Source organism: Erithacus rubecula (genome assembly GCF_903797595.1).
Source record: "Erithacus rubecula genome assembly, contig: SUPER_Z_unloc_2, whole genome shotgun sequence".
Lineage (NCBI taxonomy): Eukaryota > Metazoa > Chordata > Aves > Passeriformes > Muscicapidae > Erithacus > Erithacus rubecula.
The window spans coordinates 5,754,396-5,826,484 of record NW_027635860.1 but is presented as its reverse complement, the minus strand read 5'-3'; the positions used below and the strand labels follow the sequence as shown (position 1 = coordinate 5,826,484).

The following is a 72,089-nucleotide window of genomic DNA, read 5'->3' as shown; positions in this document are numbered from 1 at the left end:
TTTAAATGTGCAAGAGTCTCCTGAAGAAGCAGACAGGAATAGAAAATATCAGAAGAACATGCTGAAATGAAAACTACAGCCCTGCCAAGGGCAGGAGTTTTGCATGAACAAATTAAGAAAGGAAACCAGATTTGAGTTATGCAAGTATCAACATTTTTCACCTCTGCATTTGCAGGTTGCTGGTTTAAAATGTGGTTAATATAAAAAAGAAAAATCTATTTCATTATCAGACTTAAAAGCAAGGTAAAATTGAGGGAACATTCATGTCTGAGCAAACTATCTTTAACTGTATCTACCTTCTGTTCCAGACAAAATTTTTTAGCTCCCACTTTTCATTACTGTCCATTTTCATGTTGTGTTTATCATCTAGTATCTTTTACAAGACTGATGTGGTATGGACCCATTAGCAGATTGCTTTTGAGCCTTTTCTCCTTATCTTCCTGTACTTGGATGCTCTCCATATTAATACACTGAGGACAGGAAGGCTTTCTTCTCAAACCTAGGCTTGTGCTTCAGCACTCCACCTTACAAGTGAGAGTTGTTTATTAAGGAAAAGGAGCACATACTTCAAACCAAACCCGAGAACTTGCTTGGCAAGAAGCAGAAGAGACATAAGATCAGATGGTGAAGTCTGGCTGTTGCCATTTCCTCTCACTCGACACCTAGGCTGCCCTCCCAGATGTTAGTTAAATATCAAACAACTGTAGAGTGATTTCCTTGGCTGCTGAGCTGGATTCTTCTGGAGGCTATGTGGCACTGAATATGAAATTGAGCATGAATTTGATGGATTATTTGATTCAGAAATAAACTGTATGACTGAACTCTCAATCTGAAAACAAATCTTGATTTGTAATTCCTGAATGCACACTTTTATATACTTCTACAGCCAAAACAGTACAGCATATAAACTTCAGGTGTGGGGACTGACAATGAAACATGTCTCACTGAGATCAGTATGACATGGCCTTAGGACTTTTAATAAACCTCAGATAAGGATCCTTCCCATTTACTAAGGAAGCCATAAGGAAGTGGAACAAAGCTGATAACAAATGTTCTCAATTATCTAACCTAGTCAGGCTGCTTTTAATTTTGTATTTTAATATCACATACTAGCTTAAGCCTTCTAGTCTAGGATCCGTATGCATAGAGATGGGATTGTTAGACCAAAATACTTCAGGGAACAAGACGCAAGCTGAGACACAAAAAACTACAGTGGTTAGAATTGACTAAAGTTATAGTAGACCACAATAAATTACTATAGAAATCATTTTAGTTCTGTCTAGCAAAAGAGTGAACAAATTCTTCAGTAGATTGCTGGGACCAAGTATGTGCTAGGTTTTAGAGGAAGCAGGGAACTTATTAATCTTTGGAGATGAATCTGGCATGGCACATCCTTCTTCATATTCTGATTTTGCTTTTGTGGCAGTGGGTTTTTACAGAGCACTCACCTTTCCATCTAGTTTATACATAGTGTAACCTTTACAAGTGGTGCCCATAAGAGACTACTCACATATCTATGCCTGGATCCTGATGAAGGCTGTAGCCCTTGTCCCAAAACAAAGCAAGAAGTGTACAAAATACACAGAAGGCACATGCAATCTGCTCCTCATGTTTCAGCTCTTGTGATACTCAGTTTAAGCATTCTCTCTTTGCACATCCATGCATCCACTACTGTAGGAGCTCAATGGACCTTACTCTAGGAGCTTACAGTCATTAGTGCACTTCCTGCAGGTATTCAGATATGAACTGTGGGGTCTTCCTATGCAGGGGCAACTCTGAAATGGCAGATGACAACGACTCAGGCAGCCAGGGGAAGGAGAGGCAGACCGTGTGTTTCTGTCATCATATTCAATAATTTCTGTAACAGAAAAAAAAAGAGCATTCCTTAGGCAAAATACATGGAACACTAAAGACAACATCTCAGTTGCATCATAAGCCTTCTTTTCAGGGTGGCTTGCAGTTTAGCTGGGAGATCAATTTTTCCAAGTGCTCACAGTTTTACATTTGGAGGATGTCACTGGAGGATAAAATTTCAGTATCATTTACATAGAAAAGGCTGCATTATTGACACAATCCACCTTTCAAGAACCAAAATTCTATTTTCTTCTTACCATTAAATGTCTTTGATTCATACTCCTGATAATACCTGTCAGAGAAATCTCACTGATGCAGGCCACAAGTGTATGGTCAAAAGAAAAAATGGCTTAACTCATGATGAATGGAAAAAAATATATGAAACAAAGTTTTTCTTCTCAGTACTAGATGTTTTCCAAAGTCAGCATTATACAAAGCAATAAATATGAGCTGAATCTCTCAATCAATGACCACCTGGGATTCAGACTTTTTATGACTCACTTCTTGAAGAGCTTGTTTTGCAAAGAAAATAATTTCCATATTCCATAAGTTTTCTAAGTTTAGCTCCACAAGAACAAAACTAAGAGGCCAATACACCAAATTGGTTCATACAAAACCCACTGAGAATTTATTACTTTTAGTCACAGTGGACACTTTGGAGGTCTACTTCACCAGACAAGGAACATTTCCATTATTTAGAGGGTGCCAGATGAATAGATATTGGTCACAAATAGATCATCTTCTGCAGTAAGACAAGCATTTACCATAAAACATATAGGGACTGCAGCCTAATGTTACCACCACTATGGACCATAAATTCCAGTAGAAATTATTCTCTTTGGTATTCTGGAGGCCCCTTGCCTATATTCTTTACCAATAAAAATCTCCTCCCTAATCCTGGATCTGTCCTCAGCAAAATTATCACTTCCTCAAAATGGACTCTTAAGGTCTCTGGCAGAGGATTTTTCTGCAAGCATTTTGCATATGATGAATGAACTAAAACAGGCTACTTGCTAATAAAAGCAAACACTAAGCAAAAGGAGACTACCTGCACAGGAAAAATGTTCAGCATGTGGAATAGTGTCAGGATGCAGTGGTTTGTTTCAGGACTGAGGAACATTTCATCTTGACCCAGCCTTGAAAATCCACTTGCTGATTCTTGCAGGTGTGGATGATGTAGGACTGTACACAACTAAGAAGTCCCAGTGTATCAGCAAGAAGTCTGGACCTATAAATGTGTGACAACCTCTTGAACATTAAATAAATGACAAGAATAATTTTAGGATGTACACACCATATAGCCTCCTCATTCTCATTTTTCATGTTTTTCTGATTAGTTATAATGGCTAATCAGAATGCAGTGCTGAAATTCCAAAAGCTATGTTAGAAGTATAATACTCTGCAGACAGAAAATGTCTTCCATCTTCAGCCTGTTTCTCATGGTGAAAATAGAAATGGAAGTCCCCACATGCCATGGTCCTTGTGGCTGGATTGCATTCTGCTAGGGCTAGAGCTTTATATATTTCTTATATATAAGCAAAGGAAAACACTGCAGGGAGAAAAAAATGTATTTTGAAGGGCAAAAGACCACTGCTAAAGAGCAGCCTGTGAGTGTATGCTATAAGATTAGACCATTAGTTTGCCATGGCCTTTGTTATTACTCTCAGGCTATGTGGAATGGAATAAAACTGTTAAATCTTTCAGCCTCCAATCAGTTCCAAACTCTCACAAAAAGCAGATATTTCAGAGAAAAGGTATTGCTGGTTCTGTACAGTTTTGAGGGAAGAACTATCCACACTCAAAATCTGATAACACAGTTAATTCTGTTAATCTAATTAAATATTTTAAATACTTTAATTACACACATTTGTAGGAATGTATTGTCCACTACTCCAGCCATTTCATAGGGGGCCTCTGTCCATGGTGCCCGAGCAGACACTTTCTTACTCTCTATCTGCTATGTAAGTGGCACAATAGAAGATCCAAAACCAAGAAAACTTTGGGGAAAAGTGCCTGAAGAGTCTGAAAGACACAGTTTAAGATTTCTAACTCCTGTGATGACCCCATGAAAAATCAAATTGCAGCAATTCATCCTTTTTATAAAACAAAGGCTGAAGAATGTTATCTATGTAACCTCACAGAAGAAGGAAGTGGCTTTGGTCCCAAAAGAGTACAGTACAGTAGATAACAGCAAAGGCAAAATGGCAGAAAGCATGCAACAAGAGTAGGATGATACAGCAAGAAAACACTGTTTTCTTCAAATATCCTCTTCACAATTTTTCCTTCTGTATTAACCACCATGTTGAAGAAGGGATTTAAGGAATGACTAAGCTAAACCTATTAGCATTAAATACTTAGGAAAGTGAAGCCTAGTAATCTCAGAAGTTTGGGGGTTTTTTTTGCATAAAACTCAACCTAGTAGATCAGTACCTTTTAAATTAACTTTTTCTGAAAAATACTCTAGAAAAGGCAAGTAAATTAGAAACACAATGTAAAGTGTCTAAACAAAAAGCTCATTTTTGAAGATGCCATCCCTTTCTTTTCTGTAAAAGTCATCAGGCTCTTACAAACTGCATTATAGCTCCATCTGTAGGAAGTTTGGACATAAATAATTTTGTGTATCAGTAAATATACCTGTATATTTACTGATATATATGCCTAAATATATATCTGTCTAAGTTGTGGCTTTATGCACTGGAAAGTTATTTCTTGTGTTTCTTGTTTCAGAAGGAAAACAGGTGAAAGGCAAGGTGAGGTAAAAAAACTCAAACAAACCCTAAAGTAATATCATAACCTTTGTCTTCATCCAAGTTTAATAAAATAGTTTCTATTATTCAAAGATTAGAAAAAAACCTTTTTATGAGACACAGATTTGCAATGTAATTGGAAAACACTTTTCAAAGTTTAGTTGATCTTGGTGGTGGGGAAGGTCATGGAGCAGATTTTCTGGAGTACCCTCACATGGCACATGCAGGACAGCCAGGGTATCAGGCTTAGCTAGCATAGGTTTCTGAAAAGTAGGTCCTGCTTCACCTTCTAAGGCAAGGTGCCCCACTTGGTGGATGTGAAGAATTTCAGGTGTTGTCTGCTTGGACTTCAATAAAGCCTTTAACAGCATCTCCCACAGCATTTACCCAGAGAAACTGGCTGCACAGAGCTTGGATTGGAGGTGCTGGTTACTGTGCTAAAACCTGGCTGGATGGCCAGGCCCAGAGAGTGGTGGTGGATGGAGTTATACACATACAGCAGGTGGTCAGTCCCAAGAGGTGCTCACCAAGGCTTAGTGTTAGGCCTATGTGTGTTTAATATCCTTTTCAAGGATCTGGATATCAAGGAGTGGATCAAGTGCCCCTTCAGTCAGTTTGCAGATGACACCAAGTTGGGTGAGAGTGTTGATCTGCTGGAGGGTCAAAAAACACAACAGTGGGGTTTGGACAGGCTGGATTGATGGATTAAAGTTCAACAAGATGACATGCTATGTCCTGTCCTGGGGTCATAACAACCCTATGCAGGACCATAGGCTCAGGAAGCTGCCCAGTGGAAAAGGACCTGAGGATGCTGAACATGACCCAGCAGCATGTTCAGGTGACCAAGGTCAGTGGTATCCTGGCTTGTATCAGCAATAGTGTGGCCAGCAGGCGCAGGGCAGTGATTATGCCCCTACACTTGTCACTGGCAAGGCTGAACCTTGAATCCTGTGCTGTCCAGTTCTGGACTGGTCATGACAGGAAGGCATTGAGATGTTGGAGTGTGTCCAAAAGACTGCTGGAGCTGGTGAAGGGTCTGGAACACAAGTTGTGATGAACAGCTTAAGGAGCTGGAATTGTTTAGCCTAGAGAAAAAGACGCTCAGGATGACCCTGTTGCTCTCTATGATGACTTAAAAGGATGATGTAGGGAGTGGAGGATGTATCTCCTCTCCCAGGTAACAAGTGATAGGACAAGAGGAAATGGTCTCAAATTGTTCCAGGGGAATTCTAGGCTGGATACTTCCCCTAAAATTAGATGCAAACCATGTAAAACACTCCATTTTTTTATCCTTGAAATACATTAATTCCAAAACAAAGAGTGTGAAGTCAAGCACAGAGCAATGTTCTGGCTGACAAAATTTTCTGGCTGAAGAAAATGGCCCTACCCACTTTAGTTGATGTACACAAATGACTTCTGTGTTTATGTAAGATTGTTTTCTTGGCATGAACAATGCTGTTTCACTGCAGATCAGTATGTTTCGTATTTTAGCAGTTAAATGTGGAGGTGAGTTTGCTATTTTTTTTAGTAGAAAACAACATACTACCAGTAAAAGTTATTTCAGAATCTGAGTTTAGCAGAGCAGATCTATGGTGCAGAAATGTGAAACTGAAAATCAAAGGGCACTCTTTCCCTGAATACTGTTAGAATTATTTTTCCTCTATGGCAAGTCTTTCACTCAACCTCCTCATATCTGATTGCTTAGCTGTGAAATATTTTTCTGTCCTTTGTATATGCTGCAATATGTTACTGATGAGGTGGCAGAGATACCATGACAGAAGGTATTGTTACTGGCAAGTAAAATATTTGAAGCAAATTAATAAGCAACAACTTCACACAGTTTATGGTATATTTTTTCTTCAGATATAGGTTTATCCTGTCACCTGTTTTCCACTAGTATGTTACCACGCAGTTATTTCTTAACATACTGTAGTTTGTTTTGCATTTGCAAGCTACATTGTCTGATTTGAAAATGCTTCTAGCATTTTCCCCAGTGGCTTGGTTTGAGCAACTCCAAGGCATAAGATCTGTTTGCTTTCTGATTACAATCAATCCTGATCCCTGAGAATACTCTAATCTACATTTATACCACAGAAACTCCATCTAGTTATCAAGACAAAAGCAATTCATTTCTCAGATATAATAATTTCTCACAAGATATGAAATGTGATCAGATTGTCAAACGTGACATATTTAACAAATTGTAAACCAGGATATTTTGATAATCTTCTACAGAATGTATCCTTTAAAGACTTCTGAGAACAACAAATTCTGGAAGATCCAGAGAGAGCTGCATGGTGGTTCACAATAACTGTTATTTGGCTATGTGTATTCTGTACTTTGAATCTTTTTATTGGATCCAAATAAATTGGATCATACATATTGCAATATTCCAAGTAATTTGGAAAGAAGGTGTAATTATATTATCTACTAGTCTCCTCCTCTAATTCTCAAATTTTTGAGCCAATTTTAACTAAAAGGAGGAGAACCTTTGCCGAGTTTTGTCAGAAGAAGTTTTGGGTGATTATACATTCACCCTCTTGCTAAAAACAGGACTAATTTCACATTAGAATTTAAACAAAAAACTTGAAGAATTTCAAGCTCAAAATCTAATTTCACACTAGACACCTAATTTCAGGTAAGAAGCTTGGAATTTTGTCCAGTCAAGTTTTCAAAAGTTTTGGGTGATTATACATTCACCCTCTTGCTAAAAACAGGACTAATTTCACATTAGAATTTAAACAAGAAACTTGAAGAATTTCAAGCTCAAAATCTAATTTCACACTAGACACCTAATTTCAGATAAGAAGCTTGGAATTTTGTCCAGTCAAGTTTTCAAAATATCCAAAAAAGTGATTATCTATTTCTTAAAAAAATGTCTTGCTATAATTGCATTTCTAAAATTTAATAAAACCTGTCTTCTGGGTGGAGAGGTCAATAGAAGTAGTATTGTCAAAGGAAAGGTACATAGAAGGCAGTTAGAACACATTTTGCATGACTTTCTCTAGTTAGCTACTGAGCTCATGGCTGAGATTTTCATGGCATACAGAGAAACTAGCAAGAAGAAAACTAGTGAACACATCAAGGATTAAAAATATAATTTTTTAGCTCTCCAGAATATAGTGGAAAATAAATAAATAAATATATGATGGTAAGCAGAATTTTAGTTCTTCAAGTATTTATTTTACCTATGTAATGTAGTTCCACTTCCTGAACAGCTTTTACATTAGAGCTTTAAAAGCAGATATACTTGCCAAGATTAAGGAATCTTGTTTGAAGACCTTTTTCAAATAAACATAAACCATTTAGATGTATTTTGAGCAGAATTCAGCCTGTTTTGGAAGGCTGAAATCAGATTGGCAGATTTGTTATGTACTGTCTAATCCTGAGATTCTTTCACAAATCCAAGAATATACTTGATGTAACTTTTTTTTTGGAAATCCGTAAAAAAAGTATCAAACAGAATAAATGTCAGTGTCTCAAATGAGGTGGTAACACCTGTAGTTCTGCACATTCCTACAGACGGGGACTAGAAACATACAGTCAACACTGATGTACTCAGACTTCAATATTCAAAAACTCCATTTATGAATCAACATAATGGAAGATGAATGGCAAAAACCAGCCATTTGTTTAGTTTATGGCTTTCATCTGAAATAAAGATATTCTAAATATAACATATTCTTATAATAACAGAGTGATTTTAGATTTCTGGATCTTTAAAGATCCAGTGTAGTAAAAAAAAAATATTGCATGGATGGCTATCATGTCAGTTGTCTAGAAATGGGAGACAAAAGCCTTCTTTATACATTTACTTAAACATTTTATTGCACTTGATCAGACACAAGAAAAAACCAAAGCAGAAAGTTGAAAATATCTGTAAAGCAAACAGTTCAGGCAAAATTTGTTTTCCTGACTGATTTTGTTGTTGCTTAAATTGGTATTTATCCTTTAAGTATTAAAGAAAAATAGTTTAAAATTACAGAAATCAATCTCAGTTTAGACCTGAAGGCTTACATTTAAACCACCTTGGGAAATTGGTTATATATAAACATGGCAAACTGTGGTTTCTGCATATGAGCACTGCATCCAGCTACACTTAGCAACTCAGCACTATATATTCTTGAAAGGGAGAGTGACATCAAAACCACTAAGCATTTCAGAGATCCAGTAACACAGACTGATTATTTCTTATTTCAGATGCGGAGGTTTGTTTAACTGACAAATTGAATTTTATTTCCTAGTCAACTGTATCTTTCAATGACCGATCATCATCCAGCCCTGAAATAAATGTTACCTGATTAAAGTAGTAAAGGTTAAAACATTTAAAACATATGCTGTAGACCTCAGAAATCAAGTCAAGATGTGTAAGGGTATGAATTATTAGAGGACTTATGAAACCCGCCCTGAACAAATTAATTCATCAGTTTAGCCAAAGGCCTGTCAATGAATTCAAGAGCTTTTAAAAAAAATGAAACATCTGTTGCATATTTAAAAGTTCTGTGTATATGTAAATGTGTAAATGTTGTAGATTATTCTTTCCAAGGTGGGATATGCAGTTTAAATAAATGTGTTTGGAAGTTGCTTTATAATTGCTGTAATGTCCTTGACGATCACAGGCAATTCATGAAGGGTTCCAGCAGCCTTTGAATTCTCTAGCCTTGGGAGTTATTGAGGCAAATTAGATCTTGAGTGAAGCTGAAAGATACATCCATAAATCTGCATAATGACATCATTGTCAAAACAACCTATTAACCCACGAGAGTTAATAGTAGCTTGCCTTTTTTTTTTTTTTAAGGAATCCAGATTGCACGGCTTTTTAGAAACAAGGTGAAATTATTTCTGGATTCTGTTTTCTTTCCGAGGTGACATAATAACCAAGGGTCTCATTTGTTCTACAACTAAGTACTGATTAATCTCATTCTGTTCAGAAAATAATTTGAGCATCACTCAGCTAAAAGAATCTGATGTTCTGTCTTTGTTGTGAAATGATGGTGGTGATCAAAAAATTGGCATTAAGCAAAAGTTTAAGCACTTTTTTTCCTTCATTAAATTTATACAAATTTTGTGCTGCAAATGAACACTCCAGATTCTGGAGAAAACTTGATTGTGACAGTTTGTATTAGTTATATAAACTCAATATGCACAAGTGTAATGAATACAGCCATATAATAACTGAGATATTTTAATCTTCCTACATTTTGCCTAAAGTATTCTAAGAAAACACTACATGAATGCAACTGAATTCAAATCTTTTTCATACCATGTAGATGAAATGGAACCTCAACTATCTGGCTTAGAAGGTGACTTCTTTGTCTCAGTATCTATGGTGATAACCACTACTCCATTTATTTTTATGCTCCCATACTTGTAGTAGTTAGATGATAAACATTGAAGAAGCAATAATAACAACAAATTTGCCTTAAATCTGAATTATTCCCTCATACTTACATATACATAGCTAGGTTAATATATTCTCTGAGAAAAAGAAGAAAGACATGCAATGAGTGACTGGTTCTTGAGAACATTTTGTTCTGCTATTTTTTTCCAGTTAATTAAACCTATGACTGCAGGTCTGGAGTTTTAGCACATCCTTTTTTGGTCAAACTCAATGACCCTCCTTTTACATTCAGCCTAGGTAGTCAGTTACTAGTTCATTTTACCCAAAAACCCACATGGAGAGAATCAGCCTCCAGGATCAACCACAACAGACAGAGGAATTTGAAGAAAGGATGGTAAGCTCTGGACTGGCAATAATCCTGAATGTTGTGAGAAGGTGAGCTTGTGCAGAAAACAGAAGGAATAGAGTACTGTATATCTTAGACTTTTTTTCTGGCTACGTTTATTTGGTTTGGACATTATGACTTAGCCATTATGGCGTAAGGGTAAAGTTTGTTATTTTGTGGTTTAATTACGCTTCAGTTACTGATACTTGCATTAGAACAGCATTAATTACAAACTAAGAAAGGGTTTCAGTCTGCTTTTGGGCAAGCAGCACACCATATGCATGTGCACATATATGTACAGGCCAACAGATTATTTTGAATAATCCCAACAGAGATAGTACCTCTTACAGTGATCAGATACCTAGCAACAATTTTAAGTTACATCTATACACAAAAAGGAAACTTTCACTTGCATACATACATGAAGACTTAATTTTTAATATAGAGTATTTCTAATGATTAGTTTCAATTAAAGTAACTTTAAGGGTAACTGGTTTGATAAGTCTTTTGATGCTTTAGAAATCATATCATGGCATTTCTCCTATTTTATCTTACATTTTATTTATAAGCAAATCCTTGACAAAAATATACCAGGAGTTTTACTGATATTATAATCTATTGCCAGCATCACAAAACGTTTCATAACACGTTCATAAACAAAACGTTTTAACACAAGAGTGATCACTGGACAGGAATTGAAAATTTGTCTAAATCAAAGATATACTTTGCAGTGTAGTTACCATTGTGCTATGAAATGTGCTTAGGTTACTGACTTAATACATTTGTTATATTGAGAGCTGATTCAGCAGAAATAATCTCTGACATAGTGGTCCCAGACGTTTGTGGTTTCTGGCACCACCAGCAGTCTGATTCCCCTAGTAAAAGAGGTTAACTGACTTCAGAGTTAGAGAAAAATACCCTCGGGGATACAGCAAAATATCCCTGCCTTACACACAAAACCCCAGCATTCTTACATGCTTTAGGGGAGCTGACTGGTGAATTGTTTGACAAGACCCCAGTTTACCCTGTCTCTAGTTTACATCTCTAGCATATTTGTATACAGCTATAATATTCCCCTAAAAACTGCCACTTCATCAAGCTACCCCACTTTGCAAGATGTATAGACAGCACAAAGAAGAAACACAGGAAATAACTTGTGAAAAGCACTGGATTCTACTCACAGTATTAGAAAATATTTTTTTATGTTTAAACAGGAGTCCTATACTTAACGGAGCTCCAGAGCTGCTTCCTAATACACTTTTTTGTGTGTATTGCATTTATGTCTCTACTTGTTTCTTCAAAAGTACAACACATCATGTTATGGTTCAAAATTAATGATGTAAACTGCTTAAAACAGGTCAGAAACGAAAACAACTTTTGTCTTTAAGAAAAACACTACACAGTTTTTCTTTATTTTTGGATCCTCATAGCAGCGCAGCAATTTACAGCTGACAGTCACATTTCCTGTATTTTCATTTGCTTACAGATACTTTGTCTAGGTTTGACCTGATGATTGAGTCAGATAGCTGTTTATAAGGGCTGAGTATTACAGGTTTATGATTTTAATTATGAAAAATGCGAGTTCAAGTCTCCCACACCAGATCACATTTTTATCTCATCTGCTTAGGAGGATTTAAATGAAGATTTTCTTATCTCTTAAGGATAACTTGCCATGTCATCCTACCCGACTCCCCCCATCCCTGAGTACTCTTTTGCTTTCTTACTGTGTGCACTGCTTTTAAATCTCTCCCTTCATGCTTTGCTATCAATCAGACTTTAAAAAATAGCGAAATAAAACCTGAGGAAGCAAGTACTTGTTTCCTCAAGGAAAAAAGAGATTACGGGAACCAAACTCAATTGTAATTAAGCATAAAACATTTCTATAACTACTAGTCCTAATGGAAAGATTTGTTCCCTTTCTAAAATAATTTTTATTTGTAAAGTGAAATGTGTAACACGTAATAAAAGATCCTCTGAAGAACCATTATGCTGATTTCATTTAACCAGACCCAGAGCACAACTGAGACTGGTCCATGAGTCTGTTAACAGATTTTTCTGAAACATTCAAAACTGCTCTATACCAATACCTGCTACAAATCCAGTGGAGCTGACAAGTCTCATTATACAGTTCCCACTCCAGGCAATCATGAAATCTGAGTGTTGCTGACATGATCCATTTATATACAATATTTATTTAAGAACAAAACTTTACATTTTCCTCAAGTCACCCTTTAGCCAGACACTCAAAGGAAATGAATCAATACTTTGTAACACTTGCGGAATCAGCCTCTCAGGTTTATTCAAGCTGAGTAACACATCATCTGGCAGACAAACTTTAAAGGACAACTTTGCAACAGTTGTAAGAATTATATTACCCTGGCTTCTAAGAGTTAGTAAGATTTAGGACTAGCCAGAGTATTTTTGAGGGAGAATGAGTTAACAATATAAGGAATATCTGACGCACTGAGTTAACAATCAAGGTGTCATCTATTTTTATGGGTTGTGCACATGTTTAAGTGCGCAGAATTTCCAAACATCCTTAGTTAGCATTTTCAGGCTTTTATTTTACAATTGAGGAAGCAAAAGAGAGGAATGACTTGAATATCTTTAAGTTATTAAGATTAACCAGAAGTTAAGATGAGAATTATGCATACAGGTAGGTTGGAAATGGTGCCATATCTTATAGCACTGGGCAACAGGACAAGCTGGATTCTATGTAAGCAATCTGCCTGGTATCTACAGCTCTTAATTTTTAAATAATAGCACAAGCAGCTAGCCAGAACTGCTTGACTTCCACAACTCCTCAGTCAATTCCTCTTGGTCAGAAAGACCAAGAGTAGAAGGTCCTAGAGAACACCTAGCCCAACTATGCCTACTCCAAGTAGAGTCACCTTAAGATGGTTGCTGAGGCCTGTGTCCAGATGAGTTTTGACCCTCTTCAAGGACATGGATTCTACCTCTTTCAGCTAACTGTAACAAACTGTGTTCTGCCACAGCTGAAAAGCTTTTCCTTATCTTTAAATAGAATTTCCTGTTTCACTTTGCACCTGTTCCCTCTTGCCCTGGGAACCACAGAGCAAAGGATGAACACATCCTTTTAATACCCTCATGTGAATTACTTGTGCACAGACAAGATCTCCCGAGACTTTTCTCAAGACTACACAGTTCCAATTCAAATTCCAATCTCTTGAATTTCATGACCTTGTATTTTCTCCACTATTTTCACATTTTTCTTGTTGTGGGGAGCCATAAACTGTACACAGCACTTCAGATGTGTTCTAACCTGAACTAACCTAAGGCTCACCTTCCTTCTGCTGCTGAGCAATGCTTTTCCTGGCACAGCCCAAGACACTGTTGACTATTCATGCTGCTGGATGCATTGCTGGTTCATGGATAAGGACCTTAAGCCCTTTTCTGCAAAGCTGCTTTCCAACTAGTCAACCTCCAGTCCATTGTGCTGCCCAAGGTGACTTGACTACTGGTGTGGGACTTGGTTGAACATCATGAGATTACTACCTACCTGCTTTCCTGCACGTCACTGCCCCTCTTGTGTGGGACCACAAATATTTGGTTTGTTAACCACTCCTCCTGACTGTCATCTGTAAGCTTGCTGAGGATGGTCTCTGTCCCACCACCCAAGTCATTAAGGGCCAGTATTAGTTAGCCTCAGTATCATCCTCCAAAATAATCTGCTAGCAATGGGATTGCAGCTGGATTTTGTGCTGCTGATAACACTCCTTTAAGTCCAGAAGACCAGCCTGTTTTCAATCAGTTCACCGCTCATTTACCTAGTCCATTTTCATCAGTCTGTATTTTGAGGATGTTACAGGAGAAAAGTGAAGGCACTGCTGAAATCAAGATAAACAACATATACTGCTTTCCCCTAATCCCTAAGCCTGCAAACTCCTGAAGTTCAGGCTGATCATCCTGCTACTTGAATTGCATTGTTTTCTTCTTTTAACATCCTGAACTCCAACATCTCACAGTCTCTATACACCAGGCAGAGCTCCAGATATCTCTGTGGCTGTTTGACATTAAAGGTCAAATCTGCTCCCTACTGTCCTGACCTGTCTTTTCTAAATCCTGCCCACATCTGCCCACTGTGGCATTCAGCTGTGTGAGCTACCCTTCCACATCTCTGTGATCCAAGGATGCAGCTGCACACCAGGACTCCACTGCTTTTTGCTCTGTATGGATGTGATTCAGAGCATCCTGTCAGGCTCATTTTCATTAAGAACTCTGAAAGTTTCTTGAATACTGTTGATGGGTAATGTTTAAAATACAGAAGCAAATAAACCGTTGAAGATACAAAAGGCTTTCCAAAATGTTAATTCAGTGAATATCACACCACAAAATTCTTCTCTGTGGCACTTTTAATGCTGTCTTGCTTAATTAATGCCAATTAACTGAATCACCTCTTCTTTCTCCTAATATAGAATTAAACAACTGACATTTAAAAGAATTCTAGGTGCCTGTACTTTCTGTGGGTTAAGCTTTGAAACACTGAACATATCTGAAAATCAGTCTTGCTTTGTTTTTAGACATACTGATGTGGAGGATGCTGTAAATGTAACTAAGCTGCCCTTTTTAGATGCACATCAGTTAATTTGTCTCCACTCTTTATCAAAGAAGAGTGAACAGGAAGGCCATAATGTTACACACGAAATGCTTTCAGGGATCTAGCACATATTTAAAAAGTGCTTATCCTCATTATAGTATTCATTTTGGTTGTTATCTGAGCCTTACATTTCTCTTATGAAATTTAAACTAAGTCAGATACGAGCAGAGTTCAAATTTTAACATGGAGTTTGGATATATTCAACTTTTCAATAGTGGCAACAGCTTTTCAAAATGAAATCTTTTACAAACCTTTTCCTGAAGAAACATGGTGTGAGATATTTTTGATATCCCAGAAAATAACTTCTAACTTGTGCTAGAAAGATTCCTGAAAGCACTTACATATTCCAAAAGCCCTTAAAGATACATGACAGAGCTGAAGATTCTCTGGCCTTGGGAAACATTTTCATTATGGCCCCAGTCCAAAGATGGGTATTGAAAGAAGTTCTATGAAATGAATTTGCACAAAAGACACCCTAGTCACAGTGGGACAGCTTGTTTCCTAGCTTCTTCTTCAAAGTGAAGTAAAGATACAGAAACTGCTTATAGTTGGCAAGAGAAACCTTAAAGGTAAAAAGAAAACTACTTATTGACACACAGTCAACCATTTCTCATAAGGGTGCTTTCCTCCCTTTGTTCTCTGTCCTGGATGGAAAAGCTGCAAGAATGTCCCTAGCTGTAATAGCAACTCATCCCAAATTCTGTTTCCAGCTAAGCCACTGAGGTCTTACCACTGACAAAAAAGCACAATGGATCACCGAACTGTATGCAGAGTTTTTCTGCCTTTTTTTATCAGAGAAATTGAAGTGTGAAGTCATAATGTCAAATTTGTCACTGTAAAATAGCAGAACTGTAAAATAACCTGCATCAGAGTCCTTATTAAGCACAAACACTTTAATAAGAGTCAAATGTAACCTTGTAGAATAAACATGCACTTATCTCCAAACAGAATTCAGTCTAAAAGCTTCCTTAGAATCAGAACCTATATTCTTGCTCCTTTTTCAAAAACGCTCTCAGGATCAAGGTCTATTAGGTACCTGAGGTGATGTACAGTTTACGTGTATTTCTTCTGTGAGAATTTTAAAACCTGGCATGCTATTCCTTTCAGTTTGGGGGCATTTTTTGTGGTTGGCATAGTTCTTGTCGTGTTCCTTTGGAATGAATCCATGACTACACACGTTTTTAAAATAATTAACATTGGTACTATTTCATGTTCTATTGCTGAACAACCTCCTGCAGTGTATGTGGTGTTCAATATCCATGGAGTTCATAGTTGAAGCAAATGTCGTTAGTGCTTTCAAGCTTGCTATATTCCTACTAGTCTCATTTAACTGGCTGAGCAAACACCACCCATCTTACATCAACCTCCTTTGGAACAAAACTCTGGCCAATGCAGACAACTTAAAAGAGCAACTTAATGCTGCTCTAGGCTGTGCAAGTCTATACTACTCTTAGAGCAGACAGGCAGCCTTTTGCACGTTTGCTGCAAGCAGAAACAGCATGCAGACCCCTATCTACTGTCCTGCCTTACTTCTGAAAATACTGTAGGATTCAGAATTTTGAATAGCTACCAATCCTCATTATACAGTATTTTGTGGTACATGCCAAAAGGATCCAGGATTTTTACTTCTAATGCTCAGTCCCTTCTAAAAATTCACCAAAATTATGTAAGTTGAAAGATAATTAAAAGTAATGGAGAAATCATCCCAAATTTGCTGCGCTCTGCATTAAAAATCAACGCTGATTTGAAAACAGGTCTTGCATGCTCCTTACACATTTGTGTTTAAGTTTCAGAAGTGAAATCAGTATAGCACTATTAAGTGCATGTGAAGGCATTTTGTCAAAGCAATAGCAAGGATCTGGGAAGCCATACCCTTCATGCAACACTTTATTGCATTGTTATGGAGATATGAGTCAATACGGATAGATTTCTTGGTGGGGCCCAATTCTTTTTTCAGCAAGAACGGGATAATTGCTACTGACTGCCTCTTAATCCGCAAAAAGTTGTAACTGTGTCCAGTTCAGCTCTCCTGAAAGCAGAGCGGCCTTCAGGAACGGAGGTGGAATGGCAGTAAACAAATGGGTCTCTTCTGCTTTTTCCTCTTTGCTCTGTCCCATCTTTGTCTCTCAGCACCGTGACCCCTGTGCAGCTGACTGCTCTGTACTGTGCCTTCCACTGCACCACTGCTGGCCCTGCTTCCTCACCTCCCCAAGCTTCTCACAGAGAGTAACTTTAGATCTGTTTCCCCCTGCTGCCCAGAACCACAGAACAGGTAAGGTCAGATGGCACCACAGGGGGTCATCTGCTCTAACTTCCCTGTGGAAGCAGGGTCAGCCTGGGGCACATTCCACAGGATCGTGTCCTGTGAGTTCCGGAATATCTCCAGGGACGGAGACCCCACAACCCGTCTGGACAATCTGTTCCAGTGCATGGTCATCCGCACCACAGTAAAATTCCTCCTCATCTTAAGGTGGAACTTCCGTGCATCAGTTTGCTTGTGCATCAGCATTTCTTTTTGTCCTACTGCTCCACACCACTGAGAAGAGCCTGGCTCCACCGTCCGACACCCTCCCTTCAGATATTTATACACATTTGAGATGGTCCCCTCTCACACATCTCTTCTCCACACTGAACAGGCCCAGTTCCTTCAGCCTGCTCTCACAAGAGAAATGCTCCCAAGGCCCCTATTCCGTGCTCCAAGACTCTTTTCTTCTGAGGAGCCCAGAACCCGACACAACGCTATCAGGCAGGACAGGCCCCGCCGCCACATCAGTCCCACCGCAGCCCGCGCGCCCCGCCAGGAAACCTCGCGATACTTCCGGCCGGCCCGCCGGCGCCTGTAAGCGCGGCGCACCATGGCAGCGCACTTCTCGCGATACCCAGGCGGCCGCCGGTGCCGGGCGGGGCGGGGCGGAGGTGCGGCGGCGGCCGCAGGCTCGGCTGTCCCCGGCTGCGGCTGTCCCGGGGCTGCCCGCGGTGCGGGAGCGGGAACAGCCCCGGGGACCTTCCCTGAGGCGCCCCGGGAGCTCCCTCGGCGCCCGCCCGGCCGTGACCCTCCCGGCGGCGGCGGGTCCCCAGCGCACCGGTGCCCGTCGGCCCCCGGTGCCTCCGCCCGCGGGCCCCGTCGGGCTTTGGACGGCCAAAAGTTAAAATGTGTGGTGATGATGTCCCAGGTAAGCGTCTTCCGTCTGTCTTGCTCTACAATATCCTCGAATTTTGTTTTTACAGTCACTTATTAGAGTGTAAAATAAAAAATAAAAAGAAAAACGAAGGGAAAACAAAACCTTACACTCTACATTAAATGGTCAACCCTCACTAGTTAGAGAGCATTCGTCATAATTCCACAGAGGAGTAGTGGTTGAAAGGAACTGGTGTGTGACAGGACGCCATTCCCACGATGATGGGATTCCCGGTTGATGTTGACAGTGGCACACTTTTCCCACCTGCGGTAAGAGGGGTGAGTACAGGCAAGCGTCTTAAATGACAGCTTTTATCATTGATGGCAAGTGCACTGTACCCATGCTAGGAAGTCATACGAGATTTTTTTTTGTTTTTGTTTTTAAAGACAGTGGTCCACATAAATTACAGTTCTCATTCAAAAGCCAAGAACTTGGTGAATCAGGCTAGTTAAAGTAAGCAGTTCACGCTTTGGCTTTAGCAGCATTATTTTCTGGCCTTTTGTAAGCAATGGTATCCTTTATACCATTTTATGTCTTAGCCTTTTTCTCATTCTGTTCCCTACTTCTCCCTAGGTTTGGAGCTTAGTAACACCAGAACTATTGCCCAGTGTAATTTATTCCACCTTGCCCCTGAACTCTAGTTGTGATAAGTCATTTACTACTCCTTAGCCTCAAGTAGATGCTTCGTTAAAAACAAAACCTCTATATTAAATCATGGATTTGAGAGCCTTTAAACATGCGTGTCCATTCACTACTGTGAAAAAAAAAAAGGAATTAGCAGAAGTTCTCTGCTGTTTAAACTTTTATTTGCATATTTAACAGTGTGCTGTACATAACTGGTTTCAGTTTTTCAGTTTTGGTTCCTGCTCTCATGAAATTGTGGAAAGAATGCTTCTGGGAGAAGTTAGTGTGCTCATCTTTTTGCATTGAGATGAGAAATGCTTACAAATTCCATGAACTTTAAGAATTAGTTATGTATGATTTGTTGACAGTATAGCCTGTACTTCACCCTAGCCTCAAAAGGTTACATTTGAACTTCATGTCTTTGAGAATATCTGAGGGAATGGCTGAAGGTCTTGGAGCAGCTTATGTAGCAAGTCCCAAGGTATGGGGCTGAACTCCAAATAAAGATGATGGGGGCATTAAAGACATCTGCAAAATGGTGGATTGAATGGAGAGGCTGTGGTTTATGACCTTGTTAGTGTAAGAACTGGTGGGCCATCAGTTTAGGTCTTTGGATTTGTGTTCATATCAGGCAGAAGCGTGACAGGTATCCAGAGCAGGCCCATACTGGGAATCTGCATGTGTTGAGAGGGGAGTGGAGCTGCTTGAAAGAGAGCAGTCTGCTCTCTCCCATGGGCCACCTGGCCCGTGTAATCTCTGTAACTAAAAGGATACTTTAGAGGCCAAAGAATTTCAGAATTACGGTGTTTTGTAGGCTTGTACTATTTTTATTGTTTCCTACATGTCAACTTAGAACCAATGCTGGCTGCAGAATAGTGAACTTGGCTACATGGGTGCTTTTGATTTCTCTGAGTGTATAGAATTAAATCTATTTAATAAATTAATTGTAGTTATAATTGATTTAAGTAATAGATTGTGGACAGTAGTCCTGTAAGTGTATGCTTCCAGGCACTCAGAACTTGGTGAGGAGAGCCAGTCTTACTGCAATTTTTACACAGAGATATTAAAATGGGTGAAGCTGGAGTTTCTTGCCTTCAGAACTTTTTTCTTTACCTCTGTAAACTGTCTGGGTTGATGTGTCCAGGAACATATACCACCACTGGTTATGGAGTGATGAATTCTTGCTCTGGTGCAAGATTCTGTCTGGCTCACTCCTTCCTGTAAAAAAAGGTGCCTCTCACAGTAATTGATAATGACTTTCTTAAAAGTATCTGAATTAAAGCAAGTAGATAAGAAACAATAAAGGTTCTGAGATGAATCATGTATCTCCTTGTTTTGGGATGACTGAGCAGGACAAGATTAGAAATTGGTTCTGCAAACTCAGATGATCACCCCTTTTTCTCTCAGTTCAGGTTTGGAGAACTTTGTACGCAGCCATTATTTGCATGTTATTATTTTACTGTGAAGAGTGAAGACCTTGTTTTTTCTAGTAGAGGTATTTTGTTCTGTTTTTCATTGTCAGTATGATGTGAGGTCTTCCCACTTCATAACATACTGCTGTGTTTGGCTGTGTGAAGCCACTGTGTAAACTTAATGCAATGGAATCTGGATTTTGCTTTTTTTCCTATACACCTGCTATTTCTGAAATAGTGGTGTTAGAGCAAGCTATAGTTTTATGTCTAGCTCAGGCTATTTTGATTCTAGTGCTACCTTCAATGAAGTGTTTCATATGAAGTTGTATGCATTTTGTCAACTAAATTTACATCCATTGTTTTAATAGTGAATAGAAAGTAAATACTTTGTACATCACACCAGTTTATCACTATTTGTGTTTGGTTTTTTTTTTTTATAGACCATTGGCATATTGGGGAGAAATGCCTGGCCCCTTGTTCTGAAAATGGAAAGCTTCATGAAGGAACAATAACTTCTCTTGAGAAGGACAAGAATGGAAAATCATTTGCTGTTGTATCATTCTTGGAATCTGAAGAAAGGAAGATACTAATAACAAAACTTTGTAAAGTCAAAGACAGTAGAGGATCTTGGAAAAGCTTAATATTTGATGAGGGTGATCTGGAAAAGCCATATTTTCCTGACCAAAATCTTCCATCTCCTGCAGTTGCTTTTAAATTATCTGACAATGGTGATTCTATCCCATATACAATTAACAGATACCTGCGTGACTATCAAAGGGAAGGAGCCCAGTTTCTGTACAGACATTATGCTAATAAAAGAGGGTGTATTCTTGGAGATGATATGGGCCTTGGAAAGACAATACAGGTATTTTTTTTGCTTGTTACAGCGGGTCAATATTGTGTTTTCTGGAATCTGTAAATCTTTTTAAAAAAGCATTGTATTTATGAAGTTTAAACTTCCTTCTGCTGTTGCAGAGATGGATGAGGCAGGACATGATGTCCAGAATAGCACTCAGAGCCAGGAGCCTGTTGTTGATTTAAGACTTACTCTTTACAGGCCGTAAAACTGGGACGTGGCTCCTTTCAGTATAAGCATGAGTAATTGTGATAATTAAAATGTTAGCGTGTTGAATTTACTTTGAGGATTGCTACCTGCCAATCATTAAAGCAGTTTGCACTGGAGTACCCTGAAAGAACTTCAGGTCCTTATCTGGCTCTTGCATTTAAAATACCTTTTTCCTTTTTTGCAGAAAACAAATAGTTTCACTGTTCTAGGAATGCAAAGCTGACAGTTTTACTCCCATCTCTGAAAATAGTGCTTTAGTATTCCATGCTACTTCTATCACTCTTTTGGAAATGCATCTTGATGCAGACTGATGAGAGGACAAAATATTGCTGGATTTTTTCATTATGCTTCGAATTTCTGTGACCTAAATTACATATTCTTTCACTTTTTAGAAGTTATTTTACTATAATTAAGGTATTTTTATGTGTGGAAATTCTCTGTAGTCTTTCTGATTTAAAGTTAGCAGTTTGAGTTCTGTGGAGGATAATCTTTGTCCCACTCTCTTTTCTCTTGCTCCATGTGTCCAATATAAGCTCATTCCTTCACTGACAGGTATTGACTGTGGTATCTGTTGCCATTTAGGAGAATGTTGACAAATACCTTTTAGCACAGATAAGTGTTCTGTAGCAAACTTAACAAGAGGAGTGGCTGATCAGAGCTGTCAAAACTCTGCATAGAGCATTTGGAGGTGTATCATGTATTTGTATACATAACTGATGATGCTCTTTTAACAGATGCTTATTAATACTAAACTGAATTTATTTTAAGCATGGCCATGGTTATTGTATACGGTAGTTGGAGAACTCAGTTGTCATGGAAGACTGTTTCGACTCAGAACTGCAGATAATCTGATTTCATGTAGTAATATCTGTCTATCTATCTATGTGAAAGATAATAGTAAACTTGGAGGGTGTGGGGGGAACTAAATTTACTTGTCTTGATTGCATCTTGCATTTTTGAATCTCAGAGCTGATTCTCTAGGCATATTTATTACATAGTGACAGTGAGTTCCTATGTGGAATTTACATCCTATGGTTACTTTTTAAAATCTGTGTCAAGTTTTCAGAAGGAAGGTAGAGATTTTAAAGAATATCTTATGTGAAGAATATCAAGAAGGGATTCTGTGAGTACATAGGTCAGAAAAGAAAGGTTGACGAGTCTGATCTGAGGCAGTGACCTTAGGTAATGGGATGATGGTAATGGTCAATATAGGAAGATGGATGGATGTCTCTGCTTCTGTAGGGCCTTTGATACGGTTCCACATGGCATCCTTACCTCCAAACTGGAGATGGGTGGATTTGATGGATGGACAGTGCAATGGATAAGGGATTGGCTGGTTGGCTGGATGCAGCCAGAGAGTTGTGTTCAATGCCTCTGTGTTGAGATGGAGGCTGGTGATGAGTGATGTCCCTCAGGCTCTGTTTTGGGACAGGTTCTGCAGTGTCTGCTTCAATGACACAGACAGTGTGCACCTCAGCAAGTTTCCAAATGACAAATCTGAGCAGTGCAGTTGACACAACAGAAGGAAGGGATGCCATCCAAAGGGACCAGGACAAGCTTGAGAATTGGGCCCATGATAACCTTGTGAAGTTCAACAAATCCAAGTGCAAGGTGCCTGCACCTTGGGCAGTCCCAGACATGAGCACAAATGGGGAGTAGTTGTAGAAAGCAGCCCTTACAAGATGGACTGGGGGATTCTTGAGGGTGAAGAGCTGGACATGAGCCAACAGTGCATTTGCTGCCTAGAGGTGTATGCAAAGCAGCATGTCCAGCAGGTCAAGAGAGCTCCCTCTGCTCCACTCCTCTGAGACTGTACCTGGGACACTGCATCCAGCTCTGGGGGTCCCCAGCACAGGAGGGATGTGAACCTGTTAGAGTAGGTCCAGAGGAAGCCACAAGGTAGGCACAAGGGATAGATGCTCTCTCCTATGAACAGGGGCGGAGGGATTTGGGGCAGTTCAGACTGGAGAAGGCTCTTGGGGGACCTCACTGTGGCCTTCCAGTAACCTTTGTGTTCAAGGCTAGGTTGGATGGGAGCCTGAGCAATCTGGTCTAGTGGATGGCATTGCCCATTGCAGATATTGGAGCTACATGATCTTGCAAGGTTTCTTCCAACTCTTATCATTTTATGGTTCTGTGATCTTGTGTATTTTTTATAAAACACAGTGTTCAAGTTCAGCATGTGAAAGACAGTTCAGTGGATATGAAGTAAAATGGTAGAATTCACTTGTTTAGAAAAGGTTAGTACGTATGAAAAAATATAGCAAAACTTCATTGAACAACTGCTATAGTCGTAGAGAAAAGTTGCCTTGTGCTTGTAAGTTGGCTGAAGCTCACTGTTTCTGAATTAGAGGATGATTCATGAGAAGAAATCCTTTGAATTTTAGTGTTCTTTGTACTTCTGAATTGATTTTTTGCTTTTAATGCCCTGACTGTATGGTTCATTTATATCAAGCTGAAGTTTAGGTCAAGGCAAATAGAATAATGTTGTTTCTTAGTGTGATTTTACTAGTTTGCTGTCAAAGCATTTAGGTTGCTTCTTGCTTTATCTAGAAGAGCCAAAGATTTGTGATAATGAGTAGCTGTTTCTCTGCCTTTGCTATTTTTAGAAATTTGTGATACAAATTCTTCCAAGACTGAAGAATGTGGAAAAGATGCGGAGATTTGTTATTGAGTTGAATTTGATTCTAATTCTCAAAGGATTAAAAAAAGAAAAAAAAGTACAAGTCATTAGTTAAACAACATATGCAAACTGGCAGTTCATCTTGACCTCTCTTTATGAGATATTATATATAAAAATGCTTGGGTTGCTTTGATTCTACATACCTTTCTTTCACTTTGTGGTCATACATATCATGGAATTTCTTCTCTATTCTGTCCATCTAATTATTCTTTTCAGGCAGGTGTTTTTTCTGCACTCCTGCTCTCCTGACTCATATTAGAGGGAGAAAGGTTTTTTTTGGGAAATCAGCAGTTAGTAGCTTTATCTCTGTCCCACTATGAGCAGCTGTGTAGCAGCTGGAAAAAAGGAAGTAGCTGGAGCTGGATGCTCTGAATGAAAGGGGCCTGTTGAGTTTTCAAAAAAAGGGCACTTCCCTGATGATGCATCTGGTCCTTGCTGCTGCTTCATCCATGGATACCATTTATCCCAAGTGCATTTTGGATTTGTGTGTTCTGGCCAGATATTTTTCTGCTTTCTTCCTGTTTTGGATTATGATAGGAGGCATTTGGAATATCCTGTGCTGGGATGTTTGTTCTTGCTGTGGTGTATTGTAATAAATATATTCTCATAACCACCTTGAGTGGTTTGAGGCAGATGGGAGAATATAGCACAAAAGAAAAAAATGTGATTTTGATGTCAACAACAGGAATTTGAAGGAATGGAACATACAGAAAAAGGCATATTACTAAAAACCATTCCTTTAGTATAAGCCTCTTCTTCCTTTTGCAGAAATAACATTGAGAGGATAGTTAGAGGATATCTGATCCTTTTATTTTCTCATCTGAAATTCCAAGTACCCTGAAAAGCGGGAGAGTTGCAAGACAAACATCATCTCTGTTTTTTCCTGGTTCATTCATACTCTGTCTCTTGTGTATTTTTGTGACTTTTCCACTTAAAGAATAAAGGAGTGAGACAGGCAATTAATTGCTCTTATCATTAATTCAAGGAATTCTTGGGAATCCAAGGGATGGAGGGGTCTGATTTTAAAACCAAATTTCTTTAAAACCAACAAACATCACCTACCTGCACCCTCCAGAAAAAATCTCTCCCCAGCGAACCACCTTCTGAAGTCCTGTCCAGGATTTTGTCCTAAATGTTTATTTTTTGTGGAATTCATTCAATTTCTTACTGTACCTAGTCACTGAGAGTTGTTTTCTTTCTCAAGGTCATTTCATTTTTGGCTGCAGTGTTGCACAAAAAGGGAACACATGAGGATATTGAAAATAATATGCCGGAATTTTTACTGAGGACAATGAAAAAGGACTCAGATTGTAACCCCAAGAAGGTACAACTTTTAGTGATACTATCTTAAGGATTTTCATGAAAGGCAGTACTCAGATTTGTCTGTTTGTTTGTTCTAGGAGTTTATGTACATTAATTTTTAAAATTCAGCTGCCGAAGTAGGATTTCATGCCTTTCCTAGTACTTTCTGGGAAGCCTTCAGTTTACCAGACTGTCATAATGCCCTCTCTCTCTAGCTGTTATTGTCTAATGGTACTACTGTTCATCTGCACTAACAGAAAACATTTTGAGGTGTCTGGGTTTGATTTGTGGCTAAAATACATTGAAAAGCCCATGTCAGTGATTAGAAAATTAGTGTTGTGTGACAATATTTTTAAAGTAAAAAAAACATGTATATCTATAATAACAGGATATTTAATTAAGATAAATCCATATGTTTGGAAATGTATTGCTGATAGTCTTGTGACCTCCTGTATATTCTTGATTGGCTGTCTTAATGTCGGAAGTGTGTCTGGCTGATAATCTAGATAATCAAATACTGTGACAGCAGATAAAAGGTACATGTAAAAGTTCTATGCGAATAAGATAAATCTGAAGATCATTTTAATTTTACCCATTACCATATGATTTCTGTTTTCCATTGTTGTTTTTATTTTGCTGGAGTAGTTTGAGAATTTGACTGGCATAATGTGTCACATGACTGTAGCTCTGTGAATGATGGATATGTGCTCCTCAGGTAATACAAGTTGAGAGGAAGGGGTAAAGGGGTAGCCCTTTAAGTGCAAAGAAACAGGAATGCTTCTGACTAAGAATAAGAGAAGAATGTCACTTTGAGGACAGTTAATGTTGAAACAGGTCACAGAGAGGTTGTAGACCCCTTCCATCTTTATGGGGTTTTTAAGACCTTAGTTGGGAAAGCCTAGCTTTGAAGTCAGTGTTGCCACTGCTTTTACTATAAAGTTGGGTTGAAAATGTCCCAAGGTCACTTTCAACCTTATAGATTTTATTATCCTGTGATATTAAATTAATTGTGTGAACTGTCCTAATTTTTTTAACCCTTTTCAGGAGTATTTGTTTTCAAGTCACATGATGACTAGACTTGTGGATTTGAGGAAGCTGCTTATCCTTTTCATGCTTTTATTTTCTTCATTTGTAAAACATTTGATGGTATACAGATGGTGTAACAAAGCAAAATGATAGAGTTTCACCTCTTACTGCAGTTCTTAGAGTATAATTTGAGTAAGTGCTGCTTTTTACTATTTAATTTTAGTATTATGGTATTTTCCTGCTGTATTATATACAAGTTGATTGGTTTTGAATTGAAATTAACTTCATATATTTTCCATACATCCTTTCAAATGACAGAATTAAACAGTCAAGCTGCTCAGAGCAGTAAAACAGTCAAGATAATGACTTCAGTTTTTGAGAAATTGCTATGTTGTAGTTTTTCAAGTGATACTGTTATATATATTTGTTTTCAGACTTTTCTCATAGTGGCCCCTCTTTCAGTGCTGTACAATTGGAAGGATGAGTTAGACACATGGGGATACTTTAAGGTCTCTGTCTTACATGGCAGTAAAAAGGATGATGACATGAGTCGCATCAAACAAGGGAAATGTGAAGTTGCCCTTACAACATATGAGATGCTCCGCCTGTATTTGGATGAATTTAACAGGTAATAGTTTCAATGTGTTTTTTCACACACTGGATTTTAATTGTCTAATGGTTCTTTTCAAGGATTTGTTTCTGTGTAATATATTTACTGTTAAATCCATTGACTCACTATGCTGCAGAGAAGAGTTCCTTTATTATTGACTTTATCCTGTACGACAGAATTTAATTGTTAAATAAATTAAACAGTTCTAGTGGGTTGACCTTGGCTGGATATCAGGTTCCCATCAAGCCACTCTATCAGTCCCCTTGTCAGCTGGACAGGGAAGAGAAATTAGGATAAAAACCAGCTCTTTAGCTGAGATAAGGCAGTTTACTAAAGCAATAGCAAAGATCTATGTGTGCCATAGATCTTTTCACCAAAGAGGTGAAAAAAGGTTTATTTTCTTCTTTCCATCAGCTAGCAGTGTTGAGCCACTTCCTTGGAAGCAGGGCTTCTGCACACGTAGCAGCTGCTCTGGAAGGCAGACATCATAAATAACAAATGCTCCATTCCTCCTCTTTTCCTTAGCTTTTATATCTGAGCTGATACCGTCTGGGATGAGTTTTTCCTTTGGTCAGTTTGGGTCAGTTGGCTGAGTTTTGTCCCCTCCCAGGCTCTTACCCATTCCCAGTCTACTGATGTGGTGGGAATGAGAGACAGCACTGATGCTCTGCCAGCACTGCCCAGCAGTCACCAAAGCACTGGTGTGTTAACACCACCTTCCCAGCTACCCTCAGACCTCTGAGAGCTGCTGTGGGAAAACTAATTCCATCTCAGACTTAATGTCTTTGTAATGGGACTCTTGGTAGCAGTGTTCGAGTTGTTCCCATAAAACCGATCTTTGCTGGTAACCTGGAAATTTTAGCAAATGTTCAAAAAGGTATTTTCCTTGTTATATGCTCTTTTCACCAGCTTGACAGAATTATTGAGCCCTAAAAGCTTTGAGATTTAAATCCACATATTTCTCCTAGAAAGAAATTCTAGATATTATTTTCTGTTGTGTCATCCTGGAAGTAGGGTATGAGTTGTGCTGATGGCTGGTGGTAGCAGCTTGCCCTCAGCAGCTGGTATAAGTGAATGTGCAGATCTTGGCATTTTGGGTGTTGGGAAAGGTCCAGGTGCCAGAGAGTATCCTAGTTGTCTGGAGATCCATCATCAAAACAATCACATCTTCATCTCTGTTCTCAGGTCTGAAGTACAGAGAGCAGAGAAATAGAAGAGTAAAATAGTTTTGTTATCAGGCCCCTAACTATTTGTGTTCTTTTTGAGGAACTCTTCGTGCTTGATCTGTGATCTGACTGTGGTCAGGAAGTAGGTGCATGTGGAGCAGAGCTGATGTGACTTGCACATCACTTGCAGGTGACTGCCTGCAAATGCATTTCTTCAGCACACAGATTTACCAAACTATTTCTGCAGAGGATGTGACTGAACGAGCCTATGATCTTGACACCAAGAAGAAGCTTTGTGTCTTGCTTCACTGCAGTGATGGATTGGCCTCAAAAGCTGCTCTTAAATAATCAGCTATCAGGAATAAGAATACATATGCTCAGTTATACATGTAGATCAGTATGAGAGATTTAAGTGGAAGGAGCTAGGATATGAACATCTGTTAGACTTTTCAGAAACTCCAATATTTAGCATATTTTGAGGAGGTAGGAACAAATGTATTTAGTGGGTAGCAAAAATGCCCAAAGATCAGCCTTCATTAGTGATCTGAATGCAGCTTGCTCAGGAGACAGGCTTTATACTAAACATCTCTACACGTCTGTTTCAGCTTTTTGCTGGATATTTGCTGCTTATTAAGCTGGATATAGTTGTTTGCTAAAATATTCACGTATATGAAGTGAACTCACAAGTTAGTAAATCTCTTCCTAGGGACTTGAAGAAATTTTTTATTATTACCACAGTATACAGGTCATTCTACCCCTAAGTATTATTCTTGAACTGACTCCGAAATATCTTTTGGTCACTGCTTATAGATATGTTCGTTCTCATCACAATCCCAAAATATTGAAATTCCTCTGCTATATTGGTGTTGTATAGATACTCTTGAGTGATACTTTCTTGTAGAAGACCATGCAGATTGAAATGTTTTCAGTTCAGTGGTAGTTGCATGGGATAATATTTGTTGGGAAAATGAAACATACGTATGTTAAGTGTATTTAAGTAGTTTACTTTCAGGCATTTGCTTATTTTTTGTAAATCTTAATTATGGAGTTAATTTTAGTGAGATGTGCTGGATTCATTGGCTTTACGGATTGAAAGCTGCTTTCTTCACAGGAAGCTTTTGATACAGGTAAAAGTAGCTAATTTATTTGGTGATACAGTTTAGCCATTATATTCAACTCTCCTAATTGAATTTTGCTAAAAAACAATATAAATAAATGGAGGGATGTAATACAAAAAACCAAGGAAATCAATAATGATGTGTTATAGTGCCATCACAGCTATTTTTGTGGCTGATTTAATTTTTTGTATGTGGGACAAGTAATGTAAATTAATGAAATCTGTTTTTAATCTGCAGTGTAGAGTGGTCTGCTGTGATAGTGGATGAAGCACATAGAATCAAGAATCCAAAGGCTCAAATAACTCAAACCATGAAGTCCTTAAAATGCAGTGTTCGCATAGGTCTTACTGGAACCATTCTTCAAAACAATATGAAGGAACTTTGGTGTGTTATGGACTGGTAAATAAAATATTTTCTTTTATGCTTATACACTTTTGTATGTTAACTGTGCAGTGAGTTTGGGACAGGACTGGGTGATGTGGGCCCATCTGTGTAATAAAATAGCAACAACACACAACTCTCAACCTCAAACACCTAGTTTTTTTTGAGAATATAACTTTCTAGGAAGGTAAGCTCCTGGTATTTTATGGTTACTTAGTACATTTGGAGTTCATCTCAGCTGGCTTCTTTGGGGAATTTGGGAAGCAGTTAAAATTATTTTTCTTCCACATCCCATATTACCTTTTTAGTTTTTTTTCTTAAGGACACTCTCTTTTTCTTCTGTCCTTCACCCTGTAGATAGGGAATCATTGCACAGCTTTGACCAACATAGGGCCTTTGTTCTGTCCAGTATGTGCAGGTCATTCTGACCTATTTAGAAGATGAAAGTAATAATGTTTTGCTTTTTTTTCCAAAATGCACAAGTGCTCATATTTGAAAAGTAACAGCCAGTAAAGCTTTTAATGGTCAAGGAGAGGTGCAACTGACCATAGATACAAATCTAAACCTCCTGGGAATGCTTTGCAGATGAAGAGCAAAGAAAACATACTTTAAACAAAAGGATATACAGAACAAAAATAGCTGGAGGAATGTTTTAAGCTTAGTGTTGCATCTGGTTAATTAAAACTATGCTGATATTATTAGTAAATTGTTCCAACATGTAATGCTGCCAACAATTACTGAATTCTTTTTACTATTGAGTTTCTCAGTATTTTATTTAATTAATTATAGTATCTGCATATTTTGTTTTCATAAAATTAGTAAAATTTGAAAACATGACTGCTTAGCTTCCAGTTTCGGCTCCTCAGTACTAGCAACCTTGTAGTTTAGAGCTTCTGTATACTTGTGATTTCTGTTGTTCTGCTAAACTTTTTTTTCTTGAGATTGCAACCCTTTTCCTAAGGGGTATGTCTTAGCATTTGAGAATCACAGAAAACAAATGAAAAATGGCATGTTTTAGAATAGTATATGTTTCTATTTATACTTTTTGAAATTTTTAGTAGTTTCTCTAGTGACTACTACTTTAAGCCAGATAAAAAAATTATGGTATACTTTAAATCAGTGAATCAATCCCCCATACCCTTTTGTTTTTTAATAGGGCTGTGCCAGGACTTCTAGGTAGCGAAGTACATTTCAAGAAGAAATTTTCTGATCCAGTGGAGCATGGCCAGAGGCACACTGCAACTAAAAGAGAGCTAGCAACAGGTCGTAAGGCCATGGTGAAGCTGGCAAGAAAAATGTCTGGCTGGTTTCTGAGACGTACCAAAGCGCTTATCAGTGATCAGTTGCCAAAAAAGGAAGATCGAGTAAGAGGGCCTTCACATTTCAAATACAATGCTCATGAATGTATCTCTTTTTTTTTGTTTTCTTGCTATGTTTTCTCTCTTGCATCATGTCTGTATTTTATGGTTTTCTCTTCATCTTATTAACTTAAGAAGAATCCATAGCCTTGGAAAAAGTGCACTTGAAGTAATGTGCTTTGTTCACATAATTACTATGATTGCACATTGAAATGGAGTTAATCAAGCATGAAAATGCTCAGCTACTCTTCTGACTAGTGATTTACACATCTGTTTTATGTATGTTTTTGTCCTTATCTCTGCAAGCCTGAAGCAATATATGTAAATTTCTTGAAATTCTATGCAGAACTTTTGAATTTACATCTTGACACTTTGTGTATGTAACACTGTGTTTTTAACTTCCTCATTTTCAATCCTGGAATAAGAGAAAAAATCTAAGACAAGCTGATTCTGTGATAGGTCTGTAATCCTGTTCATCTCCAATTGTAAATATTATATGAAGTGATAATATTGTATTGATATAGCTAAGAGTTCTGCTATGTCTTTTCTTCTGAGTTGACAAATACGTAAATTTGCAGATGGTTTTATTTTCAAAATTTGGTATTTTTTCTTCATCCTTAGATTATAATAATGTCATCTAGGCTGTCTTCTGAAGGAAAGATTAACACAAACACGACTCAGTCTCTTTTCTGAATCTAGCAGGTTTTATTCTTTTCATTATCTTGTTAATGTGAGTATATGTTCAAGTTACTGCTGCATTGTTATAGCTCAGCATGGTGCTGCTACTGTGTGGATAGCGTAGGTTAAGGAATGATCTTGGGATTTCTGTCTCCTGCTGCTTAAGACTAAAGATGTCATGGAGATGCCACCCATGGTCTTTAAGAAGAGGGATCAGAGTTTTGGCCATAGCACTGTATAGATCCTTGCATTCTCATTGTTTATTCTGTTTGTCCCGCTTGCAGTAGTGCCCTACAACAGCTAATGCCTAAAAAGGGGAAAGAAAGGATAAACTAAGCACCTTGAAAAACAGAGAGAAATCTGTAATTAACATTATGCATTTACTTCTCTCACTTTTCCTTCCTCATCTTACTCCTTTCACAGAAGTCATATTTAAAACTTTTGAGCAAAATAACAGCAGGTTCTTATAGATTAATATTGATATACTTTGTAGAGTTTTGAGGTGGAATAAAGTAAGTATGCATACATTTTGGCTATAGTTTCATGCTCTTTTGGTGTCAAGGTCCACATTTTTTTTCATTTGGTAGGATAATTTCCTGTAACTATTTGAGCAAGTGTAATATTTATTTCTGCTTTATTTTCAGTGATCTGTGATTTGTATTTTTTGATGCAGTGGGGCTTTTTTGCCTTTCATTGTGTGCTGCACGTGGTAATGCTTCTTGTGTTTTCTCTTTGGCAGATGGTGTTTTGTTCCCTAACTGAATTCCAGAAAGCGGTGTACCAGGCTGTGCTAGAGACGGATGATGTAACCTTGGTGTTAAGAGCAGGAGAGCCCTGTAGCTGCAACAGTGGCCGGAAAAGGAAGAACTGTTGTTACAAAGTAAGAACTTGACACTGTTTGGATTTTAGGGGCTAATCTTCCGAATTTCTCCAGAGGTGATCTGCTGATGAAGAGCTGATTGAAGTGTTTGCCTAGCTGCAGCCCATCTGTTCAGGAAATCCCAACTGGAAATGTGGGAGCTACATCCCCAATGTGATGGAGTTAGACACTTTGGGGTTACTGTAAAACTGCGTTGTATGCCCTGAGCAGGTGATTGTTACTTATGCAGTAAATTCTAGACCTTTTGTATTAATAAATGCACCTGTAATTTAGTTGATATTGGCAAGGGTACTGCATTGGGATGTTCAGTATATGTCAGGCATGCTGCTACCAGGTGCCTTAGATGGTTTGTGCAGGAGCTGCAAATGGGGGGCACCCTGAACTCAGCAGTTTGTCTGGGCCGTTCATTGTGTTCTAACTGCAGTTGTGCTTTTCTGTGCTGTTAAAAATTCACTTTGTCTTGCTTCATGAGGGGAGAACAGCAGCCACAGAGCACAAGCCAAACTTTGTCCATGAGTAACAGCTTTGCAGATTTCTTCAGTCTTCTCTAGACTTCTTTAAACCTTGATTAGTCTAGCTTTGTATTTGTTTTGCCTACCTCTCTCAGTGGGCTCAGATTAAGCAAATCTTTTAAACGTTTTAAGCATATGTCACATGGTTTTTTCTGCCTTTAATCTCTCTGGCCTGTTCTGGTTCTTTCTGTAGTGTTTTGTGTTTTTTTCCAAATGATATAACTTCTTCAGTTTCCTGCATCTTCCTTTATGAGCAATCTCCTTATTGATATTCCATGGATACTAGCCCTCTTTGCAGGCTTTTTATTCTAGTGGTGTTTCATAGAAAAAAAGAAATACTGGTGAACTTGATTCACAGAGGAGCAATAGGCAAGCCTACATATAGTTGAATAGTCTTATGGACTATCTTATTTCATAGTTAACTCTGAAATTCAGTAACTTGAGAAGGCAAAGGAAAGCAAATACTGATCAAGCCATCCAACCATAAAGTAGGAAGATTGCTGGTGAGGTTCTTGCTGTTTTGCTGTAGAATGTCTGAAGCTCAAATTTCACTATTTTAGATGTTTGTAAAGCTTTATAGGCTTTTGCTGGAGAGAAAAGTAAAGTTAGCAGTTGAAAGGTAAGAAATCATTCAAACTGCTCTTACTTCACTTAATCAGTTGTAAAGTTACAATCTTGTTTACTGAAGAGCTCTTGGTTTTCTCCATGTACTGTCTGTAGAAGTTACTACCTGAAATGTTTAGCAAGCAGGGAACATAACTGTAGGGTTTTTTTCTTATTGAGAAGATGTTTCTAGTAATAGGGTCACAAAGCTGCAGGAAAAACAAAACTTGGTTCAGTTTTATCAGAAATACCCTATTCGTCTCTTGGGGATCAGTTATAGTACTAAGAATTATTAATGCATTAAACCTGATAAGAATAGCATTTATTTGAGATTATTACTTATTTTCAGTAGTATTTGCATAAAATGTTTGGGGTTTTTCTTGTAGGTAAATGCACATGGTGAAACAATTAAGTCATTGCGCTTCAGTTACCTAATGATCCTACAGAAGGTTGCTAATCACGCTGCACTGCTGCAGACAGACAACACTAGCAAGCTGCAGGTTGGTTCAGAAGTATCTAAAAAATGGACTTGTGGAAAATGAATTGGAATGAAAACTCTTAAATTAAAATTGCTACTGGTCTCCTTTATAAGTCTTAAATAACTGCAATTAATATATTTTGTGAAATTTCTTTTCCATTCAGTCATACAGAATGCATACCTTACTAAGATGTTATACAAAACCACGCATTCATTTAGTTGATTCATATCTGAAGGTAAGGGTTATAAAAAATGGAAGAGATTGTGGGGAGAGTAATTTTAATGATTTCTAGTAGTGCTGTTTTTTGTTACATTTATGAAGAGTGCCTGCAAGAGGAATGTCTGTGTGCAAATAAGCAGATAATAGATAATTAGATTTTCTTTTTCTCTAGTACTTTATATTAAGAGCTTAATTTGTTTAAATAACAAGAAACATGTTTTAGAAGAAATTGCTCAATGAAAGATCAGTATCAGGTTATCTTGATGCTATGGCAACCAACATGACCCACAAACAGCAGTTCTAGTTCAGCTTGTTTGTGAGCCTTAAGGTCCGGGAAGGAGGAAAGGGATTTAAGGATGCTACCTCTTTCTCTTAGAATCAGTCAAGGAAGAGAATCAGAATGTCCTAGCTAATTTTGGAAGTTTGTTCCATTAAAGTATTTTTTCTTTTTCAAAAATGTTACTTTTAGTGTCCAGTGCATTATGCACAGCGTATACCCAGATGTTTTCAGTGGGCTTTTTTGTGTATTGCATATGTAGTTTTTGTTGTAGTAACATTTGGTATTTAAATAACCTCTGAAATAACAGAATACAAGTATTTTGTGACTTACAGTCTTCTGCATCATGCATAATTATTAATTTTGCCAACATCTGCTAAAGAAAGTAATACTTTGTAGTATTTCTTGCCTTGAGCGTTGAAGGCACTTATACGTGCTGTTCTTAGGTGAGAGATGTGATCTTTTCTTTCTCTCTGGAAAAGTGGACTTAAAGTGTGAGGTTGTGTCTGAGTTCAGAGCTGAGTTTAGCAGTGGAGCTTTATGTGGCTTTTGAACATCCTAAGTGCATTTCCTGTATGGTTTTTGTTGTGGAACAATATGTAATTCCCTTACTGGTTTGTTATGCCAGAGAGTTAAGGAAATACTGGTGCACAACCGTTGGTGAATGCAAACCTCAAGGCAACAGAATTTTTTGAAACTGACAATTCTGGCTGGGAGAAGACATTTTGAGTAGGATCCGTGATTTCAGATTAAGAATCTCTCTTTTTTTTTTTTTTTTTTTTTTTTTTTTTTTAATTAAACAGAGCAAAACACAGGATGTGTTTTATCCAGCAGTTTTGTAGTGAAGTAAATTAAAAACCACATAATTCTGTTTGAGATACTTTGGCAGATCATATTTCAACCTGTTTAACTCCTTGCATGGCTTAATATAGCTCTGATTTTTAACACCTATTCAATCTTTCTGCTTTTCTTCCAGGAAGCACATATCAAACGAGTTTGCAGCCAGGTATTTTCCAGTTTCCCAGATTTTGTGCAGTTAAGCAAAGATGCAGCCTTTGAAACAATTTCAGATCCAAAATATAGTGGAAAAATGAAGGTAAGCCCATTCCTTAGAAGAAAAACAAATATTATTAATAGTAATAGATGTGATGCATATTATATGGATATAAGAAAATGTACACCTAATAGTTTTGGGGGTTTTAATTATTTTGCTTTTGGTTGATCATACAACAGCAAGTATCTCCTGTCATGGATCAGTATTTATTTGGGCAAAGACTGGATAAGAGTAATTTGTGATGTTAAAATTTTCAGTGATTTTGGCTTCATGTGTGGATGGTGGGCATGGAAATGTTCCTTATAGTCAACAGAGCTATTGTTTCATGGAGCCATGAATTCCAGTGACAGTCAGAAGTATTTGGCAAAGAAAAGGAAGCAAAACAAAATCATTATGGGCTTAACGGTTTGTGCACAGCTTCTATTTTGTGTGTAGTTGCAATCTGCCCTCTCAAAAGGCATATGTTAGGCTTTGAAAAGGTTCAGAGGATAGTTCAGAAATGGACCACAAATGTGATTAGTAACTGTGTGTCAGAAGCAGCCAAGTACACTGGGACCCTTCAGACTGTAAATGCATAAATGTGAGTGGAACCTATGCAATCATGAATAGAATGGAACTGATGAAGATGTACTGAGTGCTTACTGACTTGAACCCTTTGGACATTAAATGAAAGTAACAGTAGTCATGCTAAGGATGGCCAAATTATATGTGTCTAGTATGAATCTGCAAAACACCTCATCTCAGAAACTGTCTTTCTCTGGTTTCAGAGAGGAACAAAATATGACATACAGTGTAGATGATGTTAATGTTGTTTAATGTAGATAAAAAGTATGTCTCATATAGCTAATTAAAAAGAAAATTGTACTAGTTGTAGTAGTGCTCTGTATCTGAGAGTAACTGAGGTGTTAGAAGCTATGCAGAATTTTGGCTCTTCATAAACCTGGGTATTAGCATTTTGTTGTTGGGACTGGTGTCAGTGGGAAGATGATATTGCTGTGGCAGGAAGGGCTGTTACAATTTTACTGATTTGTTGCTATGTAAGCAACATTTTTCTTTATTGTTAATACACGTGTGAAATACCTGCATATTAACTTTGTTGTATACACTTAATTATTTTAAGAAGATGAATTTAGTTGTTAAATTAACCATCAGCAGATTTTTAACACATAGCTTTAAAAACCAAATCCATCATCTTCAGGAGGTGAAGAATTGTTTATGAAGCAATTGTTACTGATTATTTTACCATGACATTATCCATGTTACTATTTTACATTGTTGTTATTATTTTATTGTATTTTTTTATTACTAATTTTACATGACATTCTCGTGGAAAAGCTGGCAGCCCATGGCTTGGACCTGTGCACCCTTTGCCAGATTAAAAACTGGCTGGGTAGCTGAGTCCAGAGAGAGGTGATGGGTGGTGCCACATCCTGTTGACATCACTCATCAGTGGAGTCTCCCAGGGCTCAGTGTTAAGGCCAGGACTGTTTAATATTTTACTCATGGTCTGCATGAATTGAGTGTGCTCTCAGCAGCATTGTAAACTTAAGATGGGTGGGACTGTTGGTCTGCTGAAGGTTAAGAAGGCTCTTCTGAGGGATCAGTGATTGGAGACCAGTGATAGGAGTTTCAACAAGACCAAATGCCAGATCCTGCATTTGGCCACAGCAGCCCCCTACAGTACTAGACTCTGGGCAGTGACTGGAAAGCTGCCAGGTGAGAAAGGATGTGAAGGTGCTGGTTTACAGTGGCTGGACATGAGCCAGCAGTTTGCTCAGGTTGCCAAGATGGCCAGTGGCATCTTGGCTTGTATCAGAAATTTTGTCCAGGGGATCAGGGAAGTGGTTGTTGCCCTGTGTTTAGCATTAGTGAGGCTACACCTTGAGTGCTGTATCCAGTCTGAGCCCCTGTGGGCGAGAAAAATGCTGAGATGCTGCTGGAGCGTGTCCAGAGAAGGGCAAAGGAGCTGATGAAGGGTCTGCAGTGTCAGGTTTATGAGGAACAGCTGAAAGATTGTTTAGCCTGGAGAAATTGTCTCCCCTGAGCCTCCTTATTACTCTGTGCAACTATCTGAAATGAAGTTGTGGTAAGATGCTGTCTTAATTCTGGCCAGAGCTAATTTTGTGCAGTAGCTGTGAGGGAGTGGTGCCTGGAGTGGTGTAGGTGTGGCCAAGAGGTTATTCTGTATAGCCAGAGAGCCAAAAGTGCCCTGAAGTGCATCGAAGGAGGTGTAACCAGCAGGGCAAGAGAGGTCATTTTCCTCTTCTGCTCCACTCTTGGCAATGTACTGTATGCAGCTTTCTCAGCACAAGAAGTATATGAGCATGTTGGAACAAGTCCACAGGGGGACCATGAAGATTATTAGATGGGTGGAACGTCTGTGAGGGAAGGCTGAGGAGAGTTAAGGTTGCTGAGTCTGGAGAAGAGAAGGCTCTTGAGTAATCATATTGCCATCTTTCACTGATGAAGGAATTCTGAAGAAATCTGGAGAGGAACTTCTTAGGATAAGATGGATAAGGATAAGATAAGGATTCATGTCACTGCCCGAGGTGTCTCCTTAGACTTGAGATCACATCAGGAGGACATGCAGGTGGTCTGGACCCCAGCTCTTTCTGATGCCTGCTGATGAGAGGCTGCAGGAAGCTGTTCTTAGAGGCTTTCATGGTTGTTTATTGTTTCTTATCTCAGGAATTCTTTGCCCAGCTAACAGCGGTCTGTTCAGTCGGGCATCCAGGGCTGAATCTGGTAGAAGCAGGACTTATCTTTTATAGTCTAAATTACATACTAGGTATTTACAATTATTTTCCAATACAATACAGCTTTGTTAAACTGTCCAGCTTTGTCCCCATCCAATCTGAAAGTGCCAGCATATCACCCAGTATGGATGACAAGGAGAAGGGGGAAGAAATATCCATGCCCCAGATTCTCCATGTTGGCCACGTGTCCCTTATCACTAACATCCCTGAAAGTCTATTTTATCTACATTCTAACAGTCTAATTTACACTTTACTAATTTTTGTGGCTTTCTTCTCTTCCCTCTGTGTTGATGATTTCCCCCAAGGGTTTGAATTCAGCGCCTGAGACACCTGGATCTCACTCAGGGGTCTTTGAGACCCTCGCCAGGGGGGTTTTGAGGCCCTCAAGGAGGCCAGGGGGGTTTTGAGACCCCCAAGGAGGCCAGGGGTACATCCTGGGCTCCCACAGATTCACATCTTCAAAGTGAAAGAGAGTAAGTTTAGATTGGATAATAGGAAGAAATTCTTCATTGTGAGGGTAGTGAGGAACTGGAGCAGGTTCTCTGTAGAAGCTGTGGATGCCCCATCCCTGCAGGGGTTCAAGGCCAGTTAGGATGGGGCTTTGTATCTAGTAGGTGTCATCCCTGCCCATGGGGGCATGGTTTGAAACTAAGTGATCTTTAACCCAAATTATTGCATGATTTGGTGGTCTTTGTGCCTGGAAGGAGGATAATGGGTTATATAGCTAATATTGAAAATAAGCTGGGTTTTGGGTCCATTAATTTTAACTTCACGATGTAAAAAATTGGTTTATACCTTTTTTGTGTGGCAACTTGCTTTTTTGTTTTCTACTCTAAATTATAAATGGAAGCTATTTGTATTTTATACTGTGAAAGTAAAATAATTTAGGAAGTACTTAGTTTAGAAAGTTGTTTTACCATAAGAAAGTAATCACAGAAGAGTCAACTGGTACTAGAACTTGGAGATGGCTGTATTAATTTGTAACATGTTTCTTTGGAAATAACTGAGACAAATGTTAGTGAAATGTTTTTGATAACCTTGTTGCACTATATAGTACTTGATGTTTCCTGTTTAGTAAGTAAATTCTAGAAACTAAGTGAAGTTCTTTTGTATCTTTCATCTGGTCGTGTAGACTGAATAAACATTACTTGGTCTTTTAACTTAAAATTCAGTACAGACTACACAGAAATTTTGGTACAGGTGTATATTCTTTTGTAGATAAACATAGTTGCAAAGGAGTAGTTTATGGCATTTAAAAAAATATTCAGGAGAGGGGGAAAGGCAGGAATTTTTTTTAAATGAACATTATTAGCTAAGCAGCTGTAACTGTTTATCGGAGTTGAAAAGGTTCCATCTGCTTAATGTATCTGTTTTCCAACCAAAGATAAAACACACAGGGAAACATTCTGTTATGGGATATGAATTACTTCCACCAGTAAAACTAGATTTGCTTGTACCACGGGTTAAAGAGTGGCCTGTATCCTACCTGTTTGTATCCTACCTGTTGCTCTGGCTGCAGTCATCTCTCCAGCTCTAGCATTAACAATATGCCACACTGGGTTTTCTGTTCTGAATTTTGGATTACAGCAAGAGCCTGGAGAAAACAGTCCCTGCAGTCCAAATGTACAACATGTATAATCGTTGATGGTGTACCTAATATGGTGTAATGAGTGTGTAACAGTGGGAGGCAGGTAATACACAGTGATGAAAAGATTCAGCTTTTTTTGTGAAATTATCCCCTCCTTTTGACTTATACTGCAGAACATAGTTTCCAAGCTTAGCTGACACGTTTTATTACAAGGTGAATTTCATGCTTAGATTTTTAAATAGAAGTAGTTGAATATATGAGAACTCAATGAAAGGAGTGTTCTGCTTTTTTTGGAAACCACTTTTTTGCTGTTGTGATGTAAGATAGTGGGGACCTGCAAAGTGTAAGGAAAAGTTGTTCATGGGTTTTGAAACACAATGATCGTTCACACAGAAGTATTGGGGACTGCTTGGAAAACAAGATGGGTGAGATTAGCTTTATAGTCCTGCAGTAGTTCTCTTTCAGACTACCTTGTTTGATGATTTCTACAGTTTTGTTGATATTGTTTCTCAGAGAGACTTTATAAGCTTTCCAAGTGTAAGGGGTTACTAAATGTCTGGGCAGTTGAATTTTTTTTTTTTAAGATTTCTTTTTTTTTTCAACTGCACACATTTCCACAGACATCCATTTGTGGGATTTTGGAATACTGTTCTTAATATGAATGTCTTAGGAATAACTGTTGTATTGATTTAATTATTTTTGTTTGGGATATCATCATTCAGTAGGAAGATGGGAGTCTCTTCGAGCACTTTGCAAGAGATGATAACCTCTACCATTAACCATAACTCTGATTCAAGCAGGCCTGGCTTTGAAGGCTTAAAAAACACTGTAGGCTGATTTGAACATCTCTACAGAAAAAAATTCTCAAAAGTGAGAGGTAAAATTTCATCACAAATAGACAACTCAAAATGTGTAGCAGTAGGGAAACATATATTTAAATCCACAAAGAACATGTGACTTCTGCTTGGGTATGATCAAGTATTTGTGTTTTGGGCTAAAAACATACAGGATAATATTCTGATGTACAAGTGTAATATTTACTTCTCTTTGGTGCAAAAGCGTTCATTACTTTTCCCTGTTAGAGTTGTTTCTTAGATCAGAATACCTAAATTAGCAGTAGGGATGAAATTGATAGTTCCATTTAGGCAAATTGTGTGGATTTATTTTTGTCTCCTTCTGTAGGAAATTCACTATTTGATCTGTACTTTAATAATAACAACAATAACACAGAAGCCAATTCTTTCTAGTTTAAAAGAACATAGCTTCTGTTTCTTTTCTTATTGTGGCTAAATAAAATGCAAATGTAGTATAGCTCTTGTTAGATTGTCTGTTGTGTATTTTTTCCCCAGTAAAATAAATCATAGTTTATATGTTCATGTACAATGAAACAAGGCCAAAAAATCTGTGTTTTGTACCTTGTTTTCACGTGTAATAAGCCAGTTAACATTTACTAAGGAGCTCATAAGTGACATATATTTACTGTTTTATGTTCTAGATATTGTCCAGAATTGTAACATTAATACAAACATTCATCATTATTTGATTGTCAAAAATGTGTTAGGCTTATAGTGAAATAACTTTTGATTAACAGTTTATCTATTTATCAGTGAATAAATACAATTTCAAATATATTTATTGCCCAGTGGGAAAAAGCTACAGTCATGGTACAGAGAATTCCTCTTTTCCCATTGTGACTGGCTTCTGCATAGTGCTCTGGAGCTGCCATTGCCAGATGTGGACATGCTTCTTTTGAAAATAACAGTATCACTATTATACACAAGGCTCTGGATTATTTGCTTCCCCACCAGAAGAACGTTGTGTGTGGGCGGATTATTGGCATTTCAAGGTCTGTGCGGAGTCTGGGAAGCTGGATCCTACTGTAAACAGAGCAACAGATGAGAGTGGGAGAGGGGAGGGGCATGCATCTCACTGATTATTTTAAGAAGACAAGTTCCAAGAAGCTCTGAACTCAGATGTAGGACAGAAAGTTTAAACAGACCTTGGAGTTTTCAGGATAAATGTGTGCATTTTTTAAATTAAAAAACTCAGATTCTGAGATAATGTGTGTCATAAGTAACTTTTTGTTGCAGGCTATGCGCTGACGCAAGTAGCTTCTGAATCTTTCTCTTAGTGGTCTGATTACCTTTTTCACAGTAGGATTTCCATGTACATCCTTGAAAAATGCAGAGTTCCAGCATCTCCATTACTTTTGGCTCGTTTATTATGTTAGTAATGATTTTTGTTACAGCTGTTTTGCTTTGGAAATAAGTATAGTGTAGCTTATTTGGAAGTCAAAAACAGGAGTAAGTGTGAATGAGATGACCTGTAGATAAAAATTTCGTCATTTTTCTGCTGTGATTTATTTACAGGTCCTTCAGCAGCTTTTAAATCACTTCCAAAAAAATAAGGATAAAGTTCTTCTTTTCTCCTTTTCCACAAAGGTGAGCTCTCTGTGATTTATACCAATTAACCACAACAGTTAAGTTCTGGAGTGTGAACCTGAAAGTTGACACCTTGTCAACCACAATTCCTTATTGTTACTACTGTGAGGAGTAGTTATGAGGACAGTGTGCCATATCCCCACAAGCATATTAAAACCTTATGTTACCTCATGATGAAAATGGTGATAGCAAAACAAGCATAAGACTCTTCTGCTTACTCTTGAAATAGCTGTATTCCTTCAGGTGCAGATAGCTGAGTTCAGCTGGTATATCTTGAGTTGGAGCACTGTCACAGCTTGGTTTGACTGCCATATTGTAAAACCTTTGTGTTAGCACTGAAAGTTGTTAGATTTCTTAATATAATGACTTTCAATCATCACCAGGAATGAAACTTCAATTCTTGCTACACTAGTTGATCTGAACTTAAAACTATCTAATTGGAGCAAGACATATGTGTACCTTTTACTTCTAAGGTTCTTGCTCCTTGGTTTCCTTATTAGGGAATAATGTGTTTCCTGAAATAGTGCACTCTATAGTATTGAGGTTTGTATTTAAATGCTTGTAATAATAGCACTAGAAAGTATTTTTAAAAATAGTAATTTGAATGGTAGTTCAGGAGTCTTAAATACCTCTTTTTTTTTTTTTTTTTTCTGGTTTTAAGAAAGAATGCAAGTTTAATGTTTAGATGCAGTAGTACTCATGTGTCTGAGGCTGTTTTATGGTGTCCAGTACCAGACTGACTGCTGGTTACTGCAGTCTCTTTCACTTCATGCCCCTCAGTTCTTGACTGTGTGCTCTGTGCTGGATGTGATGCTCATTTACTGTATTTCAAGTAATTGCAACCTGCTAAGATGGGAGGAAACTGCTTAAATGTACTGCCTGCTGATTGGGTTGGTAGAGATGAAACAGGCAGCTAGGGTTGGATGATGGAGTCAGACCACAGCAGACCAGTATTAATAACCTTGAGTGCTGTACAATCATGGCTAAAGAGAATCATGAATGTTGATAGCAACATGGCAAAGATTTACCCGCTAACAGTGGGTGGTGTACTGAAAATATATTCAATAAATGTGGTCCCTGTGATCATGTTTAATTAAAAAGATACTATTAAGTATCTTAACTTTTCCTTTCTTCTTCATTTTTCCACTAAGTTGCTCGATGTGCTGGAACAGTACTGCATGGCATCTGGGCTAGATTACCGAAGACTTGATGGAAATACAAAATCAGAAGATAGGATCAGAATTGTAAGAGAGTTCAACAGCATTCAGGAAATTAACATATGTCTTGTATCTACAATGTAAGAAAATTTAACTTGTGGTTTGTTTCAATATGTGTGTCTAGTGTTCAGTAAATTGGTTACTCTGCATTTTTCGTGCTGAGTTTGTGAGGGATTACTTTTTGAGAAGATGAGAGTAAGTATAGACTTACTGCTTTATTTTGAAGCTTCTTAAAATATGTGGACACCTTCTCCCTCCTCCCTTCCTGCTTCATGAGGATTTCTGAGATCAGAAAGAAGGGGGTCTTCTGGATCCTAGTTTTACATTTCCAGTTTTTGGAAGATTGAGGATGCAATTTTAAGCAGTATTATTAAAACATTATTATTATGTCATTATCTACAAAAGACTTTTAATTTTATTGTAGACAAACTTTGTTTCTTGTGTTATACTAGTAGAACTAGTGAGTGTGAACATGAAATGCCATATTGAACTGAAAATTCTCTTACTGTTACTGCATGTTTAACAGCTAGTTGAAATGAAAGGTAAAATGGAGGACGTAACATACAGTGCACAAACTACTGCATTTGTTCTGTCTGTGAAGGATATAGGAACCATTCTTTTCTGCTTTGGACTAACTGAATTTTTGAGTTATACCTAAAAACGTTGAAAGGTAAAATTACTATGAAGCTAAGTATCCTGTTTGGTTAATTTTGATAGACAGTTTGTTTTACATCTTGACTTATATTTCAGTCCAACTGCAGGGCTGGTTTGGAAAGATGAGAGGCTGAACTCTTACTAAATAGAGGGTTTTTTCATTAAAAAGAAACACACTACATTTCAAAAATACTGTAATGTACTCTGAAAGAAAAACCCAACCCAAATATTGTTATTCAGTATTTCACAGTTTGAGAATGCGAGTCCTCTGGAAAGATCCATTAATTTTGGCAGGTTTCCATATTCCCTCCCTTTCAGATATAACTAACTCAAAGTGACATCATACTTAGAAGGAAAGGGCCACAACTGCCTTTACATTGACATCAATTCCATGAAAACCAAAAAGTGGTGAGACTCCATAAATTTTTTGTTTCTGCCTCCAGTCACTCGTATACCTGAAAACTTTACATTTCTTGTCTGCCTCAAGCAAGCAAAATTTAAAGTAATCTGTTAAACCAGGTGCTTGATAAATAAAATGGGATTGACTTTTTCAATTTTGCAGTACCTCTTTCAGAAAAATAACACACTTGGAATTAGTGATGTCTATGCCAATGTGAATAATTGTTTTAACAGTTTATTTAATAATAGTATTTAGAATGTGCATGTGGAGGAACCTGTGTCTTTTGTATGACAGTTAGTTAGCCAGTCAGAAAAAGTTGTCATATTTCTTTGTTTTGCTTCTGGATGAGAAGTGATATTTTCCTCACTTGTGCTCCTATAAAATCACTCATCTATGCGTGTGCCAAATTCCAAGTTACTGAGCAGTTCTGTAAGGTTCAGCAGTTAGATGTCTCAGGTTAGATGTATGCTCAATTTCCTATCTGCCTTTCAAGTTTTACCTGATAACACTCTAGAGCTGTGGAGTGTAAGATGACACAGATAATACTCCTGTGGCTCCTAACCTGCAGAACAGACAAATTTCAGACTGACATTTTTCCTTTTAATGACTGATACGAATGTTGCAAATATGCAGCTGTGTGGCCAACTGTGTTTTTAACAGCTGAGTTATTTCCTGTACAAATACACTTGTGTTAGTTGTTAATGCTTATAGGTATGACTTACCTGAGATTATGACCATTTTAGTGGAAGCTGCATAGAATTATTGTCAAAATGTAATGGGATACAGAGGAAGTAAAATTTTACCTGTAATTTTCCTGCTTCCATAATGCTAAATGGCATAAAACTGGTTATGAATTTCATTATAGTATTTAGGGATGTTGTCCTGTGTAGGACTTAATGGGAATGAAGTAGCAAAAGGAATTTTTGCTAAATAAGTTGACAGCAGTTGGTTATGACCCTATTCATACAGTCTGTAGCAATCTTAATGTTTACATGAGAAAACTGCAGTCATTATTTGAGTACTTGGTGGTTATTAGTGCAACAGTAACACAAAGCTGTACTGCACTGTTTTTGGTATCTTTAATGTATTTTTTTTAATCTGGGGAGGGATGGGCAAATATGGGCCTAACACAGAATAGTCTAGTTGCAGGTTTTTTCTTACTGTCATGTAGTTCTGTTTTTTCATTTTTTTGTTTCCAGGGCTGGTGGACTGGGTCTTAATTTTGTTGGTGCCAATGTTGTTATACTGTTTGATCCTACATGGAATCCAGCAAATGATCTTCAAGCAATTGACAGGTACACTCAAAATACAGAACTTCATCCATGTAGCACTCATTCACACATGATCCATTCATTCCGTAATCTGATTGTCCAACCAAAACTTTTTCTCAAGAAGAAATATTTTACATTGTCTGATTAATGCACTGTAGGAAAAGTCCAATTAAAATAGATTTTGCTTTGATATAATTATTTTTAACCCTAAATTTTGCAATTTGCTTTCCTTTATTTCTTTATTGCAGCAGTGGGTCAAACAAAATATCAAAAACTCCTTATGGTTACTATCATTTTTTATGATCTCTAGAATATGTGTGTAGATAACATTTTTCTTGGGTTTTTAATGAAGAATACATTGTAGTTGACCTTAGTTCAAATGATGTTTTGAACTCCAAAACCATAAAAAACAGGGGCTCTTAATATTTTCTTCTTCTTCACCATTGTGGAGATTAGTGACTTTTTAGCGCTCACATCTGTCTCTGATACTATGGTATTGGAGTACTTCCAGTAATACAGATTTTTCTTTCAAGGCTTTTTGACTGTGGGATATTTCCCTAGGAATCCAAGGCAGACCTTTTAGCAACTGAAGTAAAGAATATTAAAAAACAACCTACAAAGAATATTACAAACTATAAAAGAATATTAAACATTCAATAAGTTCCTATCTTTTCCTGAGCAAAAATACACTTGTTTCTGTTATCTCATGCAATTACGCAGTTCTAAGTGTCTTTCTCATTTCTCGTGTGTGCTTACATGCACCTGTTCTAGAGCAATATATCAGAAAATGGGGACTATCAGAAACATGTATTGGGGACTATATTTAAAGAATTTTTGTAAGATCACATTACTATGAATTGTTTTAGCCTCCTGTGTTTGTGGAATATAGTCTAATGAAAGTCTCAGAATTTAGCATTTGAATAGAACACTGCCAGTTCATTAGCTGTTTTTATGATGTTGTATCTTGTAAAGTGAATTAAATAGTTGGGAAACAATAGACTGCTCCAAGTGGTCCCTGAGTTAATTCTTGTATAATGGAAATAGGAGGATACTTTGAGCAAAAGTAGGTAGAGACAAAAGGGAAAAAGCCCCAAACAAACCTGAGATACACAGAATGGATGTGTTTTCTGGAGAGACGGGAGACAGTTCTTGTGGTATAAAACAAGGAGAAAGCTTTTTAAACTGGATATGCTTGGGGAGAAATATGGAATACTAAAGGTAAAGGAAAAGGAATTACTGAGGAAAATTCAGAAAAGTAAGGAAAACAACCCAGTCAACATATGCATGATTTAGAATAGTCCTGTTTTATTAGAATGCTTTCATATATTTAGTTTGTTTATTGTTTACTATTACCCTTAAGAGCTTTCATTTCTTAAAATGTTTTTAATATGCCATGTTCTTCCAGAGCTTATAGAATTGGCCAACACAGAGCTGTTAAGGTGTTTAGATTGATATCCTTGGGAACTGTGGAAGAGATTATGTACTTGCGACAAGTTTATAAACAGGTAAAGCTCACAAACTGTTTAAATGGGGAGCTCTTCTAGCAGTTTCAGGGACTGAAAGCTAATCTAGCCTGAAGAAAAATTGTAGTTTACCTTGTGTTTATAGTATATGATGTTACTTTAACTTACTGAGAAAAGGTGCATCATTTAGCAGATGTTAAAGAATGGAACAGAATTATGTTTGTATTAAATTTTTTCTGTAACTATTGACAGTTTAATTACTCAATGTACATTATTCAGGTTATACAGACAATTGTTTTTATTTGAAGACTTATAAAGTACAACTGCGATAGTTGTAGTTAGTATCTGCAGCAGTCTGATTCAGACAGCTTTTTCTCATGAAAGTCTGGAGAAAGTAGAGCAGAAATATTGCTGATGCTGTGTAAAAAAAAAGTAAGCAGTGTTCCAACTTTCCTGATTCTATAAACTTGTGTATAAAAGGAAATGTCCTTGGTTCTGTTTTGAAGATGAAAAGTGATGCTGGCTTGCTGTAACACTCAGCCTGAATCACTTGCTCTTTCTAGATTTTTTTACTTTCATGGATAGGCTAGCCCTGGTTACAGCCACAATAGGGATAATTTTTACAGTAGCCAGAAGGGGGCATGGCCACGGCCCAAAAGTTATTCCATACCACCTGCTGTCATTTTTTGAGAGTTGGAGAAGTGGGCCCCTCTGGATTGTGGAGCATGGTGGAGGGAGATGTTTGGTGTTATTGAGGGTTTCCAGATGGTGTACAATTGAATGTTCACCTCTCTTGTACACTCTGCTATTCATATTGTTGCTGTTCTTGTTCACTTTTTACTTCATTGTTATTTCTGGTAAATTGTTTTACAACCCCTGATTTTCACCCTGAGCCTCCAATTACCTTGTTCAGCCAGCAGCAGGGGGAAGGGGTAGAAGAAGTTGCCAAGTGGTGTGTGATTTGTAATATTTCAGTGGGAACACTAAATTGGGGAATATCATTCCTAAACCACAGCAGACTTAATTATCTAAGATCAGAGAAAGAAAAGTGTGGGGTCTGAGGAGCACATAACTTAGGAACTATTTTCTGATGAGATCAGAATTGAAACAAAAAATAAACAAGCTCAAACATGATCAGCAAAGAGCATGGTACAGAATAGTAAGAAACTAGGAGAAATATAGACTTGGTTTTCTCAACGAAAGTTGAAAATTAAGAAATTAGATGATTGATTTTTTCCAGTTCTGATGTTACAGGCATGTAAACCTGAGAAAGGAAGAAAGCCATTGGGATACAGATGTATATGTGTGTGTATATATATATATATAAACTTCATTAGACTTGAGGAATTAACCTAAAAATTTGAAATTCTGTCCATAGAAATGAAAAGTTGTTAATGAGTTTTCAGTGCCAAGCACTTGTAGCTGGGTTATTTACAAAGAAGAATTTGGAGACTGAATGAGTGGGAAATGCAGCAGTAAAGAGATTGTCATTATACTCCCCAAATCTGAATAAGTGACAAATTAAAATGAGGTTTTAAGATCATCTGATTTCCCAGAGCAATAGTCATAAAAAGAATCTATCCTCAGGAAGATAAATCTTGAGCTGCTGTTAAGTAATGTGTATGGTTTGCATTAAAATGCTTCTGGAAGTATAACAGTGACTTCTATCTCACTTAAGTCAGTGTTTTGTAAAAGCCAAAAAGCTGTTAGAGTTCTGTTTCTTTTTGAAAAAAATTATCTAAATAAGAAAGAAGAAGAACTTGAGGAAAAAATTAAAAGAAGTAGGTGAAATAATACGCTCGAAAGGCAAGTTAAATATGACACATGGTAAGTCATAAACATGCAAGCTAATAACACATCATGAGCACAAATTGTACTGCTCTATGGACATTAGTAAGTTCCTTTAAACAGTGAGTATCAATAGGAAAAGTCTCAGGCTAAGAAAATGAGCAATAGCAGATTACAACCAGCTATATTCACTAAAATCCTAAAAGGGGATCTACTTTGCAGAGATTTTTGAATTTGGTGATCTTGTCGAAAAAGATTATTTGTCTGTCTTGATTTCCAGAAAGCATGTATAAGTCTTGAAAGGACTTATAAAAAGGACTTATAAATATTTTTCAGGGTTTTTTTTATTTTGTTTTGTTTTGTTTTGTTTTTCAAATTGACTTGCATTTTCAAGTTGAATAAGCAGCAATAAACAGAGTCGTTACTAGTCTGAGGGTTGGGGTTTTTTAGGCTGTACTTGGATATGTTCCCTTAGAAATAAATATGCAGTACAAAGGAAGGTGAAAAAAAAGCTAATAATTTAGTATAGTGGAAGCTGAGCTGTCAAGATGTAGAGGAGTGCCAGTAATATGTGCAGTAGGTGTCTGATAATAGGCAACAATGCAGTGGAAGTGTTCAAATGTTCTATTTTTTTTTATTTTTTTAATTCAGTAAAGTCAAGCAGGTTCATATTATACCACAATCTATTATACCAACATCTGCCAGGGAAATTAAAACAAAATATCCTCTCTTAGGAATTTCTGCTTGTTCCAGCTAAAGCTGTGTATATAATATGGGTGCCAGGAAATTCTGATGGGTTGTTGTAGCAAACACTTCTGAAATCTCGTGTTGTTCTGTTTTAGCAACTTCACTGTGCAGTGATTGGAACGGAAAATGCCAGGCGGTACTTTGAGGCAGTGCAAGGATCAAAGGAACATCAAGGAGAGCTTTTTGGGATTCATAACCTTTTCAAACTTAGGAGTCATGGGTCCTGTCTTACCAAAGACATACTGGAGGTGTGAAGTACTGCCCTTTTACTTTTGGATATTAGTTTTACATTTTTTCTTTCTTCATGAGACTTTTTGGTTATAGTTTTGAATAGTAGCACTATTATACAGAATGGTGAAACTTAATCAATACTTGTCTGTGCAATGACTTGAATAAAATAGGCATGTTAATTTCTCATTCTGATACAGACCAGATAAATTTCTGTAAATCCAAGAATGGAAAAAGCTTGGATTATAATTTTAATAAATTTCCTATTATGTATATTTTTTGTATAACAGCTATATAACTTATTTCTTTATACTTCCATGCAGCTTTGTGCACAGATACCTTTTATTCATCAGTAACTCAGACTGACCTTTTAAACCAGAATTCTGGTTTAAAATTTAAATTTCAAATTTACTGCAGCTTTATTCCATGCTTCTTTTTCTTTCCATCTTCCCTTTATTTTGTTATTTTTCCTCTGCTAGGAATTTAGTCTGGACCTTGCTGATTCTCCTTTTGGTGCTTGAACTTTTGAAAAAAGAAACTTCTTTTTCCTATACTTGTCTTTGTGTGTTACAAAACCTGCTGTTTATGTTAACATATTCCATTGTTTTAGAGGGAAGGACAGGTAGAAGCAGGAGTCATGACAGCAACTACGTTGTTGAAGGAAGAGAATCGTTTATGCAGCTCAGAAAAGGTGAGATGTCTGTGGTCTGTAGACCAGAGCATGACAGGCCTCTGATTCCAATATAGCAGTGGCTGATGTGGGCAATATGTCATTAGCCTGATAATACTTTTACAATGTTGTTTAGAAAATTTTGTTTAGGGAATTGTGGAAAAGAGTACAGCTGGTTTAGATGATTGAAAGCTTCAGGTTTCATGGAGCTCTAGAGGACCTGGGCTGTTAAGTTGTTGTACTCAGATAATCAGAGAATGATTGCCACAGTGATCTGTGATCTGTTCAATATTGTATTTTTTATTTTTAAATATGTATGTAATTAACTAATGGTTTCCTTCTGGAATAAGATTTTATTTTTTTTATTTTTTTCCAGTAAAAGTCAGTTTTAATAGGAGCATTTCATTTGTAGGAATGTTTTTGACGGAGTGCCATGTTCAGGTACTTTGAGTAAAGTTATTATTAGATTAGATTGCACTGAAAGATATTACAAATTGGCCACTATTTCTTACACCTCTGGGAGGTGTCTGTGAGTAAATGTTAGTATTTAATGTGTGCACTTACATTGATCTCAGACTCGTGTTGATAATACATGAGTAGTCATGATCTCAGATATGACTTGCTGACAAACAACTTTTAAAACTTATATTAAATGCTTTTTGATGAACAGAATTATATCAGGATTAATATATTAATTTTAAAATGTCTCTTTGAGTTCAACATTTTGGTGTTTACTCTTCTAACTTCCATTTACACACTGTCATAATTATTCTTACCTCAGTAGTATGCAGTTCTGGAGCTATGTTCTGGAGTTTAGTATTTTAAAAATGTTTTAAGGTTTTTTACAATTTTAAGATTTTTTGAGTATAATTTGGTTCGATTACAGTAGGCCTCAATGAGTATTAGAGTGGAATGTTAGCATGCATATACAAGGAAGTTAATCTCTGCACTGAGATTTATTTTTGTTATGAATGTCATTACACACAAATATTAAGGTTTGAATCATGAACTCACCTTCCAAAATTCCCTTGAAAGATGAAAAGTAGCAATGAGATTAGTATAAACTTGAAAAATATGGATGTGAATTGGGAAAGACGTAAGTTGTTTTGGCAATGTGCAGCATATGTTGTCTCAACTACCTAATACTATTTTTTTTCAGTGTTGTTCTCCTAAAAATATTTTACTGCCAGAGACTTCAATAGTTTCTCAGTAATTATTTTGCATTTTGTAATACTAGTTTGCATATGTCTTGCTTGAGTAGCAGTGACAACCCATTTTTTTTACACTGCTTTGGAATTAGGCATGTTGGGTATGCTATTAATGTCAAATAACTTTGCCGTATTTTCTTTTTTTTTCAGTATGAACAGCCAGATTGTCAAGAAAATGGAGATCCCCAAAGCATTCAGGCACAATTAAAAAGAGAAGAAACTGATTTTTGGGATGATTTCAGTGATGATGATGTTCTGGAGAGTTCTGTGAAAAAATGTGACAGAAGGAAGCCATACAGTGAAAATAATTTTGTAGTAACAAAAGGACAGCTTTCCTTAATGCAGTGTGGATTCTCTAAATTGTTGCAGAGAGAAATTGAAACCACCAAAGGAGGGGATGATAATTATAACTCCCACCATTCAAGTTCCGTTAATCATAGTGTAAGAAAAAATATAAATAGCAAGCATGGTGGTTTTCAGAAATGTCAAACCAGTGTGCCTGTTTCAGAGCAAGGGAAAGCTGTTCTGTCTCCAAATGGAACTGATAAACAGGATATGCATAGGACAGACTGGCTTGGTTTAACAGGTTCTGACAAGGAAGAGGACAGAAATAATGGGGATCAAGGCATTTCAAAGCAATGTGATATAGTCATGGAAACTGAAAGTAGTTCTGAAGCGGGTGATGATGATGATGTCATCTTTCCTACCCAAGTTAAAGTATGCCAGCAGCCAGTGCTTACTAGAGAAGTTGAAATGCATAAGTCAACACCTGAAAATTGTGAAGAGTTAGCAAAAGAAAAAGCTCGGTTTGTATTTAATGGAAACAGTAGACAATTTGGATTCGGCAGTACCGGGTCTAATTTCAGCAATACCATGTCTTTTGAAGACATAAAGAATGACATAGATTTGAAAGGAGCAAGTGATGTAAGTGATGAGTCTGATGATATTGAACTTTCCCATAATTCTGAATTAAGAAAGCTGGGAACTTTGGGTTTTCCAAAGGGGAAAGAAGGATGTGCCCTTAACAATGAACTAGGTAATGTCTCCAAATCTCTGCTACAAGCGAAGAAGCCTCATAGAAAAGGAAAGCAAAATGATTCTCAGAATATAGATGAATTCTCATCCCCTGAAGATAACTTTCCAGTTGAGAAAATTCATGCCAGGAAGCAAAGCTACAGGAGTAAACAGCAGAGAGGCCGATTTCAGTTTGGATCTAAAATGCTGTGTCCTATTCAAGATACCTCAGTTCCACAAATGAAGTCTAGCAATTATGCTATGCATAGAACTTATGCAAGGAAAACTGTATTTAAGCATCAAGAGAAAACAATGGAATCTATGGACAAATATTTAGGTAACTGATCAAAGTTAATTTGTTTGATTTTATTTCAACTGAAGTAATAACATATATCTAATTTACCATTGTCAGCAAATTTTAAGTTCTGTACGTGATTTTTTTGTTACAAGATGTAGTAAATGTTCTGCTAAATTATTAATAAGTAATTTATTTCTGTATCTTTCTCTTTATTAGTCTTACTTTTCTGTCTTATAAGGTGACAAGCTGCTTTATAATTCTTGGTTAAACTCTTGACATCTCTTGAAATATGCTGAGATTGAAGATTTATTAAGAATTCCCTGACTAAGTATTTGAACTGTAAAATCTTAAGAGTCTTGACAGGGCTTGTTAAATAAAATGCACAAAAAAAAAAGGTGGTGTGGGAGTTCTAAACACTATGTAGAAGACTTGATTCCTAATGACTTAATTTTAACTACTGATGTTGCAGTCATTAAGCCACAGATGCTTTGAAATATCCTTGTCCATCTGAAAATAGCAACACTGAAATTGACATAGTATTAAAATATCTGGATAAATCCAAATAAGCGTTATGATTGTTGTTAATTTTATAGAGCTGAGAAGCTTGGTGCTGAGTGAAATCATAACAAATTTTACAACTTTAATGCAATTTTTTTTAATTGCAGTATCCTTTAGTGCAAATACATACCTTCAGAGTTTTTAAATAACCAACATCTTTGTATTTTTCTCATAATGTATCAGATGGTGTTCAAGAAGTGGCATATATTCATTCAAATCAGAATGTGGTTGGATCCAGCAAGGCTGAAAATCAATTGAGCCGGTGGGCGGTGCGAGACGTGTTTGAGTTGAAGCAGTTTTCCCAGCTCCCTGCTAATGTAGCTGTCTGTAGTGCCAAGGTAAAGAGATATTTTTGGAAATGTCGTTTTAACTTTTTTCATCCTCATTTTTCTTCTTAAAAAGCTCTAAAAAACTTGTTTTTCTGTTACTGGCCACCATGAATGATCAAAGACACTGAGGATGGGAGGAAGAGAATGCTCAGTTGGAAGTCTAATAAATTACTTTGTTTTTTTGGGATGGCTTTTACATTAGCCAACTTTGAAAGAGTTGGTAATTAAACAGCACAGCACCCTCTGTGGGATTTTTCTGTGAGGGAAATGGTGAGATTAAATATTGGGTTTTTGAAATCAAATTCTGTGCCATGATTTTCTGATTTGGGCCTTGAAAAATCTTTGGTTTGTCCTGGATCCAGTTAACAAAAATCCAGTTGCCACAGTACATTCTGGAACCCCTGTAGCATAGAAATTGAGCAAACATCAGTTTGCAGACTCTCTTGGGGAGGTGAACATATGCAGTTGCTATAGTTGAGCCAAACTGTCCATTTGATACCTTAAACAGAGAACTAGAGTTTCTTGGGAGTTATTTGCAGGAATAGATATGTTTAATAATTTTTGTTGGTCCTGTAGTTTGTTTAATTGCATTTGGAATAAACACAAATCAGGAATAAATTCAGGTGCAGCTTCCAGATTTATGTTCTTATTACACAGTGTTTTTAATCTGCTCTGATGATCTGGGTACTTGATTGCTTGCTTTGTAATAACATTTGCAGTTTCCTAGGCTGATCTTTAAAATAAACCACAATCACAGAATAATTAATTGGTGAATGTGCAGCTTAGTTGCTACAGACACGTTTGCTATCACGACAGAAATTGTAGACATACAGCTGTGTTTTTCTGGGGTGTTGAACATCCACGGTGGCTAGAAGAATTTCTTCCAGTGCTGTTGTACTATATTTAATTAAGCCATTAGCAGAGTTGCCAAAAATTTTTATACTGGGAAGATCAAACCAGGCAAACCAGTAAAAGTAAGTCCTTTTCAATTCTAACACATTTGCATTAGAATGTTCCTCATTAGCAGAAAAGTTGGTCAAAAATACTCAAGAGTACTGTAGGAAGGTACTTATTAATTGGCAGTGGCTGACAACATTATTAAAAGCAAGTAAAAATGAAAGAAAACTTTGAAGAGTATTTTGACTGTTGATCTACCTCTGTTCAAAACTCGTTAGTAGTGTTCATGTAACTTTGAGCTTATTATGTGGTAATGTGACTGCAAGTATTGCAAATTAAATTCTCTTTATTAACTTGTCAGTCAGATTTTTTAAGGTATGCACTTTTCACTCAGAAGCAGCAGGAGTATCACTTCTCTTGGAGATCTAAGGAGGAAGAAGAAGTTGCGGAGAGGGCTGCCTCTTTTCTGCCTTCATGTTACTCACTTGCATAAAGGCACTAATGTAGACTAAAATCTAGATAACTGCCTATTCTTAAATGGGGCATTTTGAGCTTTTTGTGCGCTGCTTAAAAAGAGATCTTCTTAGACAACGTTGCAAGGTTCTCTACTTAGAATTTTACTGCTACTGTTTTTCTTTTTTCATAACTTTGTATTTGCTTAGACATTTTGTGAAAAAATATAGTCACTATTGTGTTTCTGGCCATCAGGCTTTGCTTTCATCAGTTGAAGTCAGAACATTCAGTGTCTGAGCATATACTTGTTACTGACTTAATAAATTTTAAATACATTTTCCAAGCAATTACTAATATTTCTATGAAAGGGATTCAAGAATTTTGAAAAACTAGAAGTATTCTGTTGGATTGGATGAGCTGTAAATTGGGAAATACCAATTCTTACAAATCTTGGTGGAAGACTGACATTTTTGTTTCATGCTTACATAGAAATCTGGAGTGACAGCAATAATAAGTAATTTTATAATAAGCTAACGTAATTAATAAAGAATACCCCATGTAAGAATATTTATATGTTGATTTCTTGATATTGACTAGCCATCTAATCATATTCTGTGCTAACTACTCTTAAACTTTTAGAACCAAAATTAAGGTCTTTAGTTTCAGTAGCCAATTTCTGGAAATTATGTAAGTATGAGTAGCAGAAAAAGTAAGTTTTTTGTAGTGCTGTAAAGCACTATTAAACAATGTCTTCTTCCTGGTTTTCTACCTGTATTAGCTAAAAGTATAAATTAGGTCTATTAGCTCTTAATTTATTGTTGGATCATGGAGACTAATGTAGTTGCTTAAGTTGTAGTACCTGGAGCAGGCTGCAAAACCTGTGAGGTCTCTTCTTTGAAAGAGAGAGTAGTTGCATGGGAAGAAGATCCTTGAGAGCCAAGTTAGAAGGGATGGGAGGCAGCAAGTGTTGTTCCTCAAAAGATAACTGAAGGTATGTAGAACATCCTAAGAACATGAGTATCTGACAAGCTTGTATTTAAATTGGTTATAAAAAGAGTATAAGACTTGAACACCTTTTCTTACCTCAGATTTCACTTTGGTGATATTTTCTTTCCTTGAGTTTAGAAGGCCAGTGTTAGACCTGCATAGTTGGCACTAGTGAAGTCTCTGTTAACCTTTTGAGCTGTAGGCTTCAATCAAGCTTATTTTTTATCCATTAATAAGCATTCAGTCTATCCTTAATTTTACCTGGCTTAGTATTTATTTATACATCCTAGCTACCTTTTCTCTGAACAGGTAGAACATACTATTTTAATCAGCTATTGCTCTGTACCTTTAAAGGCTTAAGGGCACAAAATTTTTATTATTTTTATAAGAAATAGATCTTGCTATATTTTTTTCTTGCTTGCTTTGTTCTACGGGTTCCATAACAGTCCTGTATTCAAGACTGCAGAGCCCTTTACTCTTCTTTCCCCAGAACTGATGGGGAGTGCAGTCATATTGGTTTTTATATTGCTGTCTATATATTTTTTTAAAGGAGTTTTGCCAACTGACTAGTTTAGCTATAATGTTCACACCTAGAGTACTGAGAGCGTGTTTAGACTGTATTTCTGTAAGTACTGTATGACTCTGGAAAACTGTTTGGTAACAGTTTGTAAAGTATGTCATCAAGAAACAAAAACAGAACATCCCAATACCTTTCTTACTGCTTAGCAGCTGTGAAAGGTAAGAAAAATCAAGAAGAAATAAATGTGACAGTATAACCTATGCATTAATTGTACAAGAGAGTAAACCATAATTTGATTGAATATCGTTAGTCAAAATAAATCCTGTCCAGCATCTGAATTAAAGAAAGTTTTGTATGACAATAGTAGCAGCAAACATATATGGAAAGGTATTTTATCACGTGATCCTGAAGGAAGGAAAATAAATTGTGGAACATGTTCCTTTTAACACAGAAGCCCATGGGACTGCATAAAAGTAGAAGATGATGCTCTAGCTGTTAGGTGAGTTAAACAGCTTTTTGAGTGAAGAAAGGCATTGTCAAGTTGTTACAGAATGGATTTTCGTAAATAGTCATCTACCGAAGTGAAGATTCATTTATAGTTTATTTTGGAAGTGTGATGAGGGAAGTACTTAAAAGGCTAAGATTAACTGGAGTTTTTTGACAGACATGGCATGATGTCTCTTAAATGTGGAATGCTTAGAATTAGACTTATAATAAAAATACTGTAATACCAATAGTCCCTCTATTGAATGTAATTATCCTTTGTGTGAAAATTATCAGTATTCTCAGCATGGCCCAAGACTGTCAGTATTTGATTGCTTGTAGATTTTGTGAAGAAAATACATGAGACATATAGAATATGATTCCTTTAAAGTGCATGTAGTTCAAACTCCATGCAATCGGCAGGGACATCTTCAGGTTGCTTAGAGCCATATCCAGCTTGACCTTGAATATTTCCAGGGATGGAGTATCCACCATCTCTCTGGACAACCAGCTGCAGTGTTTTACAATCTTCACTGTAGGAAAGACTTCTTCATTATGTCTTACCTAGATCAAAACCAGGCCCTGCTAAGAAGTCTTTCCCCATCTTTCTTATAGACCCCTATTAAGTACTGAAGGGTCATGGTAAATTCTCTTCTGAGTCTTCTCTTCTCCAGGTTAAATAATCCCAAGTCTCTCAGCCTTTCCTGATAGGATAGGTGTTGCATCCCTCCAGTCATTTTTGTGGCCTTCATCTGCACTAAGAGCAGAGGGACAGAATCACCTGCCTTGAACTCTGGCCACACTTCTTTTGGTGCAGCACAGAACAGTATGGCAATCTTCCCTCAAAGGGTTGATGTTTCTGATAGTGTTGCTAATGCAAAAGGAACCTGATGTGTCCATAAACTGGAGAGACTTGGTAATCAAAAAGTTGGGCATTTCTGTTCCATGCAGAAGTGCAGCAGGCAGCTGCTTCTGAAGAAATTTTGGAGATATGGGTTAAATTATATAATAGGTTAATAGTACATCTCATCTTCCTTTGTAGTTATAAACTTTGCTTGCATGTCCCAGAACCTAAAATGTCACAGAAAGTAGACAGGCATGTCTCTGTGCAGTTTGAGATCTCATGCTACTCATAATCTTTGCTAAGAAGAGTTTCATTTCCATTTTTGATGCCATAATGGAGGGAGAATCACACAAGGTTATAGTATTGTAAACACCTTGAAGTAGAAAATGCATGTCATTCAGTGTGGCACGTAGCCACTCCCGTAAAAATTAGTGAGAGCTATTATGTGATAACAAAACACACTTGATGTGCTGCTTCACTGAAGATTATTTGTAGGAAGGGTTTTCCGGTCTATTGTATACAAGTGTGAAGCAGGAATATTATATTGCAATTATAAATATATTATATATATATTTATATATAATATATATATTATATTAATCTAGTGGAATAAATAACTTGTTTTCTTCTTGATAATTTTATTGTTCTTAGCCTGATTTGATGATATTGAGCAATATGTGTCCTGCAATTGAGTTGAAATTCAAGTCGAATGCAAATAGACTTTTTAAGTTTTGTGTTGTGTTTTCATTAAACAAGTGGAAGATTGCTGATTAAATTAGATTAAATTAAAGATTTCATTAAACAGATGGAAGATATCTAGGTATCTGTGTTATCACTTCACTGTATGTTAATGTAGATGAAAACCAAAAAGAACTATCTCGTGCAACCACAGAAAGAATCATGTGGAAAACAAAAGCTTCTTCAAGCAAGCATGTGAAATGAACTTGTAGATTGTACACGGTGGACTTGCAAAGCCAGACTGTAATTTTCAGAGCAGACCTACATTTACTTCAGCCCTTCAGAGAGAAAAAAGTCTTGAGTAATTAATGTGATATTTTGCTCAAAATTATTCTGGCTTTAATTTTGTGGGAAGAATGGAAGTGTTAACAAACTCTGTAAGGGCTCAGTCATCTGCTATGGTCTTTTAGAGGGATTGTTTTCCTGATGGGCTCCACATTCCAAAAGCAACCCGATTTTCAGTGCAGAAGCTTTTTGTGAACCCAAACATCCTTGAGTTTTTTCGTAACTTGCACTGGAAACTTTTTGGAAACTTTTATTTTTGAAACTTTTTCTTAGCTACCATAAGAAAGAGAAACCTCCCAGAGGCAAGATTTAAATATCTTCCTCTAATGCTTCTATTCTTTTCTGAATTAAATGGCTGCATTTCTTAATGGATTTCCTAATTAATTTCTGTGTTAATTAGCAGAGACAGCATACGTTAAATGTTTTGCACAGTATGAAAGTCTGGGATAGGCTTTCTCTAGTTCTTACACAGCTGAATTTGTGTAGTATTTCTTCAATAGGAATCCAATGTGGGGAGGGGGGTGCTGTGTGAGCATGGGGAAGTCTTTGGAGAAGGCTTGAAGGTTTCACAAAAAAGACAGAAGATGGGAACAGGGCATACTAAGTAATTTGAAAAACCGGTGATGTCCCATGTTATAGCAAGTTTGCATTTCTTAATATGTGGAAAAGTATTAGTCACAAGAACTTGTACTATACCTGTTGAATATGTGAAGTCTTTTTTTCTGTCAACTGCATGTTTTCAACTTAAGTTTACTTAAAGTTTTACTGAAAAGAAATGTACAAAGACAGCCATTCAATTGAGGATTAATCACTATGGCAACAGAAATGTGGTGACTGAAAAGGGGGAGGATGTATTCTCCCCTCAGCTTCCTGCCAGCTGTCATATTCAACCTCTGCAGCATGAATTCAGGCCAAAATATAGACTGTGACCAGCTCTAAGAAACTTTATCTGTATTTTTATAAATTTGTACAAGAATTGCACTATAAAGGAAGACTTAATCCCCTGAATTGGATGACAGACATTTGGCACTATTGCCAGTGTTTGACAGAGAAATAACGAGATGCTTTGTAGTAAAACCTGGATTAATGGTAAACCCCTCTTTATGTTATTGCAATGTGGTGTAAATGAGAAAACTAAGCATGCTGTCAGCCTAGGAAAAAACATGCCCTTTGTATCTCCAATGCAGATTTAAGTACTGTTGAGAATACTGTAAATACAAAAGTTGTGTCATTAAGAACTCTGCTTTATCTTATTTGTATTACACTGACATTTTGTAAATTATTTAAACAAAGACTTTCTATCAGTTGTAGGAACTCTGATTGCAGTGTGTTTGCACAGCTTTCAGATTCAACAAGTTTAGATAGTTGTTTACAAAGAGGAGGCTTTTGGGAGATAACATGCCTTTGTCCTTGGTCTTCTGGAATGGGGAAACACTCAGCTTTAAAGTATTTGTTCCCAAATAACTGGCCTATAATGCTGCTTTATTGAGTTTTCTTGTTCAGTTTGCAATGGAATTTACCATTCCGCTATTTCACCTTTGGTCGTGTTTTTATAATGTAGTGAGTTAATTATGTGGCATTTTTTGAAGCTTGGAGTTTTCATTATGATGTATGGTGCATAGCATTTGGTTTTGCTACTCTTTGACAGAAGGATGAGAGGGTGAAGGAAGATGGGTGCAAGTTCACAACTTCTGCTAGAGTAAGCAATTACCTTAAGCTTTGGATTCTGAGATAGGCTCATTCTCAACAATAGTGATAACTGTATTGATTCAAGGTCAGCTTATTGGTGGAAGACAGTGATAGGTCTTACAGAAGACTTTAGGTAAAGGTTCATAAACTTAAGTAAGATTGCTCCTAGTGAAAAATTCTTGGTCTATTACGTGACTGTAAATGAAACAAACTTAGAAGTAAATGTCAAATACTGAGGATGCAGTCTGTTCTCAACTGATATAGTAGACAATTCTCCAGTACCAAGGAAAAGGTTGGAGTTTATGGAATGCTGTTGTCTCACTTTGTTTATGCAGTAAAGCTACATGTGACATATGTGGGGAAATGACTACATATTACTCTAAAACTCATGTAATTTTATCAGCTTTAATTTTACTGGTCTCTTGGTTTTGGAGGAGTAATTTGGGTCCATAATAAATCTTAACAATTTTTGTAACTTGAGAAATATTTCTGCTGTTAGTCTGCTGGGATACATACAGGTATTAGGTGCACTTGTAATCATAGCCATCATACTTTGTTTAACTGAGGAATCTTGATATAAATACAGTTACCTTAAAGTATTCTAAAATTCTAAGGTAGGTTAACTTAATTTTCTAGGACAGTTAAGGTACCGACTGTTGGTTATATATAAATTGTAGTTCTCATTCTACAACCTTATTTTGTTAGAACAACAGATGCATTCATTCAGAGACTGTTTTTCCATTAAGAAAACTAAATTAAAGCAAAAATTAATGTCCACATTAGAAATAATTCTGAAATATTGTAAGATTCAGGCTCATTTCAAACTGGAATTTATAACTCACCATAAGTCTCTGAAGTGTGGTTTGTTCAGTAGTGTGTTCTTGGCAAGCAGAAAAGTAATTCTAGTTTATTTAACAATTCTGGGAAAGATCCATTTTTTGCTAGTTGTATTTATTGTCTTCACCATGTGGACCTAATTTTTAAAGAAACTGCATGAAATTTTATGTGGATGCGATTACAATTTACCTTCCTTGCCATACAAAATAATTTAGGAAGCAATTCTTGTGTGACATGTACATGTACTGGAAGGACTTTAAAGGGACCCTTCCAACACACACTGCTCTATCAGTCTATGTGGAAAAGAGAAGGAAACAAGACCAAGAATGGACAGACAGGTATCAAGCATTCCTTGGTACTTTGTGTATGTCCTGGCAGCAGAGAAACATTGGTAAAATAAAAACAATATCTAGCAATAACATATGTTCAATAAAAGCATATAGAAAGGTCATAATTATTAATATATTTAATCAGAAAAACTGCTAGGAAAAAAAACCCAAAAAACAAAACACCCAAAAATAAAAACAAAGAGAACACAAACAAAACAAAAACCTCAAACAAACCTCCAAACCAGACCAAAAAGAACAGAAGGAAAAACTTCAAAGGGGAAAAAGATTAGTTGAAATAATTTAGAATTGTAGTTTGTATAGATAAAGGCACTGGAATGCAGTATCAAATCATCAAATAAATAGCAATCATCCAAAACCAGCTTAATGCATGATGTATTGGGAAAGTCATGTTCTTTCTCAAATTTGGAGGGAAGTGGGAAAATATGAATCAGGATATGGCATGTTATTTGTTGTAAGATACATTTAAGAGTCATACTGAATTTACTGTGTTTCTCTCTTGTGTTTTTTGGGTGACTGCAAGACAAGTAGATATTTTAGATTCCCATTGTTGCTTATTATAGAAATGTACACAGTGAAACTACAATGATGAGTATTCTGGATATCTAACAGCAGTGGTTTCATGCACAGTTAAGGAGAAAAGTCTTGTAACATTGGGGGCAAGTCAGAAGCATTATTGATGACTGTAAGTCAGTATCTGGCAAGATAGTTACTGTAGGGATACTTTGGGTAACAAGGCACTAAAGTAGAGGAAGGTGCTTGAACGCAGTGCAACTTTGGCTGAAGAATAATTATGCAATCCTTTTCAGCTTCAGATTCAGGCTTCTGAAGGATGTTCATTATCCTCCAAGTCTTGTTTCTTAGCAAGTTGCCACAGACATGAGACAGCATTGAAAATCAAGTATCCCTGTATCTCTGTTTCTCTTTTTTCTCTACTCATTGGACTCCCAGCTTCTGCTCTCTTACTCTCCCATACCTTTTTATCTTGCTGTATTTAAAAAACATGAAACGTTGTTGTTCTTTGCCTTGCTTGAAGAGACTAAAGTAGAGGAAGTTACTGGCTTAAGGTGTCCAGTCATCTCAGTCATATTTGATGATGCATATACATGTACTATCATTCATTGCCCCAGAGTATAGGGCTGCCTCTTTATCCCTGTTACAGGAAGGACAGATATTGAAGTTTTGTACTGTCAAATATAGACAAAATTTGAGTTTGGTAGGTATATATGTTTTAAAATAACTGCTGTAACTGAGTAGCAGGAGACAGATTGCAGTACAGAGCTAACAGATCCAAGACTTGTAGATCCAAGGTGGAATCTTGAAGTAGATATTACAGCTACATTGTAACACTTACATTTTTGCTTGATGCCTATGTTAATTCTTCTTGAAGAGTGTTGCCCTTAAATGGGTTTTGTGACCCTAAATGCACAGGTACTCTAGCATTTTTGCTGGATTCTTGATTGTTGCATCCTATTAGGTAATATATAATTCAAAGAAAACAAAACTCATTATTGGTATCCAAAACTTAATATATACTATCAAGAATTAGAGAAGTACATAACAAAAGAAGAATTAATTGAAACCATTGTAGACTAAATGGAACATGAATGGTGTCAATAAATGCTTTCTTTGAAGTGTTTTTCAGTTGTACTAAGAATCCCTGGGTTTTCTGAATACTTTAGAAAAAGTGTACTTCTGCACAACTACTTAATTATCTGTCTTCTTTCCCATTTCAATATATAAAAAGTGTCTGAAGAGTAAGTGTAGTAGATCAATGAGGAATAGGAGAAGAAAACAAGGATAAGACAGGAAGGACTGGCTACAATTTTATGGGTTTTTCCATAGTTCACAATAACACTTCATAATTTTGTTTTATTGTACTTTCATTAACATTTTCTTTGCAGTTAGTAGGATATTTCTGGAGTGTAACTTTTTCTCATTCAAATTTTTTTTCAATTAAAGAACATTGCCTTCTACTAAACCACTTGCATAGTCTGTCTTGTATGTATGCCTTTAAAAGTAAATAAAGTGTTCATTTCTTTTGAACTTGGTGTGAAGGTTTTCTTGACGTAATGGAAGTGCACAACATTTAATAAAGTAGTAAAAATACTGCATTCAGTAATTCAATCAAAATTTTTTATCTTTGATGTCAATGTAATTTTTTTGCTCACCTCCTACCCCTTCTTCCCAAGTTTGTGAAAAGAGAAATGTATAATGGTGTTACAGATAATTTAATATAGACAAACATAGTTTATCAGATGACCAACAAGTATTGGTAAAGTTTTAGTGAAACTTTTCCAGTTACCCATAGAAATTTTATAACATGCACTGCAAAGGCATATTGTGTTTCATGTATTTAAATATTTAGAAAAGACTTTCCTGCTTGCTGTCATTCTCTCTGTCAATATTCTTTTAACATACAGCAGACACTGTATACTGTAACATACAGTGAAAGATATGTTTCCTTTATTATTCAGTCGTGCAGTATCCAAATGTGACATACTGAATTACATTCAGTAATACAAACAGATTAAATGTGCTAGTGTCTGTAGAAGATCAAGAGTCAGAGGCTCCTAGCTGAATCAGGTTGTCTTGATTTAGACTTGCTCTGTGAGATTGTCTTATGCATGTGGTAAGTGTGATAATTCATGCGAACATGGACAACACTGTGCACTCAACACAGCATTTTGTGTAGAAGTGAGGAGTGTAGACTGTGTGGAGTGTCAGTGAAAGGGCTTGAGGAACAGAAGAATATAGAAAGCTGTTGAAAATAAGTTTTTATTATGAGTGATTTAGAGGGCAAATATTGAAAGATAATTTAAAAGATACTGGCCATGAGAGGAACTAATTTACAAGGCCAATGCAGGAAATCAAATTCAGAATAGTCCAGAGTTGACAGTACTGGAATATTGACTGAAGTTTTCACTCTTTTGTTAGCAATGCTAATTTTCATCTCATTTTGCAAATCTTGCTTATACATAGACCCTGTCATCCATTGTACCATTCAGAGTAATAAACATTGGATTTGACCTTTAACAAACATAGAGACACCTGAAAAAACAGTGTTTTAGGTTTGTTAAAAAATGTTTGGTTTTTTTTTAAAAGAAGTTCCTGGATTTAAGCGCTAGGTGTTGGGATTTCTAAAACATTTGCCAGTTCAGCTGAGGCGCTTGTGTTTCAGCCTAACTAGGTATCATGTAACCAATTCCTTTTGCTCTGGGAAGCTGGAAGTTTTTTAGGAGTTAGTCACAATGGCTGCAGATTTTAACTGGAATTAGCTCCTGCAGTTATTGCAATAATTTATTTTACAGTAACTTTTTCTGCCTTGAGTTAAAAAAACACCCCCTTCAAACAACATTTAAGTAGAAGAGATGCTCTTTGTATCTTTGGTGGTATTTTTATGTTGTTCTTTTGGGTGGTGCAGTGTACTTAAAATTTTATGCTTCCAGAACTAAATATTGCCTTTTGTGCATTTATATGCAATTAACAATACTTCTAACATTAAATGTGGTTCTCTGCAAATACAAATAATTTTATGTCTTTTAGTGTGTTTACAACATTTGGCTTTTTTCTCAAAGATACTAAAAATCTTCTGTGTTTGAACAGATGTGCAAACCAAAGTATTATTGCCTCTTCTACTTAGATCTTGTTTAATGAGAGGTAAATTGATGCACATATATGGGAGTTTAACACAATTTTAAGTCAAGCCTTGACATGGTTAGTCTTGTGTTCTATTCAAGTTCTACCTTCTTGAATTAAGTTATACAGCCCTGATTTCCTAACAGAGTGAAAAATAGGAGAGTCTTCTCATAATGAGTTTGGAATACTATGAGTATTTTTCATGCAAAAAAATCCATTAAAATTAGTATTTTTTAAAACTATGATTGCTTTCTACTTTGAAAATAGATTTTCTAAGTAAAATTCAGTATTGCCTGTGTTAAAAAAAAAAGTTAACAGGACCAGCAAGAGAACTGTAGAATATTTATGCTGTAGGCAACATCTACTAATTGAATCTTAATTTTATTATAGTATTACACTATTATTGGGAAAATAGAGTTTTTAATCTTAATTGAGGTAGAGTTTCAGTGTTGTGGGGAGTAATACAATGGTGAAATAAAATTTTAATCTTTGGAGCTGTACATTTGTCTTAAAGTAAAAATATATGCCTGTAGGCTCTGTGATATTAACATATCTCTCTGCATGCTAGTTTGAGGTTACTTACCAAAGTCGTGGGGTGAGAACACATGTGAGACCCTGAAGTTCAAGAACATTGGGAACAGCCCATTAAAATAGAGGAAATGAGTATGGATCAAGTAGAAAAGCTCTGGGAAGAAACAGTGTAGATCTGAAACCAGATTTTGAACAGCAGATGACAAGGTGTGAATACAATTTGTGATTTCATGTCTGAAGTAGTGTTAATAGGGAGACTGAGGATATCACTAAGCAGCTATATTTTGGCAAAGGGGAAATTTTGATGAGAATTTGTGAGAATTTCAGAAAAATAACTCAGGTTTAAGTAGGATCATATTTTTGTGCAAGATGACAGAAAACCAATCCTTCCTTTCAATGTCCCTGAAAGTTTGTGACTGAGTAGGGAGTCTGCATTTCAGCTCTGAATTCCAGTCCTTGTGTTCAATGCAGTAATTCTAGTTACAAGGGTAGAACTGGGTGAAGTTGGGTGCATTGTTACATGAGAGGCACAGCTGTTCTAATTATTTCAATGTCTCATTTTACTAGAAAAAATATGAAGTCCCAGAAGACAATTCTTCAGAGGAGAGAGTTGTTAAGGAAAGACAAGAAATGTTGACAAGCAGTAAGCAACGTCTTCTGTATGTTACACACCCTGTGACCCAGAGAAGCACAAAAGTACACAGAGTAGGTTCAACCACCTTCTTGATTGGAAAGACACCCAAAAGAATACGCAGGTGAGATTGTTTTGGTGAGCTGGAAATAAAATTCTAAGGTTGAAACACACTTCCCTTTGAGTAGTAGCATTTGTCTTTGTTTCAACCCTACTTAGGGAATACTGTTATTTTCTATGGCAAGAGTGGAACTAGTGGGAAACTTTGACTCACAGTAATCTACTACACTACTGTAATTGATTAATAAAATGAAATGAATCCACAAATCACTTGAAAATGTTAATTCAATAGTTGTATATCGCATAACTGTTTAGATGTCGTCACCATGAGAATTCGTAGTATGTGCATCATGGGCTACTATGAAACAGTGTTTAAACTGTATAGACAGGAGGCATTTTATGATGTTAGCTTCTGGTGCCTAATGATTTTGCCCAGATCTCATCACTTGTGTTGAATAACTTAAAAAAACTTCATGGGCTTCATGTTTTCTTTTTTAGTGTGTTTTTCTTTTTTGATATCTCTTTAAGGCTTTTCTCCACCTGCTATTTTTGGAGGGATAACAAATTTTTGTTTCCTTGTTTTCTTTTTTCCTGAATGATTGGTATTATTAATATAAGTATTAAGTAAGTATAAGTATTAAATTCCATTGTTATGTAGCTTTAAGTTCAGTAAAAACAGCCCGGTGGTTTGTGGAAGTAGAAAGTGGAAAGCTATAGCTAGCTAAGCAAACCTACATACTAGATATTTGGTATATATTTTCAATTTTCATGTAAATTACTGTATGAAAATTGATACCTATGTAATGCCTGTAAGCATTCAGAATCTGTCATATCAGCTAGCTGGTCTCATTTATCCATGCTGTTACTGCTGAAGTGCCAGTAATTGTCGGGTTTTCTTATAGACACTGAAAATTATAGATATTTATGAGGCATGTAAAGGACAACCTTTAATTCTAAAAATATTCAAAATCATAATTAGTTATGAAAAATTTATTGAGGTAGAATTTTCAAAGGCAGTGAAGTGACCAAGGCTGTTATTCCAAGATCCTAAAACTATATCTAGCAAAAAGCTTAAACAAATCACTCTTGAGCATTGAGCAGGTTAGCACCTGCCATGCAGTTAGACTCTGTAGTACATGTGGATGTGCCATTGAGTGAATGAGGATGATTATGTGATTCAGTTTGTTGTAATTGTAGGGCACAGTGGGAGACTGTCTGTAGTCACCACACTCAAATACTTTGAGCTATCCTTTCTCCAACGTGGGGTTGTAAACCTACCTCTCCAGCTTTCCAGTAATATTCCCTTACCTCAGACTAGGGCTAACTCAACTAAAGTGATCTACTTTAATTACAGCTTGGCTTTTTAGCAGAAATAAATATTCCATAGCTCACTGGGTAGGATGATATGGACAGTTTCTCTTGTGTATGCATTTATCCAATTTTTGTTTAGCAAGTCTTCTTCAAAAGGACTTGGAGCAACCATTTCCTCCTTATTTTCCCTACCCCCTACTTAAGGGTATCATCATAACACTCTTTTCCTTCTTGATATTTACAGGAGACAATTTGAGGAAATGGTATCTCACTTTAATATGGGATCAGTGAAAGACCTTGCAGAATATATTGCAAAAGCTACATCAGAAACCAGGCAGAATATGTTGAAGGAATTCTATGTTTCCCAGAATCCAGAGATGGAGCCTTTCTTCTCACTTGAAATACCAGCAGAAGCTTCACATAACTGTGAGGAAAGAGAACTGGGTGCAACATACTCCAGGAAGAGAAAACCCATTTTTAATCTTGAAAGGTCTGAGTCTAGACCTTCATCAGCTAAAGGGCTACTTCTCAGTGGAACAACAGAAAGACAGATGCAGGAGAGCCATAAAGGAGAAGCAGAACAGCTTCACAAGGACCCCCACTTGCAAGATATGTCTGTTGATGCAAAATGTAAACCATCACCCACTGTTGGTACTCAACATATCCAAAGAAGAAACAGTCAGGCATTCAAGGATTTTATGGCATCTGGCTCATTAAGCAGTAAATCAGAAATAATTGAGGTGCTGTCTGCAAAAAGTTGTGAAGGATTGCAAGACTCAGAAGGAGCACAGTTGCTGAAAAAAAGATCCATGTCTCAGTCAGAAAATGGAGAGAGAAAAGCTCAGATTTGCAAGAAAAATTCTTTTGTGGACTTACTTGGAGATACCTCTATTCTTGATGAAATCTTCAGAAATGATGGAAATGGGTCTACAGGATCACCAAGGAGATTCTCTTCAGGACAAGCAGAAAAATCCAAGGGGAGACCAAAAGATTTCTGGGATATGCTGAATGAACAGAATGAGGAGAGCCTCAGAAAGCTCACAGATGTAGCAGTCATAGAGAAACTTTGTGAAAAAGTCCCTCATTCCACAGTGAAAGAAGAGACAGAAGTGTGTGAAAGTTCTCTTTGGAAAAGAAATGAAACTTTTTTGTGGAAAAAATACACTGCGGATGATTGAGATGAGCCATCCACTGCTAAATTTTGTAATGTAGTAAAATGAAAGTTTTTTATGTAAGTTGCACTATAACTATTTTATTTGAACTTTGTCAGTGTCATGCCACAAAATGTGGTAATTACATGAAATTAAAGGTAAAATAAATCATATTTATAGTGATACAGAATGACATTTTACAAGTGTGAATATGTATGCAATTAGATATGGAGAATATAATACATATGTGCCTAGTCATGCATATGTGCTATGTATTGTAACCTATGATATATAATGATTTTATATTAAACTTTTTTAGAATTTTCTGAGTGCACTTTGCTTTCTTTAATTCTGATTGTATCCCTAGGCTCAATAGAAATATTAAGGATTTTTTTCCCCTTACTTAAATTTGGACATTATCAATCATCTCAACATAATTTAGAGATAATAGGACAATTTGACAATGATACTGCATATATTTTCTGAGGTGGTAGAGTCTGGAGGAGTTCCTGAGACAGGGATGATGTCTTTGTATCTAATAGCTTTTGATTTCTATCCTCCATTATTTTGCTCAGTCTGTGAAGCTGTGGATCTTTGAAATCTTCATAGTATCCTATAAAAGTGAGTTTCTGAGTTTGGTTGATGTGAAGAACCACCAAGTTTTAAAATTTGATCTTTTTCATTAAATTATATTTGGTGTCAAATTTAATCTCATTACACTTTCATCCCTCTTTTTTATTTTCATAGTCTTCTGTCATGTCTTTATCAGGGAATATGCAGCACAGTATATGTGTTGGAAATATGCAGTACAGTGCACATGTAGTAAGGAGCTGCAGCATCTTGACAGGTTATCATCTTACGTGTGGAATGCTGGATGTAATAAGACTTCCAAATGAAAACTATTCTTCACAGATTAGAAGAGTGTAAGATCCTCAGTGTCATATCTCATGTGCCAAGTAGTCTGTCACATTTTTCAGTACTACAGGACTGTGTGAAGAGTACCTTGTAACACATAACTAGAAGAGACTAGGGTTTCATGTTGCTCTGGAAACCTTAAATCGATTTTTTTATTTTTGTAAGCATTAGTATACAGGTTTAAATTGAGTATGCTGTATAAATTGTTTCATGCAAAGGGTAAATGTTATGAATTTTAAAACCCTGGACACTGAACCCGCACAGCAGCAGTCTGTGAATGGTGGTGGTTTTTGTGCCCACTGGAAAATAAGCTTAAATTTGATCTGGAGCACCTTCTACTTTAGGTCATGGGAAGCTGTTGTAGACTACACTCTGTCTCTGTGGTAACCATTGTGCACATATTTTAAGTGGAAACCATCTAAAATCCTGATTGTGAAATCTGACTTAACTACCTGAAACAAGGAGCTGAGAATTTAACATCAATGTTAAGTAATAAAAGCCTTGGTTTTGCAGGTAGCTAATGTAAGTAAGATAAATGTGTTCCCTAACTTTTTCTTACACTGAATCTGTTACCACTTCATTATACCAAATGGTGTAATGGTCAGTTGGAGCAGCTTTTAAAGAAAAGGTATGAACTAAGAAAGTAAAAGAAGAAGCTGTAAACTATTAATTGTTGGTATATTGGAATTATGTACTGGAAGTCAGCCTATAGCCAGGGAATACCTACACCCTCATTGATGTTAATAAATATGAGATAAATTAAAGCCTTTTGTTCATGGCATCAGTATTGATTTTCTTTACAGATTAGCATTCTTATGCTTAAGAGAGGAAAATTGCTCCTTAGATAAGGAAAAGGTTGGGTGAAATAAAAAATATGGTCATCAATATGTTTAAAAAGAGGAAGAGAATAGCGCCTTTGTGTCTACAGCAAAAAAGGGAGTTAAGCAGCTTAAATTGCACCAAAGATGATTGAAGTAAGGTAGTAGGTGTGTGCCAGTACCTGACATATTCAAGACTAGGAGAGAAAAGTACCTGCTAAAAGTTGCATAGATGAAACTGTCCCTGTTTTAGGCCAGAAGGAGGGACTGATAATCTCTACCTGAGGGCCAGAAGGGACTAGATAACCTTGTTGATTTCACGTGATAGCAGTTCACCCAAGGGAGGCTTCACCTTAGCACCATGTTTGTCAGTCATGGTGTGAATCAGTAGGTACTGGAGAGGACAAGATCTGATAGGGGAAGGTAGGATTTCTATTGATTCCCAAGTATGAAGCTGTCATAGTTTTCCTGAAGTAATCTGAAAATTCTGTTTCTCTTATAAGTTGGTAGGCATAAATCAAAACTTTCTCAGATGTGCATGTTTTATTCACATGTATGCCAAATACTGACAGTATATTTGTGGAAATCTGTTTATTATATGCAATTGAATTGAGCTATGGGAACATGTCTTGAAGTAATATTTATGTCACTCTGCAGCTTCCTGCAAATTTCATGTATTTTACAAGGAAATATCACCTAAGTAATAAACATTGCAACTTAGTGCCCTAGGGATCTGTCTCTAAAATATTTT

The 72,089-nt window shown here is 36.8% G+C and overlaps 2 protein-coding genes across 2 annotated transcripts; both read left to right on the top strand.

Moving 5' to 3' along the window:
• Window positions 1–17,824: 17,824 nt before the first annotated feature.
• On the top strand, window positions 17,825–50,151 carry LOC306814675 (DNA excision repair protein ERCC-6-like 2; the record flags this gene model as incomplete). The annotated part of the gene is made up of 14 exons (XM_079330960.1): window positions 17,825–18,118; window positions 20,601–21,025; window positions 25,114–25,233; window positions 26,672–26,865; window positions 29,369–29,530; window positions 30,669–30,876; window positions 32,288–32,428; window positions 33,930–34,043; window positions 35,495–35,614; window positions 42,286–42,357; window positions 43,509–43,654; window positions 45,828–45,923; window positions 47,305–47,404; window positions 49,993–50,151. Exons 1-14 carry the CDS (start codon window positions 18,097–18,099, stop codon window positions 50,149–50,151), a joined length of 2,079 nt encoding a protein of 692 aa, XP_079187086.1. The 5' UTR covers window positions 17,825–18,096.
• Window positions 50,152–55,929: 5,778 nt separating this feature from the next.
• On the top strand, window positions 55,930–69,674 carry LOC306814760 (DNA excision repair protein ERCC-6-like 2; the record flags this gene model as incomplete). The annotated part of the gene is given in 4 exon segments (XM_079331139.1): window positions 55,930–57,558; window positions 67,020–67,207; window positions 68,699–69,629; window positions 69,633–69,674. Coding segments are annotated over 3 exon segments (1,098 nt in total). The 5' UTR covers window positions 55,930–57,558; window positions 67,020–67,082.
• Window positions 69,675–72,089: the final 2,415 nt, after the last annotated feature.